Source organism: Convolutriloba macropyga, chromosome 10, assembly GCF_964194025.1.
Source record: "Convolutriloba macropyga chromosome 10, txConMacr16.3, whole genome shotgun sequence".
Lineage (NCBI taxonomy): Eukaryota > Metazoa > Xenacoelomorpha > Acoela > Convolutidae > Convolutriloba > Convolutriloba macropyga.
In genome coordinates, this window is record NC_134477.1 from 55427235 (window position 1) to 55499323 (window position 72089).

At 35.3% G+C, this 72089-nt stretch overlaps 3 protein-coding genes across 4 annotated transcripts in view; all 3 read left to right on the forward strand.

Moving 5' to 3' along the window:
• Positions 1–3635, forward strand: part of LOC142348207 (uncharacterized) — a 15040-nt gene extending 11405 nt beyond the window's left edge. For both annotated transcript variants that reach the window (XM_075399471.1, XM_075399472.1), the window contains one exon: positions 2531–3635. In XM_075399471.1, the coding sequence (XP_075255586.1) occupies positions 2531–2955 (425 nt within the window). In that variant the 3' untranslated portion in view covers positions 2956–3635. The remainder of the gene's footprint in view (positions 1–2530) is intronic.
• Positions 3636–21386: 17751 nt separating this feature from the next.
• Positions 21387–27771, forward strand: LOC142348724 (mediator of RNA polymerase II transcription subunit 21-like). The gene is made up of 2 exons (XM_075400188.1): positions 21387–21781; positions 26988–27771. The coding sequence occupies exons 1-2, from the start codon at positions 21488–21490 to the stop codon at positions 27504–27506; spliced, it is 813 nt and encodes a 270-aa protein (XP_075256303.1). The 5' UTR covers positions 21387–21487; the 3' UTR covers positions 27507–27771.
• A 522-nt stretch (positions 27772–28293) lies between these two features.
• Positions 28294–56922, forward strand: LOC142348080 (uncharacterized). Its single transcript, XM_075399245.1, has 5 exons — positions 28294–28678; positions 37514–37929; positions 40006–40207; positions 47535–47804; positions 56879–56922. Exons 2-5 carry the CDS (start codon positions 37729–37731, stop codon positions 56920–56922), a joined length of 717 nt encoding a protein of 238 aa, XP_075255360.1. The 5' UTR covers positions 28294–28678; positions 37514–37728.
• Positions 56923–72089: the final 15167 nt, after the last annotated feature.

The window sequence follows — 72089 nt, forward strand, 5'->3', positions numbered from 1 at the left end:
GAAAGGTCTTCATATTTATTTTGTATGCTAAGCGCATTTTTGAGAAAAAATTTCAAACACTTTTGGGATGGATCTAGCACTTTATCAAAAGTCGACAAGTTCGATGTTTTAAAGGGTCCAAGATTTTTTTCAACATCTCCACAAAGGAGTAATGTTCTTCTCAAAACCAAATTGCAAAGAAAACGAACAGCTTTGAGGCACAAAATTTTTTCAATCCAGCTGACCATCAATATGTACACAATATTGTTTAACGAATTCTTTGCTTGAGTTAAACTGCTCCTACTGACTATGAAGTGATTTCTGGTTAACAATACATCAGTATTTTTTGTAAAAATTTTTCTTTTCTATTATGGTTTTTGAAATTGAAATTTCAAGCGGAAGTAAGGCTTCTCTTCGGCTCTATGGAGGCGCTCCTGTGTTAGCAGTCAACCATTAGTTGAACTTATCGATCGGTCACAGTTTTGAGCAAAACTCATTTTAAGCATTCATTAAAGCAATAATTTTATAATTAAATACGTGTTTTCGTGCCAATTTTTACTTCTGGCGTTTTTGTTTTTCGCGAGATAGTTGTTGGTGTGATGTCCCAAAATTTTTGGCGAGAGTGATCAGTAAGAGGTAGTTAATTGCTCTCAAACAAAGTTTTCAGCAATTATTTTAGTCGTGTGGTCTTTTATGCGATTTTTTGGTTGATCGATTTTTGGTGTGATCGCTTTAAATTTTTGTCCTCACAAACTGGATCTACATGTTAAGTCGGGATGAAAGTAAGTCAATTTCTTTGAGCGCCTCTCTTTGAGCGCCTCTCTTTGAGCTCTGCTATTTTCTAATTGTGAATTTCATCAAAGCTGCAGAGAAAAAAAATCAAGTGTACAGGGTGGTTTTTGGGCGATTTGGACCCTCTTCTACATCCCCCACTACCCACTATCCCCTTCTTGCCATAAACTCACTTGTCACAGCATGACGTTTGAGACCCACTCAACCCCCCCCCCCCTCCAGCCCTAATAACAGCTTTGAAACAAATTATAAGCGTTGTATTTAACAGATTGTTGTTATCATTAGAAGTACGCTTATTTTCATTAGACAAAAGTATAAGGCCATTGCAAAGTCCTCAAATGCTATGAGAGTAGCCGGAAATAGTTTTAATTACCACTTTTGCAAAACAGCGGGGCTCCTTTCTGTCTATTAAAAATGAAAAAAAGTTTCTTTTTGTTATTCATAACTGAAGGGCGCGTATTAGTTTGCTGCTGGTTTTTGTTCAAGTTGAAGCTAATTTGTCCATTACTTAAACTTTGCTTTCACTTTTTGAATGCTGACTTCTGGTCTTAAACATTGGGCTTTATTATTTCCTTATTATAAAAGAAGTTTTCTTTTCAAAAGTACAAAGACCATGCAGCGTCCTTATAAGATAAAATTCATTTCAAGATAGTTTTAGAAATAACATTTTAACAGCGATTGGAACTTTTATTTGATGTATTAAAATATAAAACAAACTAAATTCACTTTTTTTCTCACGACTGAAGGGGCGAGTATTGGTTTTTACAAGTTTTCTGACTTTCAATTTGACTTCATTCGTTTCAAACATTTTTCTTTGTCAAATATTGTTTGGCAGAATTAGTAATTGCAGGTATCTACAAGGCAAAAAAATCGTTTGAGGATGTATATTTTGGGTAATGTTTTCTAAGTTTTGTGTAATGTTTGTTCAGGAGTTTAGTTTCAACGTGTCTTCGAGTCTGCCATTATTTTACTGTTCATACTTTTTTTGAATTGTAGTGCCCAACCGATAGCTATTAGTAAACTTTGGTCTATAGTTTATCTGGTCAGTTTTAGTATTTATAATTGCTCGAGAATGAAGTTTGAGGCAATTATTAAAAGCATGTCTTTTTTTGTCAAAATTTTTCCTTGACCGTTTTTGCTCTTTTCTTTTAGAACACTTCGTGAGTGACTTTTTCACGCCTGAGTTCTTTATTTTTGAGTGATCTAATTTGCTCTCATTCTGAAATAAAATTTGTTGCTAATATAATAGCGATTGTGAGCGAAACAGTACAGCTGAGGGGTTAAGATTTCAACTGTATTTTTGCGCCCATAAAACGTTTCAACCTCCCTCCCTCCCCCCATAAAACGTTTCTACCTCCCCCCCCCCCCCATAAAACGTTTCTACCTCTCCCCCCCCCCCCTACAATTTAAATTGCACGGCCTGTCGTTTGGGAGGAATTCATCTGACGTTAGTCGCTTGTCTTTATTTTTAAATGTGCCCCATTGTTTTAATTGCAATTGTTTACTATCTCAATTTCACCATTTTTAAAAATATAATACTAGTAATTGACGGGATATATTTTGAAACTAATATGTGGTAATTTAGAATTGGAAATCCCGGAATGATCGACAAAAAATGGAGTGGCAAATTTTTAAATTTTGAGCAACAATCCCGGACAAGTTTTGAGAAATCGCTAGAATTTTTGGCAACCCTGATATTAACCTCAGTTAGTTTGAATGACTATACAGCAAATTTTAATTTGAAAATTTTATTTTTTAGTACAAATCCCTTCGCCTTTAAGAAGAACCCTTGCAGAAGCTAACAGTCATGCTTTTCGAGCTCCTGAGTCTGCTAAATTGAAACCACAAACCATCTGCGATCAACATTTCTACTCCCTATCTTTCGATGAAATGCACTCGCACTTCATGAAACAGACCACTGAAATTTTGAAAAAATCAGCAGATCTAGAAGAGTTTAAAACTTATTTCGAACAGCACCGAAAATCAAGACGCGCGTCCTCAAGTCAAAGGAAGGATTCCTCGTCAAGCCAGAACGACAAATCCAGCTCAAATTCTACAGAACAGACTTCGCAGGAAAATTCGAGAGAGTTTAGAACTGATAGTGAATTGTTGAAGGCGTTCAAAAAACAATCTGAGTTTCTGATAGACATTAGTCCCGTGCATCAAGTACCAAATTTATTATAGGAAGGCACAGGGAGCTGTTTTGACTCATACCCACCCCACTCCCCCCATTTTTGTTTTCATTAACATATGCGAACAAACTGTGGCTTATTTTGATGCTGATTATGGTCTGTATCGCCTAATGAAAGTTGGCTCTAGTAATAATAGCAGTCACAATTAATACAAAACATAATGAAGGTGGAAAAAGCAGTCATGTACTGTCATATTTTACCGGACCGGAAGGGGGAGGGGGTCATATTCTACACTGCTACGAGAAAGATATGAACTGAGCCAAATTGAGTTTGAATCATTTTCATGCGCTATTTTAGTTAATATTCATGGCAATTGTCTTCCTGTCGAAGCTGAGTTGCTCCAAAACAAACTGCAGCAGTTAATTGTACTTGTTCAGTATTTAAATTTTGTAATTCTTAATTGAATTAAAAACTCTTCAAATTAAATTTAATTTCAAAATTTCATGAAAATCAAAGTTTTTTTAGTTTTGGAGTTGATCAGCGTCGCTAATATTTCGCTGAATTTTGTTTTCCTGTTATCAATTTTTGGTGCTCATTCTAATTAGCTGTTGATCGAGTAAATGATTCTTTATATTAAAATGATTTTAGTTTTTGTATTAATTTGCTTACTTTTACGACAATTATTTACCTTATGATCGTAGTCAAAATTTTCAATTAATTTTTCAATGTCAATTTTATTTCTCTAAATGAAACCAAGCAATATGTGCACGTATGGTAACTCTCTATGATTCGAGCTACTGGGAGGTTTCGTCCTAAATGTCGGGGTTGCAAATGCTATTGTTTCTTTTTTTACTAAAATTTGTGTTTAAATTCGTAAGCGTTCGTTATTTTGCTAAGATGAGAAAAGTTTACAAGCTCTGAGGTAGGCGAATAGTAGTGAGTTTTAAAGGAATCAATTTTAACAATGAATGAATAAATTTTACAATGCTTTTCTAATTGATACTTTTTATTAATAGCTGCGTCCTCAATTCCAGGCGGCTACTATTGCGCTCCTAGTTTTTTAAATCGTCTAACAGATTTTTGTTTCGTCTTACACTGACTTTTATGACTTTTCATGACTTTGAGCTTTCAAAACGGGATAAACAGGTAAAGCTCAGCGGGCATCAAGTATCATTAGAGGCCCTTAGCCGCGTTTAGTAGTCCTTCAACTACTTAGAGTGGTGAAGTTACTAGGAACTTACCTCACTTATAAAAAATGACGTAAAATCACTTAATTATTATTTTTATTTTATGGCGACTTACTAGTTACAGATCAATAGTGTGCATCTAAGTATTGCCAAATGTATTTTCCCTAATTCTTGAGTATTAGAGTCTTGAGTTTTTTCCTCGGGGTGTTTCCTTATAGAGCTTATGTGTCTCATAAAAATGACAGACCGCATCTAACCCAAAAGGTCTAATGGCCTATTAAAGGACTAGTGGTCAATCTGTTTATCCTTTTTAGTTGCTTCAAAATCATGGAAGGCCTGAAGCGTATATCGCAGCTATTTTCCGGCAATCTACCGGCTATGTTCTACATTTTTGTCCAATGAGAGTTGAGTTCATTCTGTTTGTAGATAGGAAAATTTTTTATCATTTCTGTGTTTGTGATTTTCAATATTTTGTTTGTGTTTTTTTTTCGAATATCATTATATGTTTTCAATTCGCTTTATGTTTTGATCGCGTTTTTCGTTTTACATAAGGCGCGTTATTCACGTTTGACCCGTGACTTGTCACACTCATTGTTTCCGCTAAATGGATTCTGAATTCTTTCTCACATTTAATTTGGCAATGTAGTGAAAACAGTGGAAGTCAAAAGTGCAAAATCAAAATAAGCGCAATAAACCGATAAAGCTCTTTCCCTTATATAGTAGTACAATAGGTTATCAAAGTTCATTAAAGCGTTTGCTAGCTGGCATTAGTATTACGCTTAACAGCTTTCAGTTTAGAAGCTGAATTAATTATGGTTTTAGAATCTAACTGAAACTGCACACCGCATTAGAACACTTTTTGAAACTTCGGAAAAGATTTATCAGTTTCTTTCTCTTCTTTTTTCTGTTTCAATCGCAATATGCGTCTAGCGCGTCAACGTTGGCTATTTTCCGACAATCTGGCGGCTATGTTATATATTTTCCTGTACAGTTAAAGAACCGAAGTGCACCAATTTTTTCAGTTGTTGAGCTTATCGTCTACATTTTTTGTTTTTGAAGCTCATAATCATAAACGAAAATGAGTTTTCATAAACAGTAAGAATTTTATGGTGATTAGACGGTACAGGGAAAAGATTTTGAAAAACATAACTTGCCTCAGTTTTTCCCGCGAAAGAAAAAAGGCATTTTTCTTTTTCAATTTTTTCATTCTATCATGGTGTAGTCTAATCCTCCATTTTTAGATGCCAGTTGTTGCCGTACATCATTTTATTTTCAGAACAGTTTAATTGAAAAGTTACCTTTGAAACAACTTTTTCATTCAATTTTGATATACAAATGTAAGTGCACCTGAATATTGTTTTAGATCTATCGAACCCCCTTGTTGACGTCACAATCAGTAGCCCCTGTAGCTGTAAAAACTGCTATGATTTAAAATCACGCTTATTCCTAGATACAACCTTAGCGAACAAACCTATGTGGCCAGCCTTGTTCCTGAATCTGCTCTAATATGAAACTTACACTTGCTACTTTGAGATAGTTTTTATTTATTTCCAGAATAAATGTCACCACTTTAGCTATAGATAAATGTCAACTTTTCGGGAAAATTGAAACTTTGGAAAATATCTGTGCGTTTTTTTTTCAAGATTTGAACAAATAACAGGAAGCCAAAAAGCATCGGCATGTATGAATTTATATATTTGATTGTTTGCAATATTTGCAATTAATAATACACAAGGTAAAATTCAAGGACAAAGCTTTAGTTGACTAACATTTTCATAAGAAATGTAATTGAACGACCTGAAAATCAACCTGACACTGAAACTGGTTTCTCAACTTCATAGCAAGTTGAAAATTCAAGAGCTTTTCAACACATTCCACCGAATAACTCTGAAATTAATCGAATACAAACAGAAGACTACTTACTTAATCGAGTACAAACAGAAAAACAACTGATTCCCAAATTAAAAAACGTTTGGGACTAGTTTAAACTTCTTCTCATTTCACAGTCAATATGGAGTCATTCTAATTTCAAAACTTGTTCGAGCAACTGCAAGAAATCAATCAAAACCTGAACTCTGTCAGACGAATTTTATCAACATTTAATGGATTGCGAGAATAATGAGCTCAATGGGCAGTCTAAATTTCAGACTGAAAGAGGAATAAAAAAACTCCTACCAAATTTACGGATAAATTTATACACATTTATACACATTCGTTCAGTGAGGTCAAGTTTTCATTATTTTTCAGACATAAATCTTTTCAGCTGTTCTCTAATGTAATGAATGCCATGAAAAACCAGACAATTATAAAAATTACCAGAAACTTTTACTGTCCCATCATGAAATGCAGAATTGCAAAGCCACCGAAGACGACGGTCGCATAATTTCAGCGAGATATGACGATTCGTACTTATTTAATGAATCACGACGTATGCATTTGTTCAAAAATTTGTCCAAGCTTTTGTTTTTCAATTTGCACCGCAAAGTCTAAATTATCACGTTTTCAATTGTTGTTCACCACCACGTTCTGATATTATACGTTAGCAATTGTCGAATTGCTTAGATTCAGTTTTCTTTTTATTCCTTTTTTAATTTGCAAAACCTTTGTATTCTCTATGAAAGTTGAAATTGTAAATTGGCGCAGTTAATTTAGTCATTTAGAATCTTAAAGTTGAAGTAAACGAATGAATGAATAAACTCGTACTTACTTCGCAAAATACATTGAAAAAGAATTTATTTCTTGAACATGATTAAATATATACAACTAATAGAAATATTTATCATGACACAAGTAGTTTTTCACGGAATTCTGCTGATTGTCTATTGCAGCAAGCCCAATAATTAACTCAGAAACTTTTAAACGTTTTTCAATTTTATTACATTTCAAGCATAAAATTTACTAGCTCATGGTTATTAATGAGATAAGAATCCTTTAACTTATGGCATATATATTTTTTTCATCACTTGTATTTTTTTCCACGTTTCCAGGTAGAAGATTTAATTCCTAAGCTCATTATACAGTTTAGCAATACGATATTTGATAGAAATTTTCTCAAGTTTTCTCTTGCAGCAAGATATATCAAGTTATCATAGCTCGGATTGCCTTTGTTTTCCTAATTTTTATTTAAATGAAACGTTTCGTTACAATTTACCTCAGAATAAAAATTGCCAACAAATTTTAGTAGCTCGTAATTATGTAGCGTGTAGACTGAGATAAATCCATGTTAAAGTAACAAATCACAGAAATTGTCTGATTTTCGTCGGAAGGATATCAACTTCAATACTTTTTTCTGCAACATAAGCAATGGCAGTAAATAAAAGTAGCTACAGCAACCACATATAAGAACGCCAACCACATTAAAAGGAATTACGTTGCTCGAAAAATAGCTTATTAGTTTCGATCTAGAAACAAAATGTCTCAATTTTAATACAATTCCACATTGTTTGCTTTATTAATAGCCGCAAAGCGATAGCTGAGGCTATTATTGGCCTTCTCTTGGTTTTTTTTATTTCGTCGTCATGATTTTTGTTACGACCATATGACGTCACAGCCATTTTTTGTTCATTCGTTCATGCAATTTCAATTAAATTGCATGTGTGACGTCATTTTTCGCTCTTATTGGAGCGAGTTTTTTTGTTCATGCGCGTGATTAAATTTTTGGTCACACTTGACTTACCTCACTCTCAAAAGTGACTTCCTCACTTCGAAATTGACTTTTATTTACTTTAATTCAAAGAGATAAGGTCAAATGGGTATGTATCACTCAAAATGAAGGTTATTTGAGATCAGCTAATAGAGGCAGCAATAACTTATACAGATTTTTAATCAAAATATAACAGATCAGCCTTCAATGAAAAGATAAATTTTTTTGGTCTGTCTTTTTTACTGTTTTTTTTAGACTGCCGATCTACGAATCTATTGCGGCTATGTTCTGGCAATCTGCCAGCTATGTTTTTTTCTTTACATGCTCAATAACATAACTAAGAACCGCTGTTGATCACATGTAAAATAGTGCTATCAGCAGCTCGTGACATTGCAAAAACACCTTTTTCTATACAATTTTTCGGAGAAAGCAGCAATGAATCTTCCAAGATGACGGGGAAAAGGAAAATGCAACTAAAACTTGCTATCATGGCACACCTAAACAATCGGATTAATTGTTTTTTGAAAGCAAAATGGACCGAAAAAATTTTTTTGCGTTTCATCTCTTTAACAAGAAACAGAAAACACCTTTTCAAAATGAATCTATCAGTTTATGAAGCGAAACACAGTTACATCAAGAATATAGGACATTGAAAGAAATTTAACAGTTTAAGAAGCGAAACACAGTAAAAGTAAGAATATAGTACACTGCAAGAAATCCAACAGTTTATGATGCGAAACATATTAAAGCCAGGAATAAAGGACACTGCAAGAAATCCAATAGTTTAAAAATCGAAATGAAGTAACAAAAAAAATATAATACACCGCAAAAATTCTAACATTTTATGAAGCAAAACACAGTAAGGCCAAGAAAATGGGACACTTCAAGAAATCGAACAACCTATGAAGTGAAACAGAGTATAACCAAGAATATAAGACACTGAAAGAAATCTAGTACTTTATGAAGCGGAGCAATACTCATACAACATTATTTAAGAAGTAACAGAAAAAAAGACTATGAGCAAATTTAACAAACGCTTAAATATCAAAACAAACACATATTTCAATTGTTTTTTGCATATTAGCGCAGAGCCGAAGTGACTAACCGACTCTATAAAACAAAGAAGGTATACTTCTATTAATACGATGGTGACGCATTACAACACCGGAGTCAAAGGTATACATATCGTGCAGCTATCTAATAGACTAACTGTGGATGGTAGAGATAGCGCTTTATAAAAGACAATAGTGTCTTCTCAGTCACCGATTGGCTGAAGGCGTATACTTATTATTTCAACGGCTACATCCATCGGAGGTTTAGAGTTTTTCGTTCGAATTTGTAAAATGTAACTCGAACACGTTGAAAGTGTCATCCTCGTTGTTTGTTGGGGTCGGTGACTTGTGTTGTCGTCTGAGGTCTCTGTCAAGTGAAGTTTTTGACTGGAGTCGTCAGTGAGTTATCCACATCTTTTCAGATGTGGAACCAGTAAGTGTGCCAGTTATAGTGGGTGCCGGTTACAGAGTGTGCTGGCCAGTTTCGCCAATCCTGTCAGTGTATCCAGCTGTGTCCTACTGGCTTGTAGTGAAAATTTGTTACCAGCTGGGTGGAAAGTTGTTGTTTATAGTCACTGTCGGTTGCACGAGGAGATGTCAGTTCGTCTCCATCTGGTACAGAGATTGCTCCAATCGGATTTATCAGCTAACCTGCCAATAAAATCCATCCTTAGTTACTGTACGAGCTATATAACCCTTTAATCTTTATATGCCTAATTCCTACTGAGTAAGCTCCGACCAGAGAAAAGAAAAGAAAATGTTCCTTAACTTCAATTTAAAGGAATTGGAAAGGAATATCGAAGTAATTAAGAAAACAGGAAAATCGACATGAAAGAATTTGAAATACAAATATAGAGTTTGTAAGATGAGAAATGTGAATGTCGGTTTAAAGGGGCACTGACCCTGGTGGTAGGATTGTGCCCATCAACGAAACACGAAAAAAAATCGGGGTGCAAAAGTCGGGATGTCGGAAGAACTCGAGAAAATCTTTGTCTTTTGCGAGGCAAGCAGCGAGAGCCCGAGGATAGAGATCAGCATTGCAGTGTAGTTGCTTTTCCAACAAATGACATGATTTCTATTGTTCCTCGGCTGACGGCTCTCTATTTGCCAGCTTGTCATCAATCCATTCCCTGTAGAGGAGGTTGAAGATGTGTCCATTCAAGCACTTTTTAGCGCCTCCTTATACGCAATGGAGATACTCGATCAGGACAAGGATAGGGCGGTATGTCCCGGCGTAAAGTGGGATGAAGACAAAATAGACCTCGAATTGATGTGCATTAAGGGTTCTTACGGTGGATATGGTGCTGAACTAAAAGGTAGTTGTGAATCGTATGCAGCATCTTTGTGTGATTTGCTTTTTGTGCCTGATTGTTCACATCCATTTGTGTCGGGTGCAAGTATCCGAATTGGAAGTTGAAGGGATAGTATTTTTGATAGAATTGATAGGGGGTTGTGCCTCGTGTAAAAATGGTGTTCAGCTAATCGTTTCGACGGTGTGCCAAAGCGAAGAAATTTTTCGAGTTTTTCCAGAAACGTTCTGTGAAACGCTGCTTGACAGGAAAATAAGCACACTCGACGGGAACGTTTTTACCTATCCCTACGGTTTTACGGCCCTTTTTTACGTATTCGTTCTGGAGCAAGGGCTTGAGCGTGTGCTCGGGGGGAAAGAATACATATATATATATATATATATATATATATATGATAAATATATATATATATATATATATATATATATATTTATATTTATATATGTATAAATGTATATATTTATATATTATATATATATATACATATATTGTATACATATATATATATATTATATATATATATTTATATTTATATATGTATAAATGTATATATTTATATATTATATATATATATACATATATTGTATACATATATATATATATATATATTATATATATATATATATTTATATATATATATATATATATATATATATATATATATATATATATTACATATTTCTTTCTGGGACGTGCATGCCGTGCTCGGTGTTGATACTCAGAGGATTATTGAAATGATGATATTTGAAACCTGGGCCGGGTGGTCTGTTGAATGTGTTCTGTGTTGGCATGAAAAAATCTGATTTGGCTTTTGGCGACGAGGACTGTTAGCCTCGTGGTGGGCCGGCTGTATATTGGCAGGTTGCTAGCTAATTTGGTGCTCTAACTGGGAGACTGAAATTGGATAGATCTCGTGTGTGATAAGTCTGTTGCGTGTTCTGGATGAGGTTTTCGTACACGGGTAATTATCCGTGGAGATGGATCTTTCATATTGAGGGCTCGAGGGATGTGTTTTTGTGGCCTCGTTGGAGGGCTTTTTGGGGCCCGGTATATCAATTCTGGTATCCGAACTGTTGATGGCTGTGATTCTGGTGTAGGCATCTGTGTTGGGGTGTAGATAAGGGGTTGTGATTTTGGGCGATAGCCACGCACTCGTCCAGTGTAGGCCCAATTGGAGACCACTGTTTCCGGTGTCGAGCGGTTAAATTGCTCTTTTGCGACTTAATCTGCCGACGATGAACTTTGTTGTGAGAGTTGTGGTGGCTTTTGCGTCAGCTGTTGTGGAAATTCTTGTGGTGGCTGCTGTCTTTGGAGCTATAACTCTTGAGACGAGCTAAGGGTCACTGCTATTGCTGTCGAAGAGTTTGAGTTGCTCACGATAAACAGTGGTGGCTTTCTTGAAGCCTGAAGAAGAAGTTGCGGGTGAATGCAGAGGGTTTACCCGCGCGTAAATGACAGCATCCAGACTCTTGCTGCGGTGATGCATTGGCCATCGTGAAGAGGGCAGGAGTCTGCATCTCGCAGAATGGTTCGGGCACTGGAGTGGCCAACACCAGCGGACTGAGGGTTGAGGGAAGAATGTCATCGACGTCCAGCATGATGAGATCATACTCCGTCGGCTCGACAATAAGAGAAATCGGTAAGAACTCATCGTAAGAATTTGGTGGGTTGACATCTGTGGTGTCACTGGAATAAAATAAGTTTTTAAATTCGAGGATTACTTCGTAATTTTAGTATGAGTTCTTCAGAAATTGCTGATATTGCGGGCCATCTTCAAAAAAATCTCTGGAAGGTAAAACTACATGTGAGCGTCTGCGTGTGCTGGGGCTAAAGATATGATGGTGTAGTAATTGAAAGTCCTGTTTTGGTTGTGATCCTACTGGTAATTCTTAGCTTTCATAAATTGATGTAGAAGGAGTTGAGACTCTTCGTGTATTTGAGTTATTATGTACAGATGAAAATTTCTATAGAAATACCCAAGCGTTCTTCGTAATAAATTCAGTTCAGTTTGAGAGTGTGGGGTACTATAATCTAAAGAGTGCTTTTGTTTCCTTTTTCTGAATTTTTCCTCTCCTTTTTTTTGAAAGCGTATAAAGGAATATAAAGTTATAGAATTTTTGGTTTCCTTTCTTCTAAAGTGTATAAATAAATATAAAGTTATAGAATGCTAGCTCTAAATTTCTCTTTAAGTCGCATCAGCTGAGGCCTAATGTTTAGCCTAATGTTGTCCATGATGATTAAACCGCTATTAATGTCACTTTCGGATCAGTACCTCGAAATGTGATAGGCAAGCCACAAGCAAGTACTCCACTTTGTGTAGGAACGTCCTTTGGGAGTGAGTCTTTTATAAAAACAGATTTTTCACTAAAAATTACTTTTTAAAATCCTGACTTTTAATCGGCTTTTTTCACTTAGTCTCTACGCTTTAAAAGTTGTTTCAAATTCTTATCTTCGTCGTTCTATCGTATTCGATCTTCGTCCTTCTTTGTATTCAATCTTAAAGCGTCTAAACCCTCATTCTTAAAGTTTTACTTGCCTAGCACTACCAAACTAAGCACTTTACGTTTAATCAACCCTTTAAACGGATAAAAAACTTGGCCGTATTAAGTCTTATTAGAGAATTTTTCGAGAAGTCAGAGCCTCTTTGAGGCTGAGTTTTAAAATGAGCCAAATTGGAAGGCTTTTATCTGAAGGCAGAATGACAGCCGACGAAACAACACAAGATGAAAGCGATTTTAATGAAGTGCGAAATAAAAGAAAAAGGTTCAGAAAACAAGCACAAATTCCAATCACCAACGTTAGACCTATTGTTGCTTCTATTGATCCAAGGCCATCACAAATACATTTTGCAAGAGCAATCAGATCAAACCTTCCAGAGGTCAAAATAAAGCACATAAGAAAGTTGAAGAACAATAGAGATATTGTTCAACCTGAGGTCCTCGCTTCTAGAGAATGCCTAATGAGGACCGTAAACCCAACTCAAGCCTTTCCAAATGTCGCTGTGAGTGCCAGAAACACGCTTCCTAAGCCAAAAACCAAACCCAGTTTCGTAATTGTAAATGTCCGTCACAGCATTAGTGTTGATGAGATAAAAGTTGAACTCCTAAACAACAATGCAATGAATTTCTACAAAGTTAAACGAATAAAAAGTCAAGCAACTGCCAACCAACAAAACTGATTCGAGTAATAACTGATTCCAATAACCATGTTAGTGCAGCTCAGAAACATGGTGTCAAAATAGGTTGGCAGCTATACCGATGTGAAGCAAGCCGTGAACCACCCCATGTAAAGCAATATTTCAAATGCCAACAATTTGGTCACTCAGCTAAAGAAAGCAGTAATTCTACTCGATGTCTTCGCTGCTCGCAGGAGCACAGTGTTAAAGAATGCACTGTTCAAAAAGAAAACGCTAAGTGTTCTAACTGTGGTGGTGCTTGAGCGACAGTTTATCGCGGTTGTCCAGTCTATCAGCAGGAGCTAGCTGAGGTTTCAAGAAAGATAAATGAGAATAAATACTCTACTGCAGCGAAAAACTGAAAACCGCGAACCAACATTGAACTGCCGCCACAAACTGAAAAAATAGCTGTTCTTGTAGCCAAAGTCTTGAGCAAAATACGAACAGTTCTAAATACCATGTCCTATAGTGATATAATAAACATTGTCTCTAACAACGCCTCACGCATCTTCAATGATAAAATTGATGGTCAAAAAATACATGAGAGCATTGAGAGTGCAAATGTAATCCCTCTTAATTCAATGCCTCCTAACAACATAACAAAGAGCCAAAACTTTAACCAAAAATGGATAAGCTCAAAATTTTGCAATGGAACTGTCGAAGTCTAAATAACAAAATAAACGATCTTATTTTATTCTTAGCCGAAAATGACATAGACATAATTTAGGTGAATGAAGTGAAAAAATGCCAGAAATCAAGCTCTCCTCGTAATTATACTGTTGCAACAGAAACTTATACCAACAGCCAACATGGTTCTCTTATTTTAATAAAGAACAACATCGTCATAAACCAAACAGAACCAGCTGAAAAAGAGAACTATTGCAGCGGAAAAACACTGGAAATACTAAAATTATGCATCACGCTACCCTATTTTGGCGACTTTTGCATAATATCTGTTTACAATTCACCTGGAAAACCACTCTCACTGTAAAAAGTAATCTCAGAAAGTATGACAAACGTTTTTGTTTTGGTGATTTCAACTCTCCCCACCAAGAATTAAACTGCTCCTATGATTCTGAAAACGGTGAGAAACTCCTGAATCTAATAGACAACGGTCATTTTAAACTGCTAAACAGCGGTCACCACACATATCAGTCGTTCGACAGAAAAAGTAAAAACATGCTCGATTTACACTTTTGCGATAGTACAGTTTTTACAATTTTTTTGCAATTTCGAAGTCTCAGAGGATATGGGTAGTGACCATAGAACCACAATCACAACGTTTAACCTCAAAATAAGCAAAAAATTTGAATTGAAATTGGAAATTGACTTCAGACAATTCAGAGAAAACGCTAGAAAAACGTATAGATCATCGGACCTTTGGCCTGCGCAGTATCCGGGAAAGGATGAACTAAATGAGTTTAGCAGCAATCTGGTTGAAATGATGCACAAATCTTTGGAAGACTCCTATGTCAACACAAACAAGCTTCCTTACAGTATTGAGACACAAAAATTGATAAAACTGAAAAAGAAAAAGCGAAGAGAATTCAGAGGTGCAGTTGACGATGAATTTAGGTCTATAAAAACCGCGATAAATTATCTAAAGAAAGAAATCAAACGATCAATCAGGCAATCAGAAGAACAAAAAGGAGCTAAAAATTTGGAACATGCAAAAGCCAAAGGCAGCAAAGGTTTTTGGAAAGCAATAAAAGAACTAACAAATGACCACGAGTCAAAACAAAAAACTGGCGAATATCCCAATTTAACATATAAAGAGTCGAAGGCAGTCACAAGATCGTGAAAAAAGCGAGCTTTTCAAACAACTCCTAAAAACATAATGAAAGACCACACAACAGTACCAATAGAAATAGCCGAACACTGCGAGAAAATCGAAAAGGAAACCAAAGCATTTCTAAGTACAAACGTCGACACCGAAGAACTTTGTATTGTGATCACAACAAAAAAAAAATTCGATGAAGTATGTCATGAAGAAAGTCAAGCCCAGGACCAGATGAAATCAGCTACAAAGTGCTCAGTGAGTTACCACGGAGTTTAAAAGCCCTAGCCTGCCTCCTCATTTCTAGTTCAATTAACAACTCGTATGTTCCAGTAAGTTGGAAAGAATCACAGATAACAGTGATACCAAAGCAAGATAAAGACAGATCAAAGGCTGAAAACTATCGACCTATTAGTCTTACAAATTGCCTGGCCAGATTTTGCAAAACTGTTGTGAAAAACATTGTCTTAGAACATTGCGAATGTCTAAATGTATTTAGCGAAACTCAGAGCGCTCACAGGAAACATCGCTGTACCACAGACAATCTTATCAAACTCACTCGGCACTTTAGTGAAGCTTTCCAATGGTCTGAATTGCTTGTTTTAGTTTGCTTGGATGTTGAAAAAGCATTTGATGCCGTATGGCGTCTAGGGTTGATCCACAAATTAATTCAATTGAGCTAAAGATCCCAATCATTAAGTCGATAAATTCATTCTTGTCACAAAGGAACGTTTACGTAAAGATAAATACTAATGTTAGCGCCAGTTTTTGCCCGACAACCGGGGTGCTCCAAGGCAGCGTAATTGCTCCCATTCTGTTCTTTATATGCGTTAACCGATTGCCAAAAATGAAAGCACAGGTTTCAGAGTTCGCTGACGATTTTGGCCTGTACTACAGATCTCGCTCAACACCATTAATTCACTGGTCAATCATTATAAACTGGTGTGACCACTTGAAAATTAAAATAAATCCTAACAAAACTCAGTGCATGATTTTTAAGAACCCATCTAAGAAAAAGTCTGAGCTCAATTTAAATATAAAAGGCGTAACCGTCGGAAAAACACAGTCGCTAAAGTTTCCGGGTGTTACTCTCACTCCTCATCTCAGATGGAACGATCACTGCAATAGCCTAATAAGGAGAGCAAACAGCGGGTTATTTCAACTGTGGAGACAGCAATCTAAACATCAACGAAGAGAGTCTTTTATTGGTATACAGATCTTGGATCCGGCAACTTTTTTGTACTCAAATGCCTGTTGGATTGACCAATCTGTAGGTGAACTAATTCACAAAAAAAGGCAGTGCCCACTTAATAATTGCAAAAGTACTCTCAATCACCTTCAATACTAAAAAAATGACAAACTGGTGCACTATAGCCATCCGGCGTAGATAGCAGCCCAAAACACTGATTAATGTCAGAATGAGGATCGAGCCCCAGTGCCTCCCCAATTTCAAGGCCATAAATTGTTTTCCAAGATAGATCGGCAGCCGGACTGACATAAGTGGAAAACTTGGGAATTGAATAAATTGGAATGCAAAGACAAAAACGGGAAAACAAGGAGGTGCAACTTTATATAGAAATCTCAGCGAAAAACATCACACAAATTTGATTACTAGCAAACGATATAAGACAAATTATTAGCCAGCAGCGCAGTTGTGAGGAGCAACGAACACGAAGATCTCTATACCAACAACTACGGTTCGAATCCAACTTTGTTTATTTATCACTATGTGATTTTGTTTTTTTTTCATATATCAGTCAAAGCGTTTATTACCCACAGCCAACTCAAAACGATCTAGTATAATTGTCGAAGCCAAACCAATTGGCTCAGCGGAGAATTACGTATACAAGTAACTAACAAATCGAACCGATAAATGTTCGAAGCCGAGAAGTGTCACCTTCCTATTATTTCCTCTTAATTTTTATTTTGCACATAGCCGTCTTTTTATGCGTTCAGAAATATTACGAGTCTATGGGCAATCGCTCGCTTAGTCAATTCGGGGCAGATACAACTGATTTTTAATCCACTTCATTTTCATTCTATTCAGCCAGCCGCTCGCTTATTAAATTCGGGGCTGAACAGATCACCAAAAACATCAAAACAAAAGCTAATTACGGCAATTATCAATTTAATCTAGCTTCCTTTCCTTTTGAAATCTTTATTTCAGTCTTTTAAGCATCTATTTCATACTCCACTGAATTAAATTAAACAGGAGAAACACTCCATCTAGCTTTGTGCTGCGCGCGATTTGGTTTCAGTGGTTTTATGGTTAGGTCATCGTAGCACTTCTAATCAAGCACTTTTTATTTTTCGAACTTTATTTTTCGAATCTATTTATCAAACTGTATCCGTCATTAGACTACGAGTTTATCATCACTCTTTTTTTACGTAGTAACAGTGGCGATAAAAGAGCGTGATAAACTCGTAGTCTAATGCTGAAGTGCCTTTCCAGTGTCGGTCGGGCATTAAAATTTATTACACTGGCAGTTTATTCAACTGCTGTTATCCCAGCCAGGTGTTGATTAAAAAACAATAACGAATTGAGTTCGCTCTTAAAATCTTTGTTTGTCTTTTTTACGAATTAATATTTTATGTGCAGTTCAAATGTTTAATACTTCATTGTCACCTTTAAAGCGTATCGCAAACTAATACTACGAAATGTACCATGAACGGCCCCAAATCATTCAGTCATAACTAGTTTCATGAACGCACTGAGTCAGAATGTAACGACCGGGGAGCCGCCCATGTTTTGTGTCTCTCAGGAAAGCTGTAATGATTCGCTACTAACTTTTTAACAAAAAAAGCGGCGTCCACCAGCAGCAGAACGCCAAATTTGAGGGTGGTTTGATTCTAAATGCGTCCTTAAAGAGGCAGAAAAGATAAAGCAGAGCTTTTTGACGCCGTTTTTTTCAAGTAGATGTCTTAGTTTATGTTTACAGAAAAAACTTTAACAGAGTTGTAAAAAGTGTTCAATTGAAAATATGAATTGAATCACGGAAAACCAAAACTTGAATTTAACCATGAATTTAGTCAGACTGACTCCCGTAATGAAAACCAGTCAGCTAAAAAGAAAAAACTGGCTCGCAAATGGCAGTCTTTTTATGAGCGGAATTACAACTTTTCCTTCTTTGATTAAACTGATCAGTCCCAATGTTTTTATCTGCAATACGTTGCTTAACCGGTCAAACATGCAGTAAGGCCAAACTTGGGATCATCTATTTCCTTAAAAATTATCGCTCCTAAAAACAAAAATGAAACCATAAACTGGGTCGGGCGTTGCAGAAAACAGCAGATTTCACATAAAATACAAGCATTTCAGCAGAATTGAATTTATCGCCTTTATTAGGACTCAAAAACTCGCGAAGAATTACGATCTACTTTGGGTATCGTATATAATCTCAGCAACGCTATAGCATCAATGATCTGCAATTCTTGGGTATTGTTTTTTTCAATGGAATATTTTAAAAAATTTTTTAGGAAAAACTTTTACGATTGCAACAGACCAGAGAGCAGTTTCATCATTTATAAAGGAGTATTGTTCTAAAAATTCTTATAAAATTAGATGAACAAGTTGGATGGAAACAATTTGACCTTTCGATTGTCAAATAAAACATATCCCTGACACTCGCATGGGCCTTGTAACACATGTTTTGCGCCAACCAAATCAAAGCCCAAAAATCTTAAGCCGATATGATTAGCAAGTTAGTGACGTCAAAATGCTACGCAATTAAAATTTTTTCACGTATTGCAACCTTTATAAGCTCAAATTCAGGCCACAAGTAGTAAAATCAGACCACAAAATAAAGTAAACAACTCAATTAACTGTTGTATAACTCCACTTTGCACCAAAAGAAGTAATTCAAAATGTTGCTTTCCGCCTTTAATAGCTACGCAATACAGTTGTTTAAAACAATATTTCTAAAAGAAATGCGAATCTAGAAGAAAAAACAAGCAAAAGTGCTAGCGGAACGATCCACAATAAGCCAACCAACAATAACATCAATCTTAGAGGCAGCTTCCAAGCAACCTCAATAACCGATACCAGTACCCCGTACTACGGCCTCAACAGACAGCCAGGAGATAGTTGTCATGGGAGGCGATTTTTCAAAAATAACTCGAACCAGTTCTTCAAGAAATGATTTTTAGCCACTCTCACCAGCGATGATGCTATGTTGATAAAAAAAGCCAGGGATTGTGTTTTGAAAATTGATGCGGACAGTTGTCGCAAAACCATTCCTTACAACAATTTGTTTTGGAGAGATTTCCACGTAAATTTAGATTGTTTGTGTCAAAGAGGAAGCGGCTATCCCTGATTCAGTCAGAAATGCCTCATTTGACTCATCCTGGCTCTCACTGTGAAAATCTGGCATGGCAATTGGATGTGTCTCTTGCTCTGAAATTGGCAATCATTTTAAACCAATAAGACCAATTTCTAATATTTAACTTCACAAATTGTGGCCAGAAGAAAATGAAGAAATACAAAGTGATTTCGGAGATTCAATCTTAGATAAAATCTTGCATGATTCTTCTGCATATAGCGATCGCTAATCAAAATATCGTACAGTTGAAATTTATAATGAAACAAATGGTTCGAAAGTAGTAAAGTTTCTTTAAGATTTCAAATACTCGGTGTTCCACGAACGAACCCATTAAATTGAGCTACACGTGGACAAGTAAATGACCGTTTCTGCAGAGAAAATATAAGTATTACACTCGATGCACCTGTCGGAGATCATAGGCTTAACCTAGCGCTTCTATCACACAAATAAAAAAGGGACTTTCATGCATGCAAAGAGAAAATTTTAAAAAGTTCTCTAAAAAAGTCGGTATTAGATCAATTACCTCTCAAAAATTTATCTCAAAGTAAAAGACAACTTTTTGGGAGCTCACCTCGCAAGACCATAAAATAGCTGTCTCAAAAAAATTAGTACTTGCCCATCAATATTAAAAATAACTTACGGAAAAATTGCTACGCGCTGTTTAGACCCGAAGACAATTCTTGCGGACCAATGCATGGATTACAACGGTTAGACCAGTCAAAAGAGAGAGAGAGAGATGGAACAATTAGAAACAAAATAAAGTAAATAACTCAATTACCTCTTGTATAACTCCACTTTGCGCCAAAAGAAGTAATTCAAAATGTTGCTTTCCGCCTTTAATAGCTACGCATTACAGTTGTTTAAAACAATATTTCTAAAAGAAATGCGAATCCAGAAGAAGAAACAAGCAAAAGTGCTAGCGGAACGATACACAATAAGCCAACCAACAATAACATCATTCTTAGAGGCAGCTTCCAAGCAACCTCAATAACCGTTACCAGTACCCCGTACTATGGCTTCAACAGGCAGCCAGGAAATAGTTGTCATTGGAGGCGATTTTTCGAAAACAACTCGAGCTAGTTCTTCAAGAAATGATTTTTAGACTCTCTCACCAGCGAGGATGCTATGTTGATAAAAAGTCGGGGATTGTGTTTTGCAAAATGATGCGGACAGTTGTCGCAAAACCATTCCTTGGAGAGATTTCCACGTAAATTCAGATTGTTTGTAAAGTGCTTAATTTTGCCATGGTTCATGGAGTAATACATGCTTGATACTAAGAGCAATACATGCTTGATTATCTACAAACACTTGCAAAAATTGTTCAACATACCTGTTCTTTTCCTCCAAAAGGTTTGAGAAGTGTACCGCCTCTTTGCTTGCCTCTACTACTGCATTCAGTTCAGCTTCAGCTGTGGAGGTTGATACGTACTTTTATAACTCAATAGACCAGTAGACCAGGTGATTTCTCCTGAACTATTGTCAAGATTGAAACCATAACCACTCGTACTTTTTCTGCTATCTAAGTTACAAGCCCAGTCAGAATCCGAAAAACCTTTTAGATCTAATTTGTTACACATCCTATAAATAAGTTTTTCCAGACTTTGTACCCGTCAAGTAGCGTAGATATGCTTTTGCGGCGTTTCAATGCTTGTTTTCCAGATTTTCTACAAAGGAACTCAAAATTTTAGCTGTATGTGCAATATCTGGTATTGTAATCAACGCAAAATAAATTAATTATCCTACTATTCCCCTATAATCACAAAACTGAATATCTTGTTATTCTTTGCTTCCTAATTTTGGCGAATCAAGTTTTGAAAGCTTTGAACTAACATCTAGAGGTGTTTCCAGTATCCTACAGTCACTCATTTTGTACTTCTCTATTAGTTTTTCTATAGAAGCCGTCAACCACTTACAAACTATTTTTTATAGTACACCACTATGAAAGCAGGTACGTGGGAAGCGTAAAAGTTATACGCCCACTAGGACGTAGGGCCCAAACAGAATAGATCCGTTTTGCGATAGGAAAAAAGCGGATAGTTTTTGTTTTACAGATTGACATGAAAAGCTTTCGTTTGTATTCACTCACCATTTAGCATCTCACCAAATATTTCGTTGCTAGTCATGAGTGACCGAGTAACGCAACTGCAGGATGCAATTAACGAGCTTGCAGATCTTATGTGCAATGCTATCGGTCTCTTGCAACAGGAAGCGGCCCCCTCCAAATTTGACGAGAACAACGAAAACGCTAATCCATTGTACAAGCAAAGTGAGGCTGATGATGAAAATGTAAAAAATATAGAGCGACAATCAGACGAATCAATCAATTATTACGCCAAAACGATCATCAAAACGGCTAAAGATATTGACATTCTGATTGATTCTCTTCCTTCCTTTGAAAGCACCAAAGCTTTGCAGGTAATTGTTTTTTAATTACACACTGGTGCGGAAGGAACTTTGAAACGCATCTGAAATTTTGAACCAGCATCTGAAATATATATATATATATATATATATATATATATATATATATATATGCAAAACAACCATTTTATGAATTAAGAATGAGAGAAACCTAAGTGGTTCATATCTACATTCACGTTTGAAGCTGTCCCCCAATCGTTTTGTTTACGACCTCTAGTGGTGGAATTTTTCACTCAGGTTTATTCTGCTTTATTGTAGTTTATTGATCCAACATTTTTTAAAAAAAAAGTTGCGGATTATATAGTCCGCAGGGTGGAGGGGTGTGAATTGAGCCGCTGTGTAGTTTCGATTTTTAAACTTTTTAAAACTCAGATGATTGCAAGTGGGTGCTTAGAATTTTTGTATTTTATAAGCTTAAATTTTAGGCTGCAATGTTTTAAAAGAGGCCAAAGAAATTGATTATTGACGAAAATGAAGCGCATAACAATACATCAACCGCGCTCATTCCCTGCCTTCGTCCACCTTCTCTTTCCACTCATAACCCCGCACGCTCGATCCCACTATCCCCTCGCCCAACCTCGATCAAAACCCCATCCCCTCTCCGTTCCAGTTCCACGGAGCTTATGCCGTAATGCTAGCCTCCTTAAGCTCCAATTCGCTGCTACCGAAGCCAGCCACCGGTTCTAAAAGATTAGGGATAGCGAAAATCGGATTAACATTTTTTAGACAAAAAACCGAATTGCTCTCAAACGAAGTTTGTAGCAATTAAACTAGTCCTGTTGTCTTTTAATGCGACTTTTCGCTTGACGTATTTTTCTGCAGACAATTTTGACATTTCGTCCTCAAAAACGGGATAAACAGGTAGCGCCCGGAGGACATCAAGTGCTCTTAGAGCCTTAAGCTTTACTGGTCTTTTGTTTTTTTCCCTAATGCTCAAGCCTAAACGGAAACCCTGTCCACTAATTGCCTGAGAGGTGCAATTGACTAGCTGGGTAGTTAAACTAGTATTGGCTACTGCAAATAAAAACAACAGTAATCATGATTTTTTTGAAAAAAGGATAAACATGTTGTTCAATTATGTCTTTTTGTTAATGTTTCTTTGTTTTCGAATAGCGTCTTTAAAAACTTTTTCAGTTGTACAACTGAGTCAAAAAAACTAATTATCCACGACAAGGACTTGTTAACACAGGGAGAATTGAGGTAATCGTCTCTGAACCTGTATCTGAAATAAACAAAAGAAACCATTGTTAAAATGATCAAAGATAAAAGGTTTTTTGGAATAAAAATGTAACAATTTTTTTTCTTTATTTTCTTATTCGACCGTGAAAAACAGGCAATTTAACTTTGTTAGTCGAACAATATTCTAAGTTTGACGTTTTCTAAATTAATTTGCTCCCCCAACTTGACTTCATGCTTGATATTGTTTTCTTATCCAGTGCGGTTTGCTGTGCAAATTTTGAAACCCTTCAAGCTTCTTTTTGAATCAAGCTCATTTGTTTTACCCTTCAAGCTTCTTTTAAATCTTTGTATTTATTCTCAAGAGGGAAGTCATGTTTTACGGAACTGTTTCGCAGCTCTTATAAATGAATTGAACAATTTTTTATTCATTGATTTAGGTACTTTGATACAATAAACGGTATATAGGAATTGACTTGCCGGCTTTGAGTTGATGATTATTTGTTGGTGCTAATACTAACTTGTTAAATTCTGTGTCTAACCCTGTTGATAATTTTATGCAGATTTAAAGATTTGGGACCTTTTCGTTTGTGCCCCCTCCCTCCCCCCAGTACCTTATGCACGCACAGTTGGAGCATATACCAAAAGATACCAAATCATTGTAAAATATGGCACGTTCGTCTGGGGTATGTAAATAATATGGGCTCACTAAGCTGGGGGGGGGGGGTGGTAAAAACAGAAAAAAATCCTTCATCGGATCTGTTCATATACTTTTTTGTTTACTTTTTTGACTTATTGCCAAACGCTTCTTTCTGTATTGTTTTTCATTAAAATGCCTTTTAAACGATTGAAGAGTCGTTGTAAAGCTGACATGTTTCACCGACATAATTGAGAAGGAACTATATTTTTTTGGAAATGACGAGGATTATGAAGCCAGTTGAAAAACCTCGCCAGCCTTAGTAGTTAAAAGAGCTGACTAGAAGTACAATGGCGGGTTGGGGACATTTTGTGCAACACGATTTTTACAACAGGGGTGGGACAATGACCTGAAATGAAAAAATTTGACTCATAACCAAAAATTTCGCGCCTGTTTTATCGCCGAAATGCAATTATTGAAAATTTTTTTGGTCCTTCATATAAGGGAGACAAAAACTTTCATGGTGTGAAGGGCGGTTTCCTGAGACACCCCACCTCCATCAATTTTTCCTGCTCACCGCCTCCCTCAACTTTCCTCATCCACCTTCTTACACCTGGTGATTTGGACCCCTCTCATCCAACCTGCCAGAATCCCTTGCCTCTTCTGAAGTGAGGCGGTAGTTTGAGAGCAATTTACCCGTCCTAAGTCGTTTGGTTTTGTTTTTTCTTATGCTCAAGCCAAAACGGAAACCATGTCCTCCAATTGCCTGACAGGTACATTCGGCTAGATGAGTAGTTAAGCTAGTATTGATTACTGCAAATAAAAACAACAGAAAAAACGACTTCTTGAAAAAAGGACAATCGTTGTGTTCAATTGTCTTTTTGTTAACTTCTCTTTGTTTTCACATTGTCTTTAAAAACTATTTTCCAGTTATACAACAATTGAGGCAAAAAAACTAATTAGCCATGACTAGGACTTGTTAACACAGGGAGAATTGAGGTAATCGTCTCTGAACCTGTATCTGAAATAAACAAAAGAAACCATTGTTAAAATGATCAAAGATAAAAGGTTTTTTGGAATAAAAATGTAACAATTTTTTTTCTTTATTTTCTTATTCGACCGTGAAAAACAGGCAATTTAACTTTGTTAGTCGAACAATATTCTAAGTTTGACGTTTTCTAAATTAATTTGCTCCCCCAACTTGACTTCATGCTTGATATTGTTTTCTTATCCAGTGCGGTTTGCTGTGCAAATTTTGAAACCCTTCAAGCTTCTTTTTGAATCAAGCTCATTTGTTTTACCCTTCAAGCTTCTTTTAAATCTTTGTATTTATTCTCAAGAGGGAAGTCATGTTTTACGGAACTGTTTCGCAGCTCTTATAAATGAATTGAACAATTTTTTATTCATTGATTTAGGTACTTTGATACAATAAACGGTATATAGGAATTGACTTGCCGGCTTTGAGTTGATGATTATTTGTTGGTGCTAATACTAACTTGTTAAATTCTGTGTCTAACCCTGTTGATAATTTTATGCAGATTTAAAGATTTGGGACCTTTTCGTTTGTGCCCCCTCCCTCCCCCCAGTACCTTATGCACGCACAGTTGGAGCATATACCAAAAGATACCAAATCATTGTAAAATATGGCACGTTCGTCTGGGGTATGTAAATAATATGGGCTCACTAAGCTGGGGGGGGGGGGGGTGGTAAAAACAGAAAAAAATCCTTCATCGGATCTGTTCATATACTTTTTTGTTTACTTTTTTGACTTATTGCCAAACGCTTCTTTCTGTATTGTTTTTCATTAAAATGCCTTTTAAACGATTGAAGAGTCGTTGTAAAGCTGACATGTTTCACCGACATAATTGAGAAGGAACTATATTTTTTTGGAAATGACGAGGATTATGAAGCCAGTTGAAAAACCTCGCCAGCCTTAGTAGTTAAAAGAGCTGACTAGAAGTACAATGGCGGGTGGGGGACATTTTGTGCAACACGATTTTTACAACAGGGGTGGGACAATGACCTGAAATGAAAAAATTTGACTCATAACCAAAAAGTTCGCGCCTGTTTTATCGCCGAAATGCAATTCTTGAAAATTTTTTTGGTCCTTCATATAAGGGAGACAAAAAACTTTCATGGTGTGAAGGGCGGTTTCCTGAGTCACCCCACCTCCATCAATTTTTCCTGCTCACCGCCTCCCTCAACTTTCCTCATCCACCTTCTTACACCTGGTGATTTGGACCCCTCTCATCCAACCTGCCAGAATCCCTTGCCTCTTCTGAAGCGAGGCGGTCGTTTGAGAGCAATTTATCCGTCCTAAGTCGTTTGGTTTTGTTTTTTCTTATGCTCAAGCCAAAACGGAAACCATGTCCTCCAATTGCCTGACAGGTACATTCGGCTAGATGAGTAGTTAAGCTAGTATTGATTACTGCAAATAAAAACAACAGAAAAAACGATTTCTTGAAAAAAGGACAATCGTTGTGTTCAATTGTGTCTTTTTGTTAACTTCTCTTTGTTTTCACATTGTCTTTAAAAACTATTTTCCAGTTATACAACAATTGAGGCAAAAAAACTAATTAGCCATGACTAGGACTTCTTAACATAGGGAGAATTGAGGGAATCTGCTCTGAACCTGTATCCAAAATAAACAAAAGAACCATAGTTAAAAGGATCAAAGATGAAAGGTTTCTTTTGGAATAAAAGTTGTAACAATTTTTTTCTTTGTTTTCTTAGTCGACAGTGAAAACCAGGCGATTTAACCTTGAGAACGATTTTTCGTTTTTTAATGACTGAAAGTGTCTGCAACTCTATAGTCAAATTTAGTATACTTAGATTAAAATCGTTTCCTTGCGAGAGAGACAACTAGGTTCCTTTAAAACGTGTTTTCTTAGATCGTGATCTTTAAAGACCTGAATTTCAGCAACTTAGGATAAGTGAAAATTAAATATTGAAAAAGTACCCGGTAATTGAAAGATTAAAGTATGGCAGTTTTTTGCAAATCAATTGTATTGTATTTTTATTTTAAAATTTTCTAAATTAATTTGCTTTTCCAACTTGACTTCATGCTTGAATTTGTTTTCTTATCCAGTGGGTTTTGCTGTGCAAATTTTAAAACCATTTTGCTCAATAGTTTGCACTGTTTTACCCTTCAAACATCATTTAAATCTTCTTTGTATTTATTCTCAAGAGGGTACTCATATGTTTTACGGAACTGTTTCTCAGCTCTTGTAAATGAATTTTACAATTTTTGTTTCATTGTTTTTGGGTACATTAATACAACTGTATATAGGAATTGACTTGCCGTTGATCGATTACCCCTTTTTGGCCGAGGGATTTCTTGCAATTGACTATTTTTTTCTATTAACCCTGATTATTTTTTCTTTATAGATAACGGGAATCGAACAGCTACAAGCACAAAATGTCAGCGAAATCGACCGACTAGAACACTTAGTAACACAAGGTCAAGTTCTTCTAACTACAGTTCAGTCTTCAGTACTTAACATCTGCGAAGCCCAAATTGCCCAGAAAGCCGCATGCAGCAACCAGGCTCAGACTTCAGTCCATAATTCTTTGAACACAGCAACTGAAACTCAAGTCAAAATTGAACCCGCTCTAGAGCAAACAACGGTTCCTGGAACCGAAATGCAAGCCGATGGTGCGCCAATAAACTCTACAGACTCGGAAGCTAGTAGAATTATGCCTCAAACTCGTGTTGAAAGTATGGACATTGATAATGTAGCTTCTAGTGTCGCTGATAATCAATCTAATCCAAATGATTTTATATCTAATCACCAAAATCTGGGCTCAACTGAGTACAATAATGGCATGTCGCAATTATTTGATGGTGCTAATACTAACTTGTCCAATCCTGTGTCTAACCCTGATGATAATTTTATGCAGATGTAAAATTTATTTGGGAGTCATTTCTGTTTGTGCCCCCCCTCCCAGTACGTTATGCACACCCAGTTACAGAGCACGTACCATAAGATAGTAAATCATTATGTAAAATATAGCACGTGCGTCTGGAGTGTTCTCATAGCGCGTGCGTCAAATGATATGAACCCACTAAGCTGGGGTGGGGGCACAAACGGAAAAGATCCTTTATTTGATCTGTTAACTTGCTTTTTTGTTAACTTGTTTCACTTATAATTGCAAAACGCTTCTTTCTGAATTGGTTTTCATAAAAATGTTAAGTTGACAAGTTTCACTGACAAAATTGAAAGTGTGATTTTTTTAGCACCAACCAAAATGACCAGGGATATGAAGCCAGTCACGAATGACCCATTAGATGAGAGGCGTCTGAAAAAAAAAATTCGCTGGCCTTGTTGCAAGATTATTTTTTTAAAAACTAGACATAATGTTTAAAATCCTATGGAATTTTTTGCCTAACCTTAAATAACTAACATTGACCTATCTGAATAATTAATGTTTTGAGTCAGAAACAAAGTTTTAATTTGCTAACTAACGGGGGGGGGGGGGGGGGGGGGGAGGGGGAGGGGGAGGGGGAGGGGGTAGATCCGAATTTTTTTGCGCGCACGGTAATCTTAGTATGTAAAGGTTCTTTCAGTTAATGTTTGAACTATTCAAATTAAAAACCTGCTTTGTATAAACGTTACAATTAATAATTAAATGCTATCAGGAGTCAAAAGACTTTATTAATTATTTAAGCTTTCACTTTGATTTTAAAACAAATTTATTTTGCAAGGAGACATCTTGAATTCGACTTAAAAAAAGATGCAGATTATTTTCTATTCTGTACAAAAGCTGATTTGGTCTTTTTTGAATTAGTGTGGCAACAATGGTAATTTGAGTTAGACTTATATATACTCTTGTTTACTAGATAATCGAAAAGTTATTTTCCTTACGAGAATATAACGTCCATCAAATGGTTCACGTGGACTTACGATTACTTTACATTTGAACTTTTGAAGTTTTAATAGTGAGTTTTAGCAATCCGAGCATTTTACATTTATTTCAAGTTAACTTGTTTCAGGGATTTTAGAATTATTATTTTATGCGAAATTACTGAATTCATTTTATATTTTTTATGGGGTTCAACGCAGTTGTGGGTTTAATGAGTATGTTCGGAGTTGATTTTTTTGAGTCGCATAGTTGCACAATTTTCTAATGCTTGTATCTTTTTTGGGTCTTCCGAGAACATAAGTTCTTTTAAACTGCGAGAACATAAATTCTTTTAATTTTCATTAGAAAAAAATATGAATAAGAAAGGGTTCTTTCATTATTAAACAAATTTTTTGTACCGACATTATTGTATTGGGGAAACTATATATTTTCTCCAGCCAAAATCAGAATTGTTTCTATACACCCTAGAAATATAAGAATGCTATTATTTGAAAACTCATAAAGTGTAGAGTTAAACTCCCTCCCCCCCCCCCCCCCTCCGCCCTCCATTTACACACACACGCAGCACTTGCATCTCCACCGCCATTAACTTTGTTTTTTTTTGACACATTGATCGTCGATCAGGGTCCCTCATAGTTCATGGTTTCATTGGGTTCCGATGAGTTTGAAACGTTCCGAGGTATACACTATCTGAGGCTTATGATTGGTAATGCCAACTTAGTTACAAAAATATTGTAGTGAATTTTGCATTTTTCTCAAGTTGTTTTTTGGATATTTTTGTTTGTTTCATGCTTTTTAATTTTAACGGGCCAGGCCCATAAAGCTTTTTAAATCTTGCAGATGAGAAATTAGGTAGATCTGATCAACGCAATAGTGCTTTTGAAGACATATAAATAGATTTTTTTTAAACATTTTTAATTAGTTAATTTTTTCAAGTTTGTCGTTTTTGACCGTCTGTCTCTTGCTTTTCCGCAAGGTTCACATTGGCCTAAAGTTGATTTATCTTGTAGCATTAAGCAGTAAGGGGTTTGTTTTCTGAGTATTTTGTTGATCTTAAGCTTCAAGGAATCATGATTAATTCTCGCTGAAAAATCTTGTGTTCTGGCATAGAAGTTATTGTTTTTCCATGTCTAAAAAAACAATTTTGTGATTTTTGTGTCAGAGATAATCACATTTTGGTGTCGGAGATAAGATTTTCTTGTTTTATTCTAAGGTTAATAAAATTTCATTTAACGGACAATATTTTGTTTTTTACCCGAGGAATTTTAGTTACTTTTATAATCTGTATGTTTCTTCTCTGTTAATATTAATAGCCGCACAGCCATAGCTTGGGCTATTATTGGTCTTCTCTTGTTTTTTATTTTGTCGTCAAGATTTTTGTTACGACCATATGACGTCACAACCGCTTCAAATCTGCATTTTGTTCAATCGTTTATGCAATTTCAACTGAATTGCGTGCGTGACGTCATTTTTTACTCTTAGTGGAGCGAGTTTTTTGTTCATTCGCGTGATTAAGTTTTTGGTCACACTTGACTTACCTCACTCTAAAAAATGACTTCCTCACTTTAAAATTGGCTTTTTTAAAACTTTAAATCAGGGAGATTAGGTCAAGTTAGTGTGTGTGTGTGTCCCTCTAAATGAAGGTTATTTGAGAGCAGCTAGCAGAAGCGGCAATAAATTAAGCAGATTCATAATCAAAATATAACATCTCACCATTTAAAAGCTTTATTTGATGTTTCTTTTACTATTTTTTGAGACTGCAGATCTACGAAGCTATTGCGGCTATTTTCTGACAATCTGCCAGCTCTGTTTATTTATTAAGTGGTTATTTATTTTTTTTGTATTAAAACTTGTTTATGGAATCTTATTGACTTCTATTTGTCTTTCGAAACTCAAATTTTTCTAAGCTTTAGCTGCTCACACATTACGGGAAAAGCTGTCTATCCAAGCATTATATTAAAAACCGACAAGTACGTCAGCTTAAAGCCTTTAAATCAAAGGTAACAAGGAACAATCGCAAAAAAGGATCTCTTGTTCAAAAATATTATATCACTCAGAACTAATTTTTTAAATCCGATGCCCCAAATTACAGTAGAGTATCTAGAACTCTCCATTTATGTTGTTTTTCCTTACAAGTAAAACAAAGCCCCAAATTACATAAAAACAGGGAACAGTCTTAATCATCTTCGAAAACCAGGAAAAGCTTCAATTTGAAGCAAGGGCCAATCAATTATTCACTGTGGGCTTTGGGGTCACGGATTTGTTAAGATAAACCAATCAGGCGGTTTTAAGAATGTGACGTTGTAGAAAATGCGACAATTGGAAGAAAAATGTTTCGAAGTTTACAAAAGTAGCTAATGTTGCATCCAAATTGTTCTCTATTTGTTCTCTATAAGACAAAATAATATAATAAAAGTATAATGCTTTGGTTTAATGGACCAAGAAACAGACCAACCTTAAGCAATAAGGGCCACTTAAGCTCCAAAAATTCTAATTAAAATGCTTACAATGCATCTTAATCCCCTCAATATATGACGGAAATGGTTCTTAGTTGGTAAAAAGAATGCTCACAAATTTTAGCTGAAATTGCGTAATTTCATTTCTTTCATGGACTATGCTGGAGAACACCGTGCCACGAGCCGTTTTTGTTTTTATGGCCGATTTCATTTTTGCTGCCTCAACATTGGATCGAAATTGTTCTAAAACGGTCACCAATTAGGCTGCGTCGCAATGCCAAAAACGAAAAGCAGCCGTACGAAATACACTAGTTATTGTCAACGCACATGAGGAGAGCTCAAAATGTCTTAATGAGGGTGATTTTTATGATGATCCTGAAATTTGCACAATACATAGTGAACAGTGCCTGTAGTGTGACTGGATACGATCGTCTATTTAGACTATGCCGATGTCCAGTTATTAGATTTTCAGCACAACAAACAATTGCATATGTAAGCAAAATGATTCCGTGGAAAAGCTGGCCTGAAAAATATGAGAGGACTGTCTATCCTTGCTTGTTGTTCCGACCCACTTTAGTGGGGAGGAACTACATCCTCAAATTGTTTTTTGCTCAGTTTAGCCGATCGATATATTAATTGTCGACGGTTGTGAGGGGTATCATTACAAAGCCCGTCCAGATTAGAATATTTGATTAAAAAGTTTTTTTTGAATTTCGTTTTTTCAACGGAGTTATCGAGGATTCAACGGAGTTATCGAGTTTGTGAACATTTGACCGGTTTTCGTTGATTTTGTGCACATTTTCCATAATCTTACAAACTTTTTTTGATAGCCGCACAGCGATAGCTGGGGTCATTATTGGCCTTCTCTTGGTTTTTACAATTCAAAGAATTTGAATTGTATTGGGGCGCTGTGTTTTTTTTTAAGATGTGCTCACACATTTTTCAATGACTTCCATCTTTCAAAACGGGATAAACAAGTAAAGACCCATGGGCATTAAGTTTCATTAGAGGCCCAAAGTGAGATTCAGTAGTCCTTCAAGTGCTTATAGTGGTGCAGCTGCTGGGAGGGCCTTAAAGGTTAAAAGGTCGTTTTTAGGAGTTTTTGGGCTCAAAATGTTCCAATTTTTCGTGTTTTTTTTATTTTTTTTTGTTTTAGTCTTACGTTGAAGTTTTTGAAAAATGATGAAGGCCTTTTGCGAGACAAAATAATTTGTAATGACCATTTTATGAGCTATATGTTTTGGTACTACAAATACAAACATGCAAAATGATGCTAATTTTTGCAATTTTTTTTCAAGTTTTTTTGAAAATTTTTCTTTTTTTGAGTTTTTCCAGCCTCAGGGGCCAGGAAATGTCCTTTGTGGTTTGAAAATAGAGCACTGCATAGTTTGTAGTAATAATAGATTGGTTTTCAACATTTTAATGTCTCGAAATTTGGCATTTTTTTAATATAAAATTTGCAATTTTTTCAAGGTTTTCTAAAGTTGTAGCCGATTTTTGATATTTGTCCATTCTCAAGTGCCAGAAAACCTATTCCACGGTCTGATAAAAACTTTACTGCAAGGTTGTTGGCTTCAATGGATTCGTTATCAACAATTTAGCTTTCGAAATTTGGAAAGTTTTGATAAAGTTTGCAATTTTTTTCAAGTTTTTTTTAAAACATTTGTCTTATATTCAGTTTCTCTTGCCTCAGTAGCCAGCTAACCTGATCCAGGGTGTGATAATATGTTATTAGATAGCTGCTAGGTGGCAACTGAACGGTTTTCAAAATTTTATTTGAATGAATTTCTTTTTTTTGAAGTTTGAGATTTTTTCTAAAAGTTATTGCCTATCGATCTTTGAGCCAATGAATTTTTTAATGTTTGGAATGGGGTTAATGGATAGCCTCTAGAGACACAGAAAAGATTCTGAAGATATTAATATCACAATTTCAGCATTTTTTAAAATTTTGCAATTGATTTCATTTTTGTATTTTTCGTTCATTTTTGAGTTAATCGATCTTCAAGGGGCCAATGAATTTTTTCAGGTCATGCAGATATAATGCTGGACCGATTTCAAAAACAACAAATGGCCTTGAACATAATATTGAAACATGTTTTTTTTTCTAAATGGATGAAATTTTGCCTAAGGGAAAAAAGCTTCGAGTTTTAGTAATGAGTATATTTTTGTTTAGTTCGTTTGATTGTTTTAGTTTCTCAATCTTTTGAGATTATTTTGTTTGTTTTGGCTGGCTTTGTTCAATTGATCTGCTGGTCAGCTGGAGTACTTTTAAGTTTTTCATTCAATTCCTTGAATTGTATTTCAGGACTTGTCTTGCTATGTTTTTTTGTTACGACCATATGACGTCACAATCACTTCAAGTCTGCTTTTTGTTCATTCGTCCATGCAATTTCAACTGAAGTGTGTTTTTTGCATTTGTTGCTCTTAGTGGAGCGAGTTTTTTTGTTCATTCGCGTGATTAAATTTTTGGTCAAACGACTTACCTCACTTTCAAAAATGACTTCCTCACTTTGAAACTGAGTTTTTACTTTAATTCAAAGAGATAAGGTCAAATGGGTGTGTGTCACTCTAAATGAAGGTGATTAGAGGGCAGCTAATAGAGGCAGCAAAAGCTTATCCAGATTTTTAATCAAAATAGAACATATCAGCCTTCAATGAAAAGACGAATTTTTTTGGTCTGTCTTTTTTACTGTTTTTTTTGAGACTGCAGATCTACGAAGCTTTTGCGGCTATTTTCTGCTAAGTTTGAAAATTTTGCAAAAAATTTTTTGAAAGTGTTGAAGATAACGTTGTTGGTTTCCCTCTAAAATTAAAAGAGAGTTGTTGAACTGTGCGATGCAATTTTTTGGCTAAAATGTTGCTGAATTTTTTAACATTCGGCCCTTTTTTCATCAAAATCTGCAGAAAAAATAAGTCCTTTTAGTCCACATTAGATTTTGCGTGATTAACAAAACCAAAAACTGCTGACAAAATTTCTTTAGGACCAATGAGGGCTAGTTGTACTTTTGTTTCCTATGAGAGTGCTCTTGGATTAAAATTGTGCCTGTTTTTTGCTAATTTAACTCGATAATTATCGAAAATGCATCATTTTTCTGATATTTTGACTTTTTTGTCACATTATCCCTATCCATAATATTCGGAACAATTACGTGTTCCTAATGGACGAACATCAATAGAAAGGTTAGTTTTTGGTCTAGTCGTTGTTTTTTATAGTCAGTAGTAAGATTTTTAAAAGCTTTTTTAAAGGATGTTATTTACAGAACAAAAATTTAAATCAAGTCTAATAATGACACGTTCAATTGACTTCCTAAGGAGTTTTAAGAAACCTACTTAGTTTTAGTCGACACCTTATTGTTGTAATCACTTTTAAAGGTACTTGTTTTCAAAATAAACAATGGTTTATTTGACTTTGCCACTTTTTTTTTCGTCCAATTCGAGCTTCAAGTCATCAAAGACAGGTCACTTCGTCTTTCTAATAGATTAAATTTTAAAATCTATTGCGGTTTCACGTTATAATTAATGGTTTTTTTGTCATTGAAACTACGAGTTTCCACAATAATACTCAATTTTTGGACATTTTCTTATCTCTTAAGTTTTTCTTGTCTTGGCACATTATGGAATTGTCCGATATCACTTTATTGGCGTTTATAAAGAAGGCACAATTGGTAATATGAAGTTTTCAGTGAAATGAATACTGTATTCACTATTTGGCGATTTCAGCTGATGGCTAAACTTTTCATGACGTTGAAATCAAAACAAAAACAGGTGTATTTTTCGACTTTGCTTTTTGCTGTTCTTTTTTGTCTACTTGTTCCCTGGTCTCATCAATTAATGGTCGCATATCACATTTTTGGCACAATTGGACAAATCTAAAGTTTTAATTGCCTTGCTTGTTGAAACGGCATCAACACGAGTTCTTCGCAAAATTTAGTTTTATTTTTTTTGTCTGTATTGGCCGCTTTTCGTGATCGTAAGAGATAATCTGAATGAAGATAGATCTCGGTTTTTTCGAGAAATAAGTGAACTTATTTAATGATCTGAGTTGATAGCTAATGTTTTGAAACTGAAACTAATTGTTTTTGAAAAATAAATGTTTTTTCTAATTCTGCCACTTTTTGCTCTTTCTTTGTCTAGTTGTTACTTGGTCTCAATTTTCAGAGCTCACATATCGCATTATTTGTTTTCAAAGAAGGCGCAATTGATAATATTTTTGTTTCAGAATAGATTATAGTCTTAACGGCTTCGACGTCGTTTTATCGCAAAATATATCTGAATTTTTGATTTTCGTGTGTTTTTGTTTTTGTGCAGACGTATGACACATTCTGGATATATTGCCAGGTCTCAATTTCTTAGTATGGTTGTATAATCAAAGATAAACCTATTTAAAAACCAGTTGATATCCAATGGTTTTCTTTAATGGAAGAATTATTTGTTTTCAAAAATTTTAAACGTAATTATTTTAGCAGTTTGTGTTATGTTTTGTCCACTCGTTATGGAGTCTCTTTAAGTACTGGTTATATATGTTTGTAGTGAATCAGGTACTTGTTTTCAAAATAAACAATGGTTTATTTGACTTTGCCACTTTTTCTCTTTTTTCGTCCAATTCGAGCTTAAAGTCATCAAAGACAGGTCACATCGTCTTTCTAATATATTAAATTTTAAAATCTATTGCGGTTTCACGTTATAATTAATGGTTTTTTTGTCATTGAAACTACGAGTTTCCACAATAATACTCAATTTTTGGACGTTTTCTTATCTCTTAAGTTTTTCTTGTCTTGGCACATTATGGAATTGTCCGACATCACTTTATTGGCGTTTATAAAGAAGGCACAATTGGTAATATGTAGTTTTCAGTGAAATGAATACTGTATTCACTATTTGGCGATTTCAGCTGATGGCTAAATTTTTCATGACGTTGAAATCAAAACAAAAACAGGTGTATTTTTCGACTTTGCTTTTTGCTGTTCTTTTTTGTCTACTTGTTCCCTGGTCTCATCAATTAATGGTCGCATATCACATTTTTGGCACAATTGGACAAATCTAAAGTTTTAATTGCCTTGCTTGTTTAAACGGCATCAACACGAGTTCTTCGCAAAATTTAGTTTTATTTTTTTTGTCTGTATTTGCCGCTTTCCGTGATCGTAAGACATAATCTGAATGAAGACAGATCTCGGTTTTTTGGAGAAATAAGTGAACCTATTTAATGATCTGAGTTGATAGCTAATGTTTTGAAATTGAAACTAATTGTTTTTGAAAAATAAATGTTTTTTCTAATTCTGCCACTTTTTGCTCTTTCTTTGTCTAGTTGTTACTTGGTCTCAATTTTCAGAGCTCACATATCGCTTTATTTGTTTTCAAAGAAGGCGCAATTGATAATATTTTTGTTTCAGAATAGATTATAGTCTTAACGGCTTCGACGTCGTTTTATCGCAAAATATAACTGAATTTTTGATTTTCGTGTGTTTTTGTTTTTGTGCAGACGTATGACACATTCTGGATATATTGCCAGGTCTCAATTTCTTAGTATGGTTGTATAAATAAAGATAAACCCATTTAAAAACCAGTTGATATCCAATGGTTTTCTTTAATGGAAGAATTATTTGTTTTCAAAAATTTTAAACGTAATTAACTTTGCAGTTTGTGTTATGTTTTGTCCACTCGTTATGGAGTCTCTTTAAGTACTGGTTATATATTTTTGTAGTGAATCTGAAGTTAACTTTTTTAGTTTAGCTTTTTTGACGATGTATTAAATTTGTTATTAACTAATTTTCGAAAAAATAGACGTTTTGGAGGTAAATAATATAGCTTTTTTTTTCTAATTGCTTTGATTTGGAAGCAACTTTTTATACACAAATTATTTTTTATCTCTTCCTCATTTGGTAGACAATTAAACGAAAAATTTCGATGAGTGGGTTCGGAACATTGTGCGAACGCACAATACCGAGGCTCCTTGTTTTTTCAATTAGTTTTTCAATTTGAATAATCAAATTTTTGTGATAATAAGAAGTTATCGGCTTAAAAGGAAAATGGCTGGAAAAAATTTGTCGATCTGTGTTGACATTTTTTGCATTGATTTTTTGATCTTGTTTAAAGCTTTAAAAACCATCGCTAAGATTACCGCTAATCTTATAAAAGTCACCGCTTTGTGGCGAAAAAATAACCGCTATTCATAGCTAATCTTACATAATTTTTTAAACAAAAACGTCGATCCGGGTTGTTGAACGGTACAGTTACAGAACCTCGCATGAAAGTATGTTGGTTGCCAGTCCACGGATGAGAGACTGAAGATGCATTCGTTTCAAAGCTAAGTTTTCATCACAAAGGTCGATTTTATTAAAAGTCAGCTACAGTGTTATCACATGTTCCCTGTAGCATTGCTGTCTTTCGGAATTCTGGCAAACGTTTTTTTCTGGAAACTTGGAAAAATTATACAGTAAACAACGGTGGAAAGGTAGGCAAAGAAATTATCGAAATTGACCGGTTTAAGGTGTCAACATTTTATTTTTCGGGTGCAGATTCTGTGTGTTCTGTCCCTAATAAAACATTTGATACAAATTTAAACTAATCATCTGAAGTCAAATCATGTGCAATTAGCCGCTGCAGTTGGTAATTCTGCTACTTCTCATTCAAATCTGGCAAAATTATTTTAAGCAATTTAGCTGTAAATTTTTCCTAACCCACGTATGAAGGTGAATAATTACTGTCATGCTAGAAACCTTACATAATACTTAACAACACCAATTTTGTTAAACTCTCCAATTTAAATTAATTCTGATGAGCTAATTTTCTTGGTTACCATTCCTTTATCGATGTCTCGTGGATTGGTTGCTGTGATACTGTTAATGTCAACGACTTTGTTTCCTTCATGTGACCTAATGGCGTCGTTTGATGCTAAAGAGTGTCCTTGTTTACAACCATATGGCACCCATTTTAGACAAGTTCACGCGCAACTTGTGCAGCAGTGCTTCAGTTTCTGTGTCGTCAAAAAATGCTACGCTTTTAGCTTCAAGGTCAGTTTCTACTGTTTATTCTCTAATTAAGGGATGCAAAACGACTTTAAGCTCCTATAGCCGAAAAATGGGCGTTCCTTATAAGAGTGTAACATTAAGTTTTAACAGTGTAATCAAAAGAGTGTAAATCCACTCTTATTCCACCTTTAAATCTTAAAAAAACACTTAAAATGGAATTCCACGCTTAATAGGGGGGGGGGGGGGGGGGCACTAACGGTGTAAAAATATTGTTTTTACACTCTTTTCCCCGTTATTTTTGGACAAAATCCTCGGCCCGTGTAATCAAAAATCCTTGATTCCCGTTAGGATTTGTCATCAAACCGTTTTTTTTTTCATTTTCTACAATTGTTTTAAGATCCTTTGACAATTTTTTAGTGGGAATATTTGTTTCAATTTAAGTCCAAATATTTCTTGATTCTAGTTAAGCATACACTATGCTACCAGAAAGCTACGTACACCTAAAGAATTTTTTAAATTTCGGAATTAGTGAATTGTAAATATCTTAGTTGGACAATTGAATCTTGGGTAGTCAAGCAAATAATCAGTCAAAGTCATTGGGCAGCATATCACTCCTTTGGACATTTCCCGTTCTTCATCAATTGGAGTCTATCGTATTTTGCGGAGTTTTGTAACATAAAGCTAATTGGTTTATACAAGACTTTCCGCTCACATAACCACACAATCGGTTAAAATCCTGAAGAATTGTTAAAAAGCCTTAAACATGAAAAATTATTCAAATTTGTTCTCCAAAAACGCGTCATTACACCTTAAGCTTTTTAACGCCCAGCAGACTGTTCATACAGTTTTATCACAATATTTGCGTCAATTTGCCCATAAATTTTCAATAGAAGTGGACTGTATGCCGGCCATTCCAGACCTTCCACTCCTTTTCTTGCTAAAAATTTCAGTTCTTCGATTTATGCATAGGTGCCTTATCTTGTTTTTTTGTAATGTATCAAAATTTCTAAATAGTCCTGGCGTTTAGCTTGTTTCAACACCTAACAAGGATTTTCCGTCCATCTGATTGTATTGCACCCCAAAACAATCGATTGCTTGTCCGATATCAAATCTTTGTGTTTTTTTAACATTCAAAAACAACGTTCTTCCAGAAAGAGAAAGGCTTCTTGAGATATACTGATACACAATATTGAACGAAATCACTTGCTTTTTTGCTTCAAACTGACTTTTTTTGCAGCATTTCTGGAAAAATCGCCAATTTTTTGTCGAAAATTTGTCTAACTGTACCTCAGCAAGTTGTATCGGAGCAAGAGAATGTGCTATGAGTCACTCTAATACGCGCCAGTGAGTTTTTGGATCTTATAAAACGTCGATAAGTATTTTTTCCAGATTTTTCACTAATTTTCTTTCTACTAATTGTAGATTAAACACTCTTTAAATTATTTCCTTTTCGGTAATTTCCAAACAATACCTCACAATAGACATATTGGTGCATTAAAAACTTAATTTTATATATAGAAGCACTTGCAAACAACCTAAATGAAATCATTACTTCTGATATATAATAAATAACTCAGGGTGTTTGGTAATTTGATATTTTTGAATGTTATTTTTTTAAGCTAACGGCTATGCATTTTTAAATTTACATGTTTTTTTGCTAAAAAGCATAATACATTGACAAAAATCAGATCATTATTTACCAAACAGTGGGGCTATAATATTTGAAAAATTGAAAAATAATATTTACAGTCTAATAGAGAAGTACTGAAAGGATGCAGTCCTGTAATGAGTAGGGAAACTTAAACTGAAAATATTTTTTTTCTAGCAAACTCATTTGGTCTCATTTCCTGATCAAAGTTTCGTAAAAATTTTGCTCCCTCCCCAGATGTGGTATGTGTAGAGACAACCTGTCCTTGTTCTTTCTGTTCATAGACGCAGTAGCGTAGTGGGGCTATAATCTAGACACCATAGACGCTCCCCCACACCTGAGTTCACATAATAACATGTTTCTATTATCTCTGCCTAAACATAAGTTTCGGGTGTCTGCTGTTTCGCGGGGGGGGGGGGGGGTGTACGAAACAGAATAGATCTCGTTTAACTGGATGTCATTTTGACAAGGAAGACGAGGGCGAATGCCGTCTCTACAACATAGAAGACATGCTTTACACTAGAAATTCTCTGTACACCTTCGCATGTGATGGGGTTGCGAATACGTTTGCGTGGGGATCTGGCTGGAAATTCTACCTCAGGACATCTGGGGGAGCTTACTCTGACACTTATGACTGCGATGACTTCTATAATGATTATCCACACGCCCCAGGCTAGTAGACTTTTGGCATCTTTCCATTTATGCACCCTCGCTCAGCTTAGTTTATACCCCTTCTTAGTTTATGCGCCTTGAGCCCCATTGCCTTCTTCTGCGACTAGACCTTGGTCTTTGCAACCCTCAAAAACACGTGCTCGATTTTTACATAATGACTTACTATGTAACTGTAACGACACGTGGTCTGTAAATGAGGGTGGATTTCGTACGTGCGTGCACCATCGGAAAAGATCCGTCTATTGTGATGGATATTTCGGTGCTATTATGTCCCCCCAGTGTTTTTTTATGACCCATTTGTTAGTGTATAGCACGTTACTATGTAAAATTAATGCACGTCCGCCTGGGGGTCATAAAACATATATTCCCACTAAGCTGGGGGGGGGGACGGAATAGATCCCATATTTAAATTAATCATTGTTCAAGATTCATTATGAAAGAACTAATATCCAGCAGTTATTTTGTGCGGGGAAAAGCTCTGAAAAACGCTGAATTGTGCTGATAAGTGCCGTTTCATCCAAATGCATATGCTAAATCAACAAGATGATTTTTTGATCACATAAATTGCAGACCAGAGAGGGGGGAGAGAGGTTGTACGCTTTTAATAAATCCCTTATATTTACCGGAATGAAATCTTGAAATGTACCGGAATAAAAACCTGACCAGCTCATATAGGTGTCAAAACTATCCTCCTCAATAAGAACTTTTACTAGTAAAACTTGCTTTAAAAATTCTTTAACCGAGTTTTTAACCGATCAACACAAGAAAGTACCCGTTAATAGACAAATAGGAGCCTTCTAATCCTATTTTTACCTGTGAGAACGAACAGCCACAATTTGAAGATTATTATATTAATAACAATGCTGATTAATTTATTTGACATTTTAAAGCATGTAGATATTTAACCTTTATATTCTGAGTAATTAACATGTTTCAAAAAAACACATTATAGATTAATTGGATCTTTTCCGTGTTTGTGCCCCCAGCTTAATGGGTGCATACTATTTGCACCCCTCAGACGCACGTGCTATTTTTTTACATAACAATTTACCATGTAATGACGCCTGTTCTGTAACTGGGAGTGCAAAACGTCCGGGGGGCACAACGGAAAAGCTCAGATTGTTTAAATTGACGGTTCACTTCATCAGATGGTTTATTCGGAAATGAACTCTAAAGAGAGACGACCAAAAAACTCGTATTACATCTAATGGTTCCCAACAATAAGATACCAAAAAGTTATCACATTTTGTTCAGCCGGTTGTAAAACCATTTGGTCCCAAATTGGAATAAATGATCTTACAAGATCTTACAAGATTAACTTCTGTTTTCGACTCGGGTCGGGAAAACGGTTACATGACAAAATACCGAATACCAAAATACCCAATGACATCATACCCAATTTATTCCCTTTGATCTTTTCGTTCAATAATCCGATTAAAAATGCACTAACTAAATATTAAGCTAATCAATCGTTCTGGTAGTTTCAACTTTAGAATAAAATATTGGGTATATTTTGTCATGACACCGGGAAAACATTTTCTTTGAATGGGGGCAACATCTTTAGGCCCTTAAGCTAACGGCTATGCATTTTAAAATTTACATGTTTTTTTGATAAAAAGCCTAATACGTTGACAAAAGTCAGATCATCATTTACCAAACAGTAGGGCTATAATATTTGAAAAATTAAAAATAGTATTTACAGTCTAATAGAGAAGTACTGAAAGGATGCAGTCCTGTAATGAGTAGGGAAAATTAAACTGAAATTATTTTTTTTCTAGCAAACTCATTTGGTCTCATTTCCTGATCAAAGTTTCGTAAAAATTTTCCTCCCTCCCCGGATGTGGTATGTGTAGAGACAACCTGTCCTTATTCTTTCTGTTCATAGACCCAGTAGCGTAGTGGGGCTATAATCTAGACACCATAGACGCTCCCCCATACCTGAGTTCACATCATAACATGTTTCTATCATCTCTGCCTAAACATAAGCATCGGGTGTCTGCTGTTTCGCGGGGGGGGGGGTGGTGTACGAAAGAGAATAGATCTTAGTTTAACTGGATGTCATTTTGACAAGGAAGACGAGGGCGAATGCCGTCTCTACGACATAGAAGACATGCTTTACACTAGAAATTCTCTGTACACCTTCGCATGTGATGGGGTTGCGAATACGTTTGCGTGTGGGTCTGGCTGGAAATTCTACCTCAGGACATCTGGGGGAGCTTACTCTGACACTTATGACTTCGATGACTTCTATAATGATTATCCACACGCCCCAGGCTAGTAGATTTTTGGCATCTTTCCATTTATGCACCCTCGCTCAGCTTAGTTTATACCCCTTCTCAGTTTATGCGCCTTGAGCCCCATTGCCTTCTGCGACTAGACCTTGGTCTTTACAACACTCAAAAACACTTGCTCGATTTTTACATAATGACTTACTATGTAACTGTAACGACACGTGCTCTGTAAATGAGGATGGATTTCGTACGTGCGTGCACAATCGGAAAAGATCCGTCTATTGTGATGGAAATTTCGGTGCTATTATGTCCCCCCAGTGTTTTTTATGACCCATTTGTTAGTGTATAGCACGTTACTATGTAAAATTAATGCACGTCCGCCTGGGGGTCATAAAACATATATTCCCACTAAGCTGGGGGGGGGGACGGAATAGATCCCATATTTAAATTAATTATTGTTCAAGATTCATTATGAAAGAACTAATATCCAGCAGTTATTTTGTGCGGGGAAAAGCTCTGAAAAACGCTGAATTGTGCTGATAAGTGCCGTTTCTTCCAAATGCATATGCTAAATCAACAAGATGATTTTTTGATCACACAAATTGCAGACCAGAGAGGGGGGAGAGAGGTTGTACGCTTTTAATAAGTCCCTTATATTTACCGGAATGAAATCTGAAATGTACCGGAATAAAAACCTGAACAGCTCATATAGGTGTCAAAACTGTCCTCCTCGATAAGAACTTTTAATAGTAAAACTTGCTTTAAAAATGTTTTAACCGAGTTTTTAACCGATCAACACAAGAAAGTACCCGTTAATAGACAAATAGGAGCCTTCAAATCCTATTTTTACCTGTGAGAACGAACAGCCACAATTTGAAGATTATTATATTAATAACAATGCTGATTAATTTATTTGACATTTTAAAGCATGTAGATATCTAACCTTAGGGTTATATTCTGAGTAATTAACATGTTTCAAAAAAACACATTATAGATTAATTGGATCTTTTCCGTGTTTGTGCCCCCAGCTTAATGGGTGCATACTATTTGCACCCCTCACTCGCACGTGCTATTTTTTTACATAACAGTTTACCATGTAATGACGCCTGTTCTGTAACTGGGAGTGCAAAACGTCCGGGGGGGCACAACAGAAAAGCTCAGATTGTTTAAATTGACGGTTCACTTCAACAGATGGTTTATTCGGAAATGATCTCTAAAGAGAGACGACCAAAAAAACTTCGTATTACATCTAATGGTTCCCAACAAGAAGATACCAAAAAGTTATCACATTTTGTTCAGCTGGTTGTAAAACCATTTGGTCCCAAATTGGAATAAATGATCTTGCAAGATCTTACAAGATTAACTTCTGTTTGCGACTCGGGTCGGGAAAACGGTTACATGACAAAATACCGAATGCCAAAATACCCAATGATACCATACCCAATTTATTCCCTTTGATCTCTTCGTTCAATAATCCAATTACAAATGCACTAACTAAATATTATGCTAATCAATCGTTCTGATCGTTTCAACTTTAGAATAAAATATTGGGTATATTTTGTCATGACACCGGGAAAACATTTTCTTTGAATGGGGGCAACATCTTTAGGCCCTTAAGCTAACGGCTATGCATTTTAAAATTTACATGTTTTTTTGATAAAAAGCATAATACATTGACAAAAGTCAGATCATTATTTACCAAACAGTGGGGATATAATATTTGAAAAATTAAAAAATAATATTTACAGTCTAATAGAGAAGTACTGAAAGGATGCAGTCCTGTAATGAGTAGGGAAACTTAAACTGAAAATATTTTTTTTCTAGCAAACTCATTTGGTCTCATTTCCTGATCAAGGTTTCGTAAAAATTTTGCTCCCTCCCCGGATGTGGTATGTGTAGAGACAACATGTCCTTATTCTTTCTGTTCATAGACCCAGTAGCGTAGTGGGGCTATAATCTAGACACCATAGACGCTCCCCCACACCTGAGTTCACATCATAACATGTTTCTATCATCTCTGCCTAAACATAAGCATCGGGTGTCTGCTGTTTCGCGGGGGGGGGGGTGTTGTACGAAACAATAGATCTTAGTATAACTGGATGTCATTTTGACAAGGAAGACTAGGGCGAATGCCGTCTCTACAACATTGAAGACATGCTTTACACTAGAAATTCTCTGTACACCTTCGCATGTGATGGGGTTGCGAATACGTTTGCGTGGGGTTCTGGCTGGAAATTCTACCTCAGGACATCTGGGGGAGCTTACTCTGACACTTATGACTGGGATTACTTCTATAATGATTATCCACACGCCCCAGGCTAGTAGACTTTTGGCATCTTTCCATTTATGCACCCTAGCTCAGCTTAGTTTATACCCCTTCTTAGTTTATGCGCCTTGAGCCCCATTGCCTTCTTCTGCGAATAGACCTTGGTCTTTGCAACCCTCAAAAACACGTGCTCGATTTTTACATAATGACTTACTATGTAACTGTAACGACACGTGCTCTGTAAATGAGGGTGGATTTCGTACGTGCGTGCACAATCGGAAAAGATCCGTCTATTGTGATGGATATTTCGGTGCTATTATGTCCCCCCCCCAGTGTTTTTTATGACCCATACGTTAGTATATAGCACGTTACTATGTAAAATTAATGCACGTCCGCCTGGGGGTCATAAAACATATATTCCCAATAAGCTGGGGGGGGGAGACGGAATAGATCCGATATTTAAATTAATTATTGTTCAAGATTCATTATGAAAGAACTAATATCCAGCAGTTATTTTGTGCGGGGAAAAGCTCTGAAAAACGCTGAATTGTGCTGATAAGTGCCGTTTCATCCAAATGCATATGCTAAATCAACAAGAAGATTTTTTGATCACATAAATTGCAGACCAGAGAGGGGGGAGAGAGGTTGTACGCTTTTAATAAGTCCCTTATATTTACCGGAATGAAATCTGAAATGTACCGGAATAAAAACCTGACCAGCTCATAGGTGTCAAAACTGTCCTCCTCAATAAGAACTTTTAATAGTAAAACTTGCTTTAAAAATGTTTTAACCGAGTTTTTAACCGATCAACACAAGAAAGTACCCGTTAATAGACAAATAGGAGCCTTCAAATCCTATTTTTACCTGTGAGAACGAACAGCCACAAGTTGAAGATTTTTATATTAATAACAATGCTGATTAATTTATTTGACATTTTAAAGCATGTAGATATCTAACCTTAGGGTTATATTCTGAGTAATTAACATGTTTCAAAAAAACACATTATAGATTAATTGGATCTTTTCCGTGTTTGTGCCCCCAGCTTAATGGGTGCATACTATTTGCACCCCTCAGACGCACGTGCTATTTTTTTTACATAACAATTTACCATGTAATGACGCCTGTTCTGTAACTGGGAGTGCAAAACGTCCGGGGGGGCACAACGGAAAAGATCAGATTGTTTAAATTGACGGTTCACTTCATCAGATGGTTTATTCGGAAATGAACTCTAAAGAGAGGCGACCAAAAAAAGTTCGTATTACATCTAATGGTTCCCAACAAGAAGATACCAAAAAGTTATCACATTTTGTTCAGCCGGTTGTAAAACCATTTGGTCCCAAATTGGAATAAATGATCCTACAAGATCTTACAAGATTAACTTCTGTTTTCGACTCGGGTCGGGAAAACGGTTACATGACAAAATACCGAATGCCAAAATACCCAATGCCATCATACCCAATTTATTCCCTTTGATCTTTTCGTTCAATAATCCGATTACAAATGCACTAACTAAATATTATGCTAATCAATCGTTCTGATAGTTTCAACGTTAGAATAAAATATTGGGTATATTTTGTCATGACACCGGGAAAACATTTTCTTTGAAGGGGGCAACATCTTTAGGCCCTGAAGTACATGCTCAGAATCGCTTACAATGGTTTGAGAGTAGCTATATCATCATAAGGTTTCAAGTACTTGTCCAATGAATTTTTTGACAGTGCTGAATAGAAAATTGGAACTCAGTAAAATTGTGGACGTTTGACGCAACTGCAGTTGTTTAAAACTTCATCAGGCATATCAAGTGCGCCAACAGCGGCTGGATAATCTTGGACTGCAATGTCTTACGACAGGTCAACAACACTAGTCTGCTCAAATTTTCACAGAAATGACTGCCAATGAAAGGTGGATAATTTTCAATTGAATTTAACCTTTGAAAAACAGTTTCTACTATCCTTCACCTAAGAAATGTTTTAGATAGTTATAGTAAGAGGTCTGCAATTTTGTTTCTCACTCGAGCTGCAAGAAGAGAATTTCCACTGGTCATTTTATTCATTTTTGGCACCAGACTTTTCCCTAGAAAAAAAAACAAGCTCTGCTTTGACTCACACATTACAATCTGTACACAGACCTGGAAAATGGGCGGGGCTGTAAATATCTGGGTAGGCTATTATCAACATGTGCAAATCAAGGTCTTCATGAGGTCCGCAAAATAACATCGTGGAATAGTGATGCTACGAAGGATATGAAATTCTGCGCTGTGCTCTGAGAAACCTTCAACTGAATCCGATGGTAGCCCTTCCTCCCAATACTGTCCGCTGACAGTCTGGATATCTCTCAAGAGCAGTAAATCACTCACGGTAAAAGGCAACAAATTTAATTCGGCCTAACACCTTCAACGCAAGGCTTAGCATGCACTGATCTTTGCGTGAAAGTCGTAGTCTGAGCAATTAGAGAATTGAGGGCAAGAAAGGTCTTTGTACTAAAAGGTAAATTTAGTCAGTTAGTTTACAGTTAAGTCTTAGAAACGCATGTGGAAAACACGTAGGCGAAACAAATATGTTTTAACGGATCTATTCTGTTTCGGCCCCTAGTGTGTTTTACGCCCCCCCCCCCCCCCCCCCCCCCCCCCAGTTACAAATTATATGTTATATAGCACGTTACTATGTAAGAAAATAGCACGTGCGCCTGGGGATTTATGCTCACTAAAATGGGGGGGGGGGGGACAGAATAGATCCGTTTTAACCGCGCTTTTTTCTAACTTTCTTATAACCTTTAATTTTTTTTTCATGTGATCTTATTTGTGAAACTGGAATTATGCAGTTTGTTTTAGATTTTGTCAAAACTGACAAGCTGCGTGTGCGTGGCTTTTTCTTCAAACAAGGCGAACATTTCTGTGACCGGACTTATGGGCATATTGTCAAAATGATAACACCGGCTGATTCGAACTGGATGGCTCATAATGCTGTCAATGCTAGCTCAACGGGAGAGTTTTTCAAAATTGAAGTGACCGATTGTATTTTGAGAATTAGGACAACTGTGCAACCCTACTGGACACCTTATAACTCACCTCTGCAGGGGGTGCAGAGTGCTGAAAATACACGTAAGTATAAACAGGCTGGGAACTCATTGATCACGTGACTCAATAAAAGTCTTTGATAACGGATATAACCAGGGACAGAATTTAAGCGTTATACCCTGTTAGAATTTAAGAACAATTATCAAGGATAACAAGACGCGACCTAATGTTTTTCTTCTTGCAAGCTGATGGATCGTCTTGCAAGATTTTGCCATTTTTGTGCAACAGCTTGCAACCCTAGTTGAAATCTAAGGTCAAGTTTGCAAAAATTTGCAAATGGATATACAAATTTTGTAAAATAATGTATTATATTTGCAAATATTTGCAAACAGGTTTTGCAAATTTGACATTAATTTGCAAACAAAATTATAACTTTGACATTAATTTGGAACTAATTTGCAACTCTCCCATTAATTTACATTTTTTAAATAGCCGCCCTCCTATCGCGGGCTTTTATAGCGCTCCTATTACAATTCAAAGAATTTGAATTGCATTGGGGAGCTGCGTTTTTTTTAAGATGTGTTCACACATTTTTCAATGACTTTGATCTTTCAAAACGGGATAAACAGGTAAAGCCCAGCGGGCATTAAGTTTCATTAGAGGTCCAAAGTGGGTTTTAGTAGTCTTCCAAGTGCTTATAGTGGTGCAGCTGCTGGGATGGCCTTAATTTAAGGTTAAAAGATCATTTTTAGGAGTCCTTGGGCTCAAAATGGTGCATTTTTTCATGTTTTTTTGTGATTTTTTGTTTTGATTAGTCTTAGGTTGAAGTTTTTAAAAGTTGATGAAGGCCTCTTGCGAGACAAAATTAATTGTTATGACGAATTTGAGCTATATGTTTTGGTACTACACACACAAACACGCAAAATGATACTAATTTTCGCCATTTTTTCATGTTTTTTGAATCTCCGTCCAGGCCAGTGAATCTCCTTTAAGGTTTGATAATAGGGTACAGCATGGTTTCTAGTAACAATAGATTGGTTTTCAACATTTTAATTAAATTTTGGCGTTTTTTTTTTAAATAAAATCTGCAATTTTTTCAAGGTTTTTTTGAAGGTTTTGTCAATTTTTGATATTTGTCCATTCTCAAGTGTCAGAAAACCTATTCCACTGTCTGATAAAAAGTAATGAATGGTTTTTAGTTTCAATGGATTTATTTTTAACACTTTAACCTTTCGAAATATGCTTTTTTTTCAAGTTTTTTCAAAACATTTTTCTTTTATTCAGTTTTTCTTGCCTCAGTAGCCAGGTAGCCTCATCCAGGGTTTGATAGTGTGATATGTTATTAAGTAGTTGCTAGGGGGCAATTGAATGGTTTTCAACCTTTTAATAGAACAAATTTCTATTTTTTGAAATTTTAAATTTCTAAAAATTTTTGCCTATCGATCTTTGAGCCAACGATTTTTTAAGGCTTGGAATTGGGCTACTGGATAGCCTTAGAGACACATAAATGATTCCGAAGATAATAATATCACAACATTCGACACCATTTCAGTAAATTTTGCAATTGATTTCGTTTTTTTTAAACTTTTCCGGTCATTTTCGAGTTAATAGATTTTCAAGGGCCAATGAATTTTTTTCAGGTCTTGCAGATTTAATACTGGACCGATTTAAGAAACAAAAATTGGTTTCGAACATATTTTTGAAATAGGTATATTTAAGGGGTCAAATTTTGCCTTAGGGTGAAAGCTGAAACATCAAAGAAGCAATGAGTATATTTTTGTCTGGTTTGTTTGATTGTTTGTTTCTCAATATTTTTGAGATGATTTTGTTTTTGTTTTGGCTGGCATCGCTCAATTGATCTGCTGGTCAGGTATATTTTTCTAAGTTTTTCATTCAATTCTTTGAATTGTTTTTCAGGAGTCGTCCTACTATGTTTTTTTTTTCTTGGAGCTTTTTTTCGCTTTACCCATTTGGCCGCTTTTTCGACATTTTGCGTGAAATCTTTTTGATTTCTCTTGGCTAGTGTCACTCTTCTGTCATTCTGCTCAAAGTCCTTCTAAACAGCAGCTGCCCAGCAAAGCAATTCAAAATGAAGAGAGTCAGTATTAAAAAATCAAAGTCAGAAATAGAAACGGGATAAACCCATAAAGACCATTTTTAGATGCCCGGTACTTGAACTTTGTCTCATAAGTTTTAGTTACTATCTAGAATGCTTATTGGTATTGATAATAGACCCTGTAGCCTCTCACTGAGAGACAGGAGTATATTCAATTACGAAATGACATCAAAATAAATCGCCCTTAAAAATGTTTTTTTTTTACAAAAATCAGTTTTTGTTGATATAATTTTCTTTCAATCCCAGTAGTGTTGTGGGAATTAACGGCGGCTATTTTTCGGCAATCTGCTGGGTATGTTTTAGAAATTAGACCTCAGATGTTTTATCAAAAATTGGCCCAAAAAATCTTTAAAAGTGTCCTTTATCTAAGCTTAAGACCTCTTCACTTAAGATAGCCATTTGAAGTCCACTAGGGTAAATGGAACCGCTACCCGCGCGAAATGAAACGATTTCTTCAAAGAGGTTACTCATAATTAACACTACGTCGTCCAAATTACTACTTACGCCTAACTCCTATTATATGGTAATTTAGAATAGGAGAAAATCATTATGCTTTATCTATCTGTCTTACAGATGCTTTACAAATGCCACGTTTACTGATTTTTTCCATTCAACATTTGTTTTTAACTCTCCAATTTTTTTCTCAACAAGTTAAAGTAGTCATCGTTAGAATTTGGAATAAAAATTTTTTTGATCAAATGACAACCAATCTGACAGCTTGATGTTTTTAAAAATTTTATGGTTATCATGGCGAGTTTTATAACAAGGAGGCTCGGTAATGTGTGATCGCACATAAGATTCCGACCCCGCTCATCCACAGTTTTGGCATAATTGTCTACAAAATGAGGAACAGATAGAAAAACTCAAAAAAAGTAATATTAAAAAAATTGATGTATGAACGAAAAGATAGCCTCCAAAGCAAATAACTCAGTGAAGTAAGAAATGATGCTTTAGATTGATGAAATATGCCAATATTAAGAAAGCGAGTCGAGGCGAACAGCAACATCAAACTACAACAACATTAATTACATCAAAAACTCTCTGTCCGTTTTAAAAACAAAGCTTAATTACAGAGTCAAAATAGCGTCAGATAAAACTGAAACTAAACTAAATAATTTGTAATTCACGAGAAAAGAAATGGGACAAGTCCATAATAAGGCTTGGTAACAATTAGACATTAAAGAACAAAAACCGTAAAGTTGAAAAATTCGTTTATTTTCAAAACAATTTCGAAGTAATGAAAACCATTAGAAATCAAATAAAATATCCCATAAGTTTATGATTGCCAATGATTCTATAGAAAGGAATTAAGAACTGCCGGTATTCATTAATAGCCTCCCTCATCTCGGCCGGTTGTTATACCGCTCCTAATTTTTTTTACAATTCAAAGACTTTGAATTGTATTGGGGCGCTGTTATTTTCTAAGATCAGTTCACAAATTTTCAAGATTTTTCAAGTCAAATTGGAGTGGTGATTGTGGTCACGCCAAAACAGGAAATGGAGCGAAAAAGCGAGTAGTTTTGCGGCTTGAATTTTTTTTGCTCTAATTTTAAAGTAGAGTGAGAAAACGGTGTTTGCACAAAAATTCGCTTTCTCGCAACTGGTTTTTTGTTCACATGCGGCAATTTCTCTTTGATTTTTACTGTTTCTTTGATTTTTTGGATCGGATTTTTTCTAAATGGTTTCCCCAATCCATTAATAGTCCGTTCTAGGTCTAGTTTTCTATTTGTTCAATGAAAATTTTTTGAATTGTACGTCAGGACTTGTCCTGCTATGTTTTTACTTCGTCAAACAAAATAATGTTTCGCTTTACCTCATTTTGCCTGTTTTTCAACACATTTTGCGTGAAATCTTTTTGACTTCTCTAGGCTACTTTCTCTTTTCTCTCATTCGCTAAAAGTGATTTTGAACATCAGTTGCTGATCAAAGTAATTCAAAATGAACAGAGCCAGTATAAAAAATTGAAGTCAGAAATAGAAACAAGATAAACCCATAAAGCCCAATTTTAGATGCCCCCGCTATTTGAACGTCGTTCCTATTAGTTACCATCTCTAATGCTTGTTGGTATTGATAGTAGCCCCTTTAACCTCTCTAAGAAACAGAAGTATGTTCAATTACGAAATGCCATCAAAATAAATCGAGACTTGAAAAATGTTTTTCGAAAATATGTGACCTCTTCAATGAAACTAGGTAACAACTAGACAAAAAACAAAAAGATGCAAAACTAAGTCATACTTGTTTTTTGTTTTGAAAAAAAAAGATGTTTCCAAAGACATGAAAGCCATTAATTACAAAATGAAATAGTTAAATAGGTTTGTTTACTCTTTCAAAGGAAGCCCTTGAGACCTGCAATTAACCAGAATATGTCTTACGTCTACAAAAAGAACGTAAGAATATGACAAAGATTAAAAATTAATTTAGTTTTTTCGTGAAGAACCCGTGTCGAAGTCATAACGACTTTTTTAAAAACATTTAGTGTTACCAATCACTTTTCACACCTTTCCCTTACAACATTAAGGTCATATTTGGCTTGTATTTCTCCAGACTATGTAACAAACAGCCAATAAAAGGATCAAAATTGCGAAATTAAAACGTTTTTTTTCTAATTTTTGGAAAACAATTGTTTTAAAAATCATGAAAGCCGTCAGCTATCTGCTAATATCAGAATATCGGCTCATCTATGCTTTCATGAAAGCCAATGACACTGGGCCGTTGTACAGGAAATTTCATACGACTAAAAAGACGAAAATAAAAACGACAGTTAAAGACGAAATTAAAAAATGCAAATAACGGCTTCGAAAAAGTAGAGACGAAGCCATTAAAATCATAATCTATCCCTTTCAGTATTTTAATATTATCAATTGTGACTTTTTTGAACGTCAATAACGTGATAATGTTACAAAACTAGAAAACTTGAAGAATGAGTAAAAACCTAAAAATAAAAAAAATGTGAAATCTAGTAGTATCAAAGCCAGAAAACCATAACTTCAGGCGTAAAACCGCAATAAAGATTGAATTGGAATTCCTTTAAAATAAGAAGCATTCTTTCATTGCTGGCACTAAGCTAAAAGTTGACCAAATTAAGAGAAAAATTGAGGCAAATTTCAATAAGCCATTATTTTTTTAAAAATCAAATATTTTTAAAAGTCAAAGCGACCATAAGCTTTCAAGTAATTAGCTAGATACACGTATTTCGAGCTAATTGGGAAGGGAATTGGATATCACTAGTGAGCTTTGATTTCAAATGTTCTCTTATTTAATTAATATTAAAAAAATCGAGTTTTTTTTTTAAAAAATGGAGCGAGTGATTACAATGCGAATTATTTTTGGATTGTAACAGTCCATGATTGGTCCAAAACTAGCCCTGCTGATGCTGTTTACCCATTAAGGACACTTAATTTTTCGAATGTTATAGATATAGATATTTTGTTAGTTAAAAAATAAATAGTAGCTGAGAAATCGTAGTTAAGAAATAAATACTGCATTTTTGATAATCTACGAATAAAGTGTGCAAAAACGGCAAAGTTATATTTACGGAGCACTTGCAACGGAATTTGAAGGGAATGGATGTGAAGTGGAAATAGCCCTCTTTTGAGTCTACAAAGATTGTGTTAGTGGTGTTTCGGTGTGTACTTTCTGAAATTTAATCAAAGTGGAATAAAGAAACTTTGATGTTTTTGATGAAAAAGTCTGAATTTTGAATTATTTAGCCAGAATTTTCTACAAAAAGTTAAATAAACATGCCGACAATATATTTTTGTTTCTAAAAATAAAATCAACGATACTTTTTAAAAATTTTGACAAATTTCAGCAAAATTGGCGAAATTTCGGTCAAAAATTCCGGAAAATGTGAATAAAATCTACGGAATTCGCTTTATTTTCTCAATAGTTTAAACTTCGATAACTCCCTGTAAAGAACGAAAATCAGGGAATCTTTTAATTTCCATATTCTACGCTGGACAAGCTTTCTAACGATACCAATCTCAACTCTCTACGATGAATATATCGATCGGCCAAAATTGTCTGAACAAAAAAAACGCATTTGAGTTTATAGTTCCTTCCCCACTCAAGAGGGGTCGGAACAAAAATATCAAAAGGGTACTGTCAAACTCAAGAACTTTTTTTGTTAATTTTATCTTTAAGGCTCCAGAAAAATTTGTAAACACGGTGGTATTCACACCACAGAAACTCATATCAATTAGAGATTCATTATTTAATAATCAAAATAATAACAATTTAAAAGTAAATATTGTCAACTATGCGTTGAAGCAGCTAAAGTTTCAGTGAAACGGATTATATAGTATAGTATCGTAAATTAGGTAATGCTGTTTATCAAATTTTTTGTAGACTTTCGTTCAGATCTTCCGTGGAAACTTTTGCTTTTGGTTTTTTTTTAATTATTTGAAACCATGCGATGATGGAATTGAAAACGATATATTTTAAGTCAGCAGCAAAGACTTAAGCTAATCTGGGTGCTTTAGAAAAATTAAGGAAGAGACTTCAATTGAAAAATAACGAATCAAATCAGTCTGTTTGTTCATTTGTACGGTTCATTAAAAGGATTTTAAAGATTAGCAGAATAAGTCACAGAGATGGATTATGCTATGAGAGCCCATTTATTTTTTTTGTTCACACCAAAAATGAGAATGAACATTGTTTGTTGTGGTGTTTTATTGCATATTTTCATCCACCTTAGATTTTTAAAAATAGGAGCAAGCAATTATGCTAAATTAAAGTATGTTACAAAATATAAATCGATTGATAAAAATCATCTTTATAGTAATGTTTTATTAAAGAAAACTCAACATCTAATTGAACTCTTAATGCTATTAAAAGTTTTTAGGTTTCAGTAAAAAAAGTAAAAAGTAAGTAAAGACAATATCTGATGTCAGACAATTCATTACATAAAGGTTTTAATTCTTCTAGTTATAAATCTTTTGAAAAGTTAAAGCTCAAACGAAAAAAGATCAATTATATAAGTGATGGTGAAGTTTTCATCGGTAGTTGCGTCTTAAATTCAAGTTAGGAGACATCACTATAAAAAACAAATTTAAAAGGAAAAATACAAAAAATGGTGGTTATTTTTAATACTTTCTTTGGATTAGTGAACGTGGTTTTTGACGGTGAAATTATTCAAAATCAATGAAATAGACAAGATATTGAGGTTTTTAGCGTGGAAATTTTATAAATGGTATAAAAACATTCAATGAATTTTTTTATATTTTTCTCAAATCAGATTTTAGTGTACTTTGAAGTGACACTGATAGTTTTCAGCTATTGTCAAGGTTCTTTTAGAGAGGACTATTAAACATCACATCAGCGAAAAAGAACTATCGAATAATTTTGCTCTAGGATAAATTAGTGAATGATATATATTATCGAAGAAAATGTTTCCCTTAAATTAATTTTTCTTAGTTTTTTGTTTTGAAACCAATAAAGTCGTAGAAAAAAATTGGAGGGTTAAAAAAAACTACACTTAAGAGAAACAAATTTCATATCAAATACATGTTAAATGACAATAGTATTGAACATGCAGCATTTTATTCTATTCAAAATAAAAATTATGTATAGAAACTGAATTTTAAAATGAAATAGCCATTGATTCCTTCAAGGCAAATGAATTGCATTTGATAAAGGAAATTTTTATTTTGATCAGCAAAATTTATTTGCCTGTTCTTAATAAATTACTTTTATAATTCTAAAGCATCACAAATTAAAACTGGTGAGGATTCTTCTGGTTTCAATTTTTTTCATTAATTTTTTTCTGTCATCCTTTAGGCTGGATCTGTCATAATTACCTTTTCGCTAGAAAAGCATGACTGCATGATTAAATTACCAATATCTATAGTACCACGAACATATAGGCTCCGTTAAGTGCACGCAGAAAATGATTGAATATTTTGAACGCATCAAAGTCAGGACATAGGAATTCCCGTCTGGGACGGTCTGGACATACCTACTTTCGGCCTGGTTTCAATTTTTTTCATTAATTTTTTTCTATCATCTTTTAGGCTGGATCTGTCATAATTATTTTTTCGCCAGAAAAGCATGGCTAACGGATTTTTTTACCAATATTTATAGTACCAAATACAAACATGATTGAAACCTGGTTGAAATGATAAACGGGTTTATTGATAGAACTGAAAACAGGCTGAGATTCCAAACCGAAAGTTCATATGAACGCACCAGCGGGCGTAGTGATTTCGAAGTTACACCGTCTGAAAAGATAAATAAACACACGAAAGGCTGAACATAGATAACTCTGAACTTCATAATCAGACTATCATGCGTTCGAAATTGCTAATGCTCAGACTATCGTGCGTTGAAAGTAGACTATGGCCAGATTTTTATGCGAACAGCAGCAACAGGCAAAAGCAAAAAAGTTTATTGTGGGCCATGTAGATCCGTTGACCTCGAAGACCAGAGGTGAAGATCAAGATTATTTTTGTAATGACTGTTTTCCTATGTTTGTTTTAATTTGAGTAATTTCTTGATCCGATAAAAATAATTATTTTCAGTAAATTTAAGCGAAAACGTCGAAATTTTTTTAATGAAAATCTTTCTTTTGCCTAGGCAAGCTAAATTTGAAATTATTTTTCTTTCAGTTTCTTGGTTTCAACGCACGAAAGGCTGGACATATATATTTTTCAACTCACTATAATATAGACAAGAACTTGCTTTGAAATGCTTGAAAGTCATAGGAGCTGCGAACGGTCTGGACATACCTACTTTCGGTCTGGGGCCTCAGACTGGGAAAGCGGAATTCCACAATTTTTACCCTTATTCCATTTTAAGCGCTTGAACTCTTTACATATCATTCTCCGATTAAGGAGGAGAAAAAGTTCTAATTTTACACGCGATTATTGTACTTGCAGTTCTTAGAAAGGGTTACTTACACTCGATATTGTCCATGCTTAATGTCTGAGTTGAGTTTAATATTACCCAATTTGAGGGCGGGTCACATTGTCAAGACTTCAAAGGTCACCCAAAAACTCCAATCGAGATATAAAAGATTATGTCAAAGAAATTGGTGTTTTTTCAGGTATGGGGGGTGGTGCATCATGTCACCCGGGTCAATTATGCTGAGTAATAAATGGATCCAAAAAAATATACGAAAGTCATTTGCTTAAAATTAAGTTGAGAAGTCTATGTAAAATATTGAGGGTCAGATATAGGTAATTTTATTTAGCAAGTGTGGCTGTACGAGTTGAAAAGAGTGAGCAATTTTTTTTGATATTTCTGGTATAATTTTAGGTATGATTTTAGGTGGACAGTTAGTATTTTTTTCATAAAATCCCCAAAGCAGCTGTTTTTTTCTCTATTGAATTTTAGGCTGTTTTTAACTCAATATTAATTTTCAAACAGGTATTAATCAAATTTAATGAGTTGACTTGCATTTCAATAATGATTTCCAAAAATTTGTCTTTTTTATAGTCCAAAATCCAGAAATGAAAATATGAAGTGGAATTGGCTTATAATACAGTAAATGGTTGCTGCAAGTTCTAGTTATAATAGTTCTCGGACCTGCTTATCTCAGACTACAAAATTTTTCCTTTTGATCAGTTTGTAGCAATTATTTTAGTGCAGTGATCTTTTTTTCGCTTTGCAGATTGTTGGTCTCATGCTTTTATCTTTTCGTCCTCAAAAATGGGGAAAAGGCACTGCACGTAAACGGAGGTTATTAAAAGGCTAAGGAACTCCCTTTGAACCTTACGCCTTATTAGTCTGCGATTCGCCAAAATTGTTGAGGAGACTTAAAATAATCGTGTGAAGGGCGGTTCTTAGAAGTTTGACCCCCTCCCTCAACCCCCTCCTCAGTTACCCACCCTACCAGTTATCCGTCCACCCATCTCCTCCTGGCGATTTGGACCCCCTCTCATCATCTATCACTCCCTAACCCCATTTTGTCCAGTTTGCACTCTTATTCCATTCCTAGACCCGTACGCTTTACCCTTCTGAGACGCCTACCTCTTTATGCGAAGATCCTTAAGACCCAGTTGTCTACTACCGAAGCGAACCGCTCGCTGGTAGTTTGAGAGCTCTGCACCTGACAGTAGTTGGCTGTTTAATTTCTTCGAACTATTTTTGTTTGTTTTAAACAATAACTTTTTTACACTAACTCAAAATTGCAATTAAAACTCCTGTTTCCCCTGATATTTTTACTCATTTTTTATGTGGAAAACATATTGATTTGCTCACTTTTTTGTTATTATGATATGTTATTGAGCAAAGGACGCATATGCTGAATTGTCATCTCTAAATTCGGGAGTATTTGGTTGTAGGCATCGTTAATAATTGTTACTGATACGCATGCTTAGATAAATTGCTATGTATATAGTTATTGGAAATCACAAAGAGCGGCCCGAAACGTTATCGGGGTCCAGAATTTTCTCAAACGTGTGTAAGAATTGCGCTGATTTTTCAAAAATTTCGGTGAAAAAACCAAGAAGGCTTACATGATAATGCGCTGAAATAGTCAAAAACTTTGCACGAAAAAGTTGACAGAGCCTTGAACCCTACTCTGCAAGTACTGCCCATCCAATTAATCAAATTAAACAATGGCTGCTGAAACTTTCCCCATTTGCTTTGATTTTATGTCAACAAAAAATTTGGTTAATGGGTTGAAATTGTGTAAAATTTTGCTGAAAAGCCATCGCATTTGTTGCATAAGTTCTGTGCATTTTAGTGCTTTTCAGCGCATTCATTACAAAGCGTTAATTATTCAGGTAAGATTAAATTAGATCGCAGAAAATTCTCTAATCAGTGCAACAAAGCTCTGAATAGCACTGAAAATATTCCGGAAATTTGCTGAATTTTGAGAGCATCTCTTACAAGGTTTCCAAACTATTATTATATAAGGGTTTTCAACACATTGAGTTCCTCACTTAAAATTTGCACTTTCAGCGTATTTCCGAAAAAATATTGCGTTGAAACAGCGCTGACATCCAAATCCGAGTATGATAATAGCCAGGCCCAAAAATTTTCAAAAAAAATTAAGCGGACATTTTTGAAAATAATTTTTGGAGTTAACAAGGAACCAAAAAATTACTTGATGGCGGAAAATTTTTTGGTTCACCTTGTTTGAAATACAAATACAGTTCGAATGTGAAATAAAAGTTCTTAAAATTAAAATGGTTGACCTTCAAGAGTTAGAAAGGGGAGCTTCGTTATTTGAGGGGAGCTAAAAAAGTGTTTCATATCGTTTCATTATAGGTAACTAAACCATTTGAACGTGAATTTTGTCCTTATTTTTAGATAAATAACCATTGAAATCATTTTCAATTAAACAGTATTGCAATTAAGATTAGTATATAAACTTAATCTTAGCCGCCTGAAATTGTGGACTTCAGACACATAGGTCACAAATACAACTTACAATAGAAATTTGATATTTAAGAAACAAAGAGGTGAAAAAGGTTTTAAAATGTTCACTAATGTGAAAATAATTGCTTAATTGAATTTCAAGCTCGAAATGAAATTTTGCAAGAAACTTTGCTTGCTCACACCTTTTCAAATAGTTCTGGCTGAAAATTGAAAAGTTTACAACAACTTACCACAGAACCGGTGGTGACTTGTAGAACTAATGACTTTAAGGCAAATATTACTTTCATAAACTAGGTCGAAGTGGAATAAGATAACCATTCTTTTGGAAATAAAGTTGGCAGAATTCGTTTTGCGACTTTTGTACAATATTTTAAAAAATTATTCCGATGTTAACTATTTAATTATTGCAATTTCTGGAAGTAATAATTTCTATATAACTATCCCAATTAATCTAATTTCGAACCCCCCGATTTATGTATGCAATTTATTAGACAAAATTTTGGTTTCGTGAAATTATAGCTAGACTAGTTTACAGTAAATAGGTAATGAGTAGAGTTTTTGAAAACAAAATTGTTGATGCATTGTTGGTTATCGAAAAATTAACCGACAACTGATGGCGTTCTCGAACGCCCTTTGTAATGAAAAGAGGTGTTACAATTATTAAAAAGCTAATGCCGTTTTTTAATTATAATTATTACCATTTAAACAGAAATTTACTCAAACTGTAAAACCATAATTGACCCGCTTGGTTGAAGGATCGGTGAAGTGATTTTGAAAAAAAATTTTGGTAAAATGAATACTCCTAGTTACTTTCAAAATTTTCAAAATTTTTTCAACCAAAGTTTTATTTGCAAAAAGATTAATCTGAATGTATGTTACAATGAATTCTTTTTGTCACTGTATGCATTTTTGCTTTTGTTGCATTCTTTGCATTTGTTAATTTTTATTGAAAATTTAGGCTGACTGGCTAATTTTTGTCAAAAATATGCTGAGTAATGAAACTTTTAATAGGAGCCGTTGGCAGTGATGAATTGAGATTTCGAACTTTTTTAGCATGATATATTTGTTTCTGATAATTTTGATTCAAATATATAGTTAAAAAGTGTCCGTAATTGCTTTATTATTGTGGAAACAACTATAGAAACTCTGAATAGTTTCATTGAACATATTCAAAAAAATTTCAGTATATTAAATGAGGTTTTTGTGTTCATTTTATTTTATGAATTACATCACTGACCAAAAGTAATTACTAACTGACCTCTAACAAATGGGTGATCTAATTTCCGTGCTTCATTAAGTCTTCAAATTTTGATGATTTGAAACTTTGTAGCTTCCTTTCTTACCATTAGATTATAATCACTCTCTAAGCTTTGTGAGTGACGTCAGTTTTTCCTCTTATTGAAATGAGTTTTTGTTCATACCCAAAAGAATTTTTCTCCTGTAACCTTCCTCACTCTCAAAATGAGGTTTTCTTGCTTTAATCTGGGATATCAATGATATCTATTTAACTCGAATTCAAAAGTTCTTCTAATGAGCTTTTTGAAACAAATCATTATTGAGACAAGTTCTTCTAAATCAATTTCAGATTCCACAGAAGTAAATGAAAAAAGTTTGTTGTGAGCTTCTTATCTTATTATTTAAACCAAATATCTGGAACTGTGGGTCGTGGATGAAATTGCAGTTGTTCTTGGGTAATCTGCTTGTTGTGTGTTTTTATTCTAAAGGTTAGTTGGCAGTTGGCTGCTTGTACTTTTTTGGAGTCAGTTAATTTGCTATCACGCCTGTTCTGTTCCCTTTGCACTCAACCGGGCTTTGAACTTTGCGAATGATAAACTTTTCATTGACCAACACGCCTTATTGTTGGAATCTTCAAAGCTTATGCGTGTTTGTAAGAGGCCAGGAAATTTACTTACGAACCGAGAAGTTTTTGTTATTTTTTGTTACTTTCTCAGAAGGAATCTGTTTTTTATTTTTTAAAAAGATTTTGACAGTTTGAAGATTTTGTAAATTTATTGGTAACTGGTTTTTCACGACTCGAAAAAGAGTTATAGTTTTAGGTTTTCTTGATCTCTGAGCTGGCAAAAAAGTGGAACTTAAGGAAGTAGATAGTTTTCAAATTTTTTTTCGCGCAAAAATTGGACTGAGGAGAGCGACAAAAGGAGTGAACGCTTATTCTATTCAATTTTTTGATATTTTGTCGAAAAAAAAAACCCGGAAATAAAAAAAATAAAAATATATATTTAGAAATACTTGGTGAGCTTGCAATCTTTTTGAATATCTAAAATCAGTTATAGAATTTCAAATTTATTGAGCTAAGCAGTTTTTCTGACATTTTCTGAGTTGGAACGATTGGGAGCATTTGGGCCGATTGGTAGTTATGCGGAGATTTTGTCTCATTTCATTGGTTCTGCTGACCTCTTGTTCTAATTGGTAGCAATTTCAATCCTTCTGATAAACGAAATTTTTCAAAAAATGTAAAATATGTTTTTTTTTATTTTCTCTATTTTGGTTTTTTTTGTTTTATTTACTAAGAGGATGCATAGAATGTTCGGTAGGACAATTTATCCTAAAGAAAAAATTGCCTCCAACTTTTTAACAGGCCTTTAGTTTTTTTTTACTTTTCTGAATTTTTTTAATTTTAGATCTGTTTATGTTTCGCGCGGGTAGTCAATCGACTACCCGCAATATCGCAAAGTCTAGCGAAAACGTTTTTTGGACTTTGCATTCCAAAAAGAGCTTTTCCAATTTTAAATTTGTGATTCTTCGTTTATTCCGGCTGTTTTCGTTTTTCTCTGTTTATCTTTTTTGTCTATCCTTATTAAAATCATTCCTTGAAAAGAAGCTATATAAATGGCCTATTGTGAACAAAAAATTGTTTTAGATTCCAGACTCAAAGAGTTTTTTTCTTTAAATTTTTATTTCGAACTCTGGTTTAGTAAATAATTAGTTTGGTCGAATGTCGAGTTTTAGTTCAAATCGGTCACCGAGTCTTCCAGCTATGATTTTTAAGATTTGTTTACACATTTTGATGATTTTGGAGGTCAAATTGGAGTGGTGTTTTTGGTCACGCTGAAACAAGACTTAAAACGAAAAAGCGAGAGGTACAGAGGCTTTAATTTTTGAACTTCCAATTCTTCAAAATTGTAAGAAAATGCTGTTTGAACAAAAATTCACCTTCTCTATAGTGATTTTTAAAAATTCTTCGAATTTTAGTGCAGGACTTGTTTTTCTATTTTTTTTCAATTGTATACTGAGACTAAGACTCTACGAACATAACGCAAAACATGTTGTTAATATGGCTGCTTAAAATTTGTTTTCCTTAGAAAATTTTATTAAAGTTCACTTAAAATGGAAAAAAAATCACTTCACCTTGTGAATAATTAACCTAAGCTGGTCGGTGGGCATTTCTTCACAATTGAGGGCACTGGGCTGAGAATGAGCAACTACTTTGAGTTCTACTGCTATGGACAGAACTTATTTACAAAGAAGATAAAAACACCTTATGAGTCACACTTACTCTGCAAGGGCAATTGTGGAATGTCAACTGGACGATTTATCCCATCAAATGGGGATGTTTGGTCTTACATTCCAGTATTTATGGATCTATTCTGAAACGATTTTGGATTATTTGAAATAATTTGAGGACTTATGGAGCAAATTTTCTTTACTTCTGTGTTATTCTTTTGTACTGCCCGCGTCGATGCGTCAGCGATGAAAATAGATTGAAAACTGTTAGATTTGCGACAAATTAATTTAAGATTTGCTGTGAAGCATTGTGCTATTGTAAGAATTGTAGTCATTTCTAAATTTTTTAAAATTTTTATTGCAATTCACCGCAAATCTTATTATTTGTCTCGTGGTTGGTAACACGGGTCGAAGAAATCAAGAAGTTCAACTTTAAATTAAATTTTCAACCGAAAATATGCAAAAATTAGCTTATATTTATAGTGCTTAAAAATATACAGAGAAATTTAAGTACATACATTAGTAAAAAAAGAATTATCAGAGAAAATTTAGATTAGCTAAAAATATTTTATGCGTGAGCGACATGTGAATAGATCTTGGCTCCTGATCCCGGACAAGATTTTCTATTTTCTTTACTTTTCATGGGAGTCGAGTTCATCAATTTGAGATCAGTGGAAGTGGGAATCAGATTTCTATAGATGGGAGGATTTAATTTCTGACATCTGATTGATAGTTCACAAAAGATAAGGATTGCGTCGAGACAGAACTTGAATTAGGACAGGAGGTAGTTTTGTGGCCTTTTTTTATTAACATATTATTAGAATTCACCAGGTAAAATCTTCTTTTGCTTTCTAAAATTTTACACAGACTAGCCTCCAAGTTTCCGGATGTTCTTCCATAAGCATCACCTCCTCTCTCCTCTTTAGATACGTTTGTGGGTATAGGTTCTCCAAATCTATCTAGTTGTTTTTTGTTGGATATTCGTGAAGGCTCTGGTGATTTCAGTGGTAGTTTTTCTGCATTTGGGTAATTTCTTTTTGGCTAATGCTTCAGTTGCTTTCTTCCCCGGATTCGTCTCATTTGCTTTTGTTTTTGACAAAACCAGCTATCTGAGTGCGAGTGCAATTAAGGAAACAACACCTCTGAAGATGATCCGATCGTGGGTGGAAGTGGGAATCAGATTTCTATAGATGGGAGGATTTAATTTCTGACATCTGATTGATAGTTCACAAAAGATAAGGATTGCGTCGAGACAGAACTTGAATTAGGACAGGAGGTAGTTTTGTGGCCTTTTTTTCTTAACATATTATTAGAATTCACCAGGTAAAATCTTCTTTTGCTTTCTAAAATTTTACACAGACTAGCCTCCAAGTTTCCGGATGTTCTTTCATAAGCATCACCTCCTCTCTCCTCTTTTAGATACGTTTGTGGGTATAGGTTCTCCAAATCTATCTAGTTGTTTTTTTCGATATTCGTGAAGGCTCTGGTGATTTCAGTGGTAGTTTCTCTGCATTTGAGGTGACTGCAGAAGCTTCTTTCCGATGAGAATATCCAACTTATCTTTTCAAAATTCAGCATTCAGACTGAGATATGGTGTACTCTAAAGTTGGTTAAGTTTTCACGTTTTGCTGATATTTTGTAACTATCTGATTGTTACCAACTAAAGTAGTCCGAGTTGAGTTTTGAGGCTGCATGGAGGATCTGTTAAAGTTTTTCTGAACGATGAAAGTTGCAGGAGTTGTCTTTGTCGTCTTTGCATTTGCCGTGAATAGAATTAATTCAAATAAGTCGAAATTGCTACTGGTGGTAGTCTGACTCCGAGTCCCGGATGTAGTTCAACTGGAGTTTTGCCCCTCGTTTTTTAAGCGTTGCCATTCGTCATCAGTGCCCCTTTTCATGAGTGCACCAGAAACGCGTCAAGATTAGGGCTCCAGGCACGAAGTGCCCACTTCACTGGCTGAACTGCTCTTTCAGCTATTTCATTGGCTCTTATATACAACAATTGGTTTACTCTGTGCTCTTAATTGTCAGTGATTCACGCTTGATTAAGATCACCACTTACAAATTACGTACCATTATTAGATACAAAAGTCTGAAGAACTCCAAATGTTGCAAAAATTTGACTAGGGTAAACTCTGACTGTTTTTATTCTGTCTCCCTCGGGGAAAAATCTATCCGACCTGAACTCGCGTCAAAAGTAACGGTGACTTTACGTTGGTCCTAATCATAATCCCAGTTATGCGCACCCTTTCCCAAATACAGATTTTTGGCCAAATAGGACTGTTTTTCTTAGGCTAGGCTAGTTAGTTTGAAATTACTTAAATGAACAAATAAAATAGTAAACGTCTTGAGTAATTCCAGTCTATGAGATAAGTCTTAGGTTATTTTTGGGTAATTTCTTTATGGCTAATGCTTCAGTTGCTTTCTTCCCCGGATTCGTCTCATTTGCTTTTGTTTTTGACAAAACCAGCTATCTGAGTGCGAGTGCAATTAAGGAAACAACACCTCTGAAGATGATCCGATCGTGTATGTCAATGCATCATTCTGTTGTGGGAATCCTTTTTCAGCTTCCAAAAAAAGTTTTCAACAGCCTGTTGTGATTTGCTTCATTTTGTCTTGAAGTACTCTTTTTGCTCCAATTTCTGTTCTGGTTTCAAATTGGATCACCATATCAATCTCAGCCAAATATATTTTTATCACGAATTACACTCGATCGATGTCAGATTCATCGTCGAAATCCGTCTTGCTCAAAGCATCCGCGTGGGGTATCTGTTCTCTTGTTGTTTAATTCCACTCAAGGCTGAGTTGCAACAGAGTTATTGCCCATCTTAATGCATCTGTGCCTCTTCTTGGCAGTACAGGCTCCAGGAAGCCCTGTTTGACTAACTATTTTGGCTTTTCTGTGACCTTGTCTTGAATAGTTAGAGGTATTTTCAAAGGTTTGAAGAAATTAGGCTGTAATCCTGGTATCAATTGAGCTTTGTAAACATTCACAGCAAACAGGTGGTCAGTTGTGATATTGTTCACACTGTGATTGGGTAGAAAGTCTCTTTTGGTAGAACAATTTTTTCAACAGAGTACACATCTGTTACATGCTTCCTTTCCACTTTACGTCACAAATAAGTGATCCCAGCACCGTTAATCGATGGTCGTACGAGATTCAAGGTGTAATTTTACCACTTTGCTAATTTTTACCAAGCTCTGTCCATATTTTAGTTGATATCCCTGTTCTATGCGCACCTGTATCTAGCAGCATTTGCAGTTTGCAATTTTGTTTGAGAAGTATTTCCCATTCAGAGATATGCTAAAAGTTTCGTCTTTGTTATAGAAAATTTTCATGTTGGTTTCTCTAGTTGCATACTCTGGACAAGTATCTGTTTCTTGGAAAAAATGGAGCGGAAAAAATGGAGCTGACTGCCGAAGCTGAAATCCGCTACTGTTCCGAGTTTTTGTAGTGTTCACCGGGCGCTAGCAATTGATTTCATCGATACGTTATGCAACTTTTGATTAATATCTTAACAATATGAAATCAATTTTCAGTTTTCTTCAGTAATGGTGATATGGGCTCACAGTCACAGGGTAGGGGAGACGCATAGTTTCTAAAATGCCAATTTTTACACCTTATAACCATTTTTTATTAAGTTTAAAAAATTATTAAAAAATGGTTAATTTGTAAAAATTGGAAAGTTAGAATTTATGCGTCTCCCCTCAACTGTGCCTGCAAGCCCATATCAGTATTACTCTTTTCTCCACCCAAAGAATTACTGGAAGGTTCATTTTCTTTCGGTCAGACTACGAAGTTCAGCCCTTTTTTCTCCACTACTGCAATTTCTACTGAATGAAACGTGACAACTTGACAAAATGCGTAGTATAATCCATTCAAATTGAAAGATCAAAAAAACATTACCGAATGATTATTATCATCCTATCAAAAAGCTATTAACTTTAATGGGCTAACCATCTTAGTTTGATATCAGCTCGATTGAGGTAAGTACGGTGTGGTAAATAGGCGAATAATTTAGTCTCTTTTCCGGCTGAGACAGTTTTATCGAGTCCCACAGGCCACTGGGGGATGTCATTGACCCGCGCGGCACAGCAAAATTTCATAGCGATGAATGCGGTGAAAGCGGTGATTTTTTGTAAGATTTGCGGTGAATTTAGCCGTGAATTGTTTTCACCGCGCTCGACTGGTAGCGGTTAATTTTTTTAAACCGCTACCAGGCGAATGCGGTGAAAACAATTCACCGCTACCAGTTGAACGCGGTGAAAAAAATTCACCACTAAGAACCACAAATCTTACAAAAATTCACCGCTTAGTTCACCGCAAATCTTACTAAAATTCACCGCTTTCACTGCATTCATCGCTTAATGATGCGGGCGCTTTGCGGTTGTAACAACCCAAGATTCTGGTGAGTCATTTTGCTTAGTTTTCCAGCTTGTAGTTAAGAGTTCGTTGGTTGTTCTTAATAAGTTCATTGTACTTTATACAAGTTAGAAATTGAACGCTTATCGGTAACATGTGGTGGAAACCCCCCGAGGCGGAAAAACTCTCAATATTGGATTGTATATAAATTTCTATTTCACTGTCCTGATTTCTTACTTACTATAAAGCCGGAGCTTAGAATTGAATTCTTTTGCCTCAGTTGTTATTCAAACCAATTAAAAAGAGAAAACCATGTAAGTTAAATAAGTGTATTCAACAATAAGACTTATAGATTTTCTGGTAACCCTTTTTCATAAAACCCAAGTCGAACCCCTGCGTACCGAAGGATTTGAGATTTAAATAATAGTAACGGGTAGGGTTGCTCGAGACAGAACTTGAATTAGGACAGGAGGTAGTTTTGTGGCCTTTTTTTATTAACATATTATTAGAATTCACCAGGTAAAATTTTCTTTTGCTTTCTAAAATTTTACACAGACTAGCCTCCAAGTTTCCGGATGTTCTTCCATAAGCATCACCTCCTCTCTCCTCTTTAGATACGTTTGTGGGTATAGGTTCTCCAAATCTATCTAGTTGTTTTTTTTGGATATTCGTGAAGGCTCTGGTGATTTCAGTGGTAGTTTTTCTGCATTTGGGTAATTTCTTTATGGCTAATGCTTCAGTTGCTTTCTTCCCCGGAATCGTCTCATTTGCTTTTGTTTTTGACAAAACCAGCTATCTGAGTGCGAGTGCAATTAAGGAAACAACACCTCTGAAGATGATCCGATCGTGGGTGGAAGTGGGAATCATATTTCTTTAGATGGGAAGATTTAATTTCTGACATCTGATTGATAGTTCACAAAAGATAAGGATTGCGTCGAGACAGAACTTGAATTAGGACAGGAGGTAGTTTTGTGGCCTTTTTTTCTTAACATATTATTAGAATTCACCAGGTAAAATCTTCTTTTGCTTTCTAAAATTTTACACAGACTAGCCTCCAAGTTTCCGGATGTTCTTTCATAAGCATCACCTCCTCTCTCCTCTTTTAGATACGTTTGTGGGTATAGGTTCTCCAAATCTATCTAATTGTTTTTTTTTTCGATATTCGTGAAGGCTCTGGTGATTTCAGTGGTAGTTTCTCTGCATTTGAGGTGACTGCAGAAGCTTCTTTCCGATGAGAATATCCAACTTATCTTTTCAGAATTCAGCATTCAGACTGAGATATGGTGTACTCTAAAGTTGGTTAAGTTTTCACGTTTTAGTGATATTTTGTAACTATCTGATTGTTACCCACTAAAGTAGTCCGAGTTGAGTTTTGAGGCTGCATGGAGGATCTGTTAAAGCTTTTTCTGAACGATGAAAGTTGCAGGAGTTGTCTTTGTCGTCTTTGCATTTGCCGTGAATAGAATTGATTCAAATAAGTCGAAATTGCTACTGCTGGTAGTCTGACTCCGAGTCCCGGAAGTAGTTCAACTGGAGTTTTGCCCCTCGTTTTTTAAGCGTTGCCATTCGTCATCAGTGCCCCTTTTCATGAGTGAACCAGAAACACGTCAAGATTAGGGCTCCAGGCACGAAGTGCCCACTTCACTGGCTGAACTGCTCTTTCAGCTATTTCATTGGCTCTTATATACAACAATTGGTTTACTCTGTGCTCTTAATTGTCAGTGATTCACGCTTGATTAAGATCACCACTTACAAATTACGTACCATTATTAGATACAAAAGTCTGAAGAACTCCAAATGTTGCAAAAATTTGACTAGGGTAAACTCTGACTGTTTTTATTCTGTCTCCCCCGGGGAAAAATCTATCCGACCTGAACTCGCGTCAAAAGTAACGGTGACTTTACGTTGGTCCTAATCATAATCCCAGTTATGCGCACCCTTTCCCAAATACAGATTTTTGGCCAAATAGGACTGTTTTTCTTAGGCTAGGCTAGTTAGTTTGAAATTTCTTAAATGAACAAATAAAATAGCAAACGTCTTGAGTAATTCCAGTCTATGAGATAAGTCTTAGGTTATTTTTGGGTAATTTCTTTATGGCTAATGCTTCAGTTGCTTTCTTCCCCGGATTCGTCTCATTTGCTTTTGTTTTTGACAAAACCAGCTATCTGAGTGCGAGTGCAATTAAGGAAACAACACCTCTGAAGATGATCCGATCGTGGGTGGAAGTGGGAATCATATTTCTTTAGATGGGAAGATTTAATTTCTGACATCTGATTGATAGTTCACAAAAGATAAGGATTGCGTCGAGACAGAACTTGAATTAGGACAGGAGGTAGTTTTGTGGCCTTTTTTTCTTAACATATTATTAGAATTCACCAGGTAAAATCTTCTTTTGCTTTATAAAATTTTACACAGACTAGCCTCCAAATTTCCGGATGTTCTTTCATAAGCATCACCTCCTCTCTCCTCTTTTAGATACGTTTGTGGGTATAGGTTCTCCAAATCTATCTAATTGTTTTTTTTTCGATATTCGTGAAGGCTCTGGTGATTTCAGTGGTAGTTTCTCTGCATTTGAGGTGACTGCAGAAGCTTCTTTCCGATGAGAATATCCAACTTATCTTTTCAGAATTCAGCATTCAGACTGAGATATGGTGTACTCTAAAGTTGGTTAAGTTTTCACGTTTTAGTGATATTTTGTAACTATCTGATTGTTACCCACTAAAGTAGTCCGAGTTGAGTTTTGAGGCTGCATGGAGGATCTGTTAAAGCTTTTTCTGAACGATGAAAGTTGCAGGAGTTGTCTTTGTCGTCTTTGCATTTGCCGTGAATAGAATTGATTCAAATAAGTCGAAATTGCTACTGCTGGTAGTCTGACTCCGAGTCCCGGAAGTAGTTCAACTGGAGTTTTGCCCCTCGTTTTTTAAGCGTTGCCATTCGTCATCAGTGCCCCTTTTCATGAGTGAACCAGAAACACGTCAAGATTAGGGCTCCAGGCACGAAGTGCCCACTTCACTGGCTGAACTGCTCTTTCAGCTATTTCATTGGCTCTTATATACAACAATTGGTTTACTCTGTGCTCTTAATTGTCAGTGATTCACGCTTGATTAAGATCACCACTTACAAATTACGTACCATTATTAGATACAAAAGTCTGAAGAACTCCAAATGTTGCAAAAATTTGACTAGGGTAAACTCTGACTGTTTTTATTCTGTCTCCCCCGGGGAAAAATCTATCCGACCTGAACTCGCGTCAAAAGTAACGGTGACTTTACGTTGGTCCTAATCATAATCCCAGTTATGCGCACCCTTTCCCAAATACAGATTTTTGGCCAAATAGGACTGTTTTTCTTAGGCTAGGCTAGTTAGTTTGAAATTTCTTAAATGAACAAATAAAATAGCAAACGTCTTGAGTAATTCCAGTCTATGAGATAAGTCTTAGGTTATTTTTGGGTAATTTCTTTATGGCTAATGCTTCAGTTGCTTTCTTCCCCGGATTCGTCTCATTTGCTTTTGTTTTTGACAAAACCAGCTATCTGAGTGCGAGTGCAATTAAGGAAACAACACCTCTGAAGATGATCCGATCGTGTATGTCAATGCATCATTCTGTTGTGGGAATCCTTTTTCAGCTTCCAAATAAAGTTTCCAACAGCCTGTTGTGATTTGCTTCATTTTGTCTTGAAGTACTCTTTTTGCTCCAATTTCTGCTCTGGTTTCAAATTGGATCACAATATCAATCTCAGCCAAATATATTTCTATCACGAATTACACTCGATCGATGTCAGATTCATCGTCAAAATTCGTCTTGCTCAAAGCATCCGCGTGGGGTATCTGTTCTCCTGTTGTTTAATTCCACTCAAGGCTGAGTTGCAACAGAGTTATTGCCCATCTTAATGCATCTGTGCCTCTTCTTGGCAGTACAGGCTCCAGGAAGCCCTGTTTGACTAACTATTTTGGCTTTTCTGTGACCTTGTCTTGAATAGTTAAAGGTATTTTCAAAGGTTTGAAGAAATTAGGCTGTAATCCTGGTATCAATTGAGCTTTGTAAACATTCACAGCAAACAGGTGGTCAGTTGTGATATTGTTCACACTGTGATTGGGTAGAAAGTCTCTTTTGGTAGAACAATTTTTTCAACAGAGTACACATCTGTTACATGCTTCCTTTCCACTTTACGTCACAAATAAGTGATCCCAGCACCGTTAATCGATGGTCGTACGAGATTCAAGGTGTAATTTTACCACTTTGCTAATTTTTACCAAGCTCTGTCCATATTTTAGTTGATATCCCTGTTCTATGCGCACCTGTATCTAGCAGCATTTGCAGTTTGCAATTTTGTTTGAGAAGTATTTCCCATTCAGAGAAATGCTAAAAGTTTCGTCTTTGTTATAGAAAATTTTCATGTTGGTTTCTCTAGTTGCATACTCTGGACAAGTATCTGTTTCTTGGAAAAAATGGAGCGGAAAAAATGGAGCTGACTGCCGAAGCTGAAATCCGCTACTGTTCCGAGTTTTTGTAGTGTTCACCGGGCGCTAGCAATTGATTTCATCGATACGTTATGCAACTTTTGATTAATATCTTAACAATATGAAATCAATTTTCAGTTTTCTTCAAAATGGTGATATGGGCTCACAGTCACAGGGTAGGGGAGACGCATAGTTTCTAAAATGTCAATTTTTACACCTTATAACCATTTTTTATTAAATTTAAAAAATTATTAAAAAAATGGTTAATTTGTAAAAATTGGAAAGTTAGAATTTATGCGTCTCCCCTCAACTGTGCCTGCAAGCCCATATCAGTATTACTCTTTTCTCCACCCAAAGAATTACTGAAGGTTCATTTTCTTTCGGTCAGACTACGAAGTTCAGCCCTTTTTCTCCACTACTGCAATTTCTACTGAATGAAACGTGACAACTTGACAAAATGCGTAGTATAATCCATTCAAATTGAAAGATCAAAAAAACATTACCGACTGATTATTATCATCCTATCAAAAAGCTATTAACTTTAATGGGCTAACCATCTTAGTTTGATATCAGCTCGATTGAGGTAAGTACGGTGTGGTAAATAGGCGAATAATTTAGTCTCTTTTCCGGCTGAGACAGT

Excerpts from the sequence above, each read along its gene's own strand:
- LOC142348724 (XM_075400188.1), top strand. The coding sequence starts at position 21,488 with ATGAGTGACCGAGTAACGCAACTGCAGGATGCAATTAACGAGCTTGCA. Across the intron at positions 21,782-26,987 it reads AAAGCACCAAAGCTTTGCAG|ATAACGGGAATCGAACAGCT; the intron begins GTAATTGTTTTT and ends TTTTCTTTATAG.
- LOC142348080 (XM_075399245.1), top strand. The coding sequence starts at position 37,729 with ATGTCTCGTGGATTGGTTGCTGTGATACTGTTAATGTCAACGACTTTG. Across the intron at positions 40,208-47,534 it reads TGATTATCCACACGCCCCAG|ATTTTGTCAAAACTGACAAG; the intron begins GCTAGTAGACTT and ends AGTTTGTTTTAG. Across the intron at positions 47,805-56,878 it reads GCAGAGTGCTGAAAATACAC|GTATGGGGGGTGGTGCATCA; the intron begins GTAAGTATAAAC and ends GTGTTTTTTCAG.